The following is a 72,089-nucleotide window of genomic DNA, read 5'->3' as shown; positions in this document are numbered from 1 at the left end:
CTATAATGACTGGCACTGCTCTGAGCCAGTGCGTGGATGCCATAATTTCTCCCGAAGGTAACGTCGTCAAGAACTGGCTACTAAGTACCTCTGGGGGTATCGCTAACTTCTCGACAAATGCCCTGGATACATAAGAATGGGTTGCCCCAGTATCGAATAAGACAGTTGTATTTTGCTGTAAAATACCAATCTGACCTGTAACAACTGTCGAGGCATTTGCTACGTCCTATCTGGTGAGTGAGTAGATCCTCGCATTGGTCGCAGCTGGTGGGGCTTCTAATCTGCCCTGGCTGATCTATGGACCATCTAAAGTGGCCTGCATCTGATGCAACTGTGCTGGCTTGACTTCGTACTAAACCGGCTGTGGTGGAGGAAAGCTGGTCTTGTTCGGACACTACTTGGCCATGTGCCCTTCTTGTCCGCACTCAAAGCATCCTCGTGTGCCCTTACGACAAACTCCAGGGTGGAATTTCCCACAAGTAGCACATTTGGGATAACTAGGCTGTTGGCTGACTGGTCCTCCCTTTGGATAACTCCCTGGTTTGCGCTTGTTGCTGGAGTTCCCTTTCCAGTTGGAGCTGTGGCCCTGTTGTTTCTGAGTACCTGGGCCTCCTTGCCCTTTGGACTCTGAGAGAACTTGCTTCTGCTGCTTGATATTATTCTGGTAGTGTTCGGTGGTCAGAGCACTGCTGACTAGTTCTTCGGTGGTTTGCGGCCTATGAACGCCGCCAGTCACGTTCATCGCTATTTCCGGCCTCAGCATCTTGAGCATCAACCGGACTCGTTCTTTTTTCTGTGCTGACTAGTTCAGGGCATAGACGAGCCAATCTATTGAATTTCTTCACGGCTTCCTCAACTGATAGGTTGCCCTGACGAAACTCAGTGAACTCGTCGTAGTGGCGGTTTGTGACCCGCATATGAAAGAACTCCTCGAAGAATTCCTTCTCGAAGTCCGCCCATGTCATCTGGTTCACTGGGCGCTTCGCTCTAATTCTCTCCCACCACATGCGTGCATCTCCTGTCAGACAGAAGGAGGCACACTTCACCTTCTCATGTTCTGGCCAGTCCAGAAGCTCCATCGTACTCTCCAGTGTTTTGAACCAGGCTTGAGCATCCCATGGTTCACTGGTGCCTGAGAAATTCTCTGGCTTGACTCTCTCCTCTCCTTGCCTCTGTTGCTGGGGCTACTGGTGCTGTAGGCTGGACTGGTGGAACCTCTAAGACTACTGGCGTTGCTAAGTTTGGTTCCGGGGTGACTGTGGGAGTATTCTGCTGATTAGCCTTTAAGGTGGCTATCTCCTGTTGCTGTTCAGCTAACTGCTGCTGTAACTGAGCCACTAATGCTGTCAGGTCTGGGGGAGGCACTGAACTACCTGCCTCATGTTGGGGCTCAGTAGCTGGTGCCCTTCTAGTTGGGCGTCCTCGTGCCATTTCTAAAGGAACCAAGGACATACATGACCAATATAATCATAATGGAGTAACTATTGTTATCATATTAACTACAATCATAAACAAGCATGCTTTGGTTATCTACAAACACGAAAGCAATAACATACAAAGTGAGAGATGTTCTTACTTGGAAGCTGCAGGTTCAATGCTGATGTGTGTGTAGGATGTATGGAAACTGCTTTGATACCACTTTGTAACGACCCACCTTCTACTGGTAGGCTGTAAGTCTGGACCGTCACAATATGCTGTGCTAACTATTCCATGACCATCACTAAGTCTAGGTGCGGAAGCGGTACTAATTAAAATTTTGCTAACTATTATCATTTCTTGATTCTATATGTGCTAAGGGGTGTGATCTAAACCATTCATGACATATATTACATCTCCCAATGGTCAAGAACTTAACTAAGAGTTTCTTACTGAAATCAGGCCTCCCAATCGATCCACGGATCGATTGGAATGGCTTGATCGATCCATTGATCGATCCAGGTGGCTACTGTATGCGGAACTCAGGTTGGATCAATCCAGTGATCGATTCAGCACGCTACTGTGCTCTGGGCAATATTCTGGATCGATCAGCTGATCAATTCAGACTGGCCAATCGATCCAGTGATCGATCCCAGGGCTTTCTGTTTGCGACAGAAGGCATCCGGATCGATCGGTTGATCGATCCAGGAGCTTACTGTTCGCGGTACGAACTTCTCAATCGATCGGCTGATCAATTGAGAAGCCTCCAATCGATCAGCCGATCGATTGGGGTTTCTGATTTCGTACAAGAAGTCTGATTTCAGCACTGTTTCGTGCCTCAATCACACATACAAGTTCTAAGATGACTGGGAAACATTCTAATAACACTAACTGACATTCTAAGCATGAACACTAATAATCTGAACAGGTCTTTCCTGATTCATAACATTAAAATAACTGAAAATAAAGAAAGTATCAACTCAATAAAATGCTAAAGTTTCAGATGTATTTCTAGTTTCTCCAAGGTCTTTATTCCAATTTCCATCCACACACATCTTCATCGCATTGCCCTCCAGCCTCCTCTAGTCCATCTTTCCTTTACCTTTATCTGTATTATAAGGAAAGAGTGTCTGTAAGCTTTACGCTTAGTAAGAAACCATCTACCTCACAAAACATGCATACGATGCTATTTATGTTTTTAAAACATGCTATTTGAAATACATACTGAATATGCTAAGCATGGCATGACATTCAACACATAAAAGCAAAGATGATCATAACAATAGAGCTAATCATAAACTATCATGTTGTATCAACAGAAAGCTACACCGATATAAAACTGAGCTAAGCTAATACTAATCTGATGCTGAAGCTGTATTGAGTTCACATAACTATTTTGTGATGTTTGAAAACTATATTCATAATAGATTAAAAAAATAATCAAACTGTTGTTTGGGCCCGGCAACTGTACTTGCTTTGCGCGCATCCCTAACTAGACCCGGGTTTGCAAGTCCCGAATCTAGTAGGGTTACTAGGTTATCTGAACCTAGGGACGACTATGAGAGCCCAACCCAATGGATATCTAATCCAGTACAGCGTCACTGAGAAAATAAAATACTGAACATAGCTAATTATTACTTGTCTTGCTCTTTCTAGGTTATCTGAACCTAGAGCTTGGTTGTCTGAACCTAGAGGCGACTGTGGGAGCCCACCCATTGGACATCTAGTCCTATAAGAGCTATAGCAAGACTAAATAAACTGTGAAAATGCTTCTATTGCATTTATCTAAGCTAATAAAATGCCTAAGTTGCATTTTGACTGCGCTACAATTTATTCGAACACTTGGTATGCGCCAGTTCGCATCCTTTGTGCCGAAAATCTACATACTACTAAACCGAAGCTTAAAATTCATACGAAAGCTACTTATACTGCAGGTGAAGGGTTTCTTACCTCTTGCTCGAAGTTTCTTACGATTCTAATCGCTAGGTTTCCGGAGAAGACGATCCTTTCGACGATCTTCTCGCGTCTATGCGTTCCTCTCGCGGAGGGGAGCGCCCTCGTGTCGGAGTCGTCACCGGAAGATGTCCTTGAAGCCCTAGGAAAGGAACTCTAGGTTTGTTCTTGTTGTTGGCGCCGAGAGAAGGAGAGGGAAAGGGGTCGGCGTGGCTAGGGTGAGGAGAAGGAAAAGTCACGTTCAAAATAACTCTTCACTTATTAATTCCCTATTTATATTAAATGGGTAATTTCACCCAACTCTAATATAAATTTAATTGATTCCCTTTTCTTTCAGCATGGCCCTGCTGGGTTCACTTGGTTACTAAAGTTATCTATAAGTCGTAGGACCCGATAGGTCCCGGGTTCGATTCCCGTTTAGGCCATTTTACGTTCCTATTTATTTTTGCTACTTCCGCTACTCTAAAAATTCCATAAAAATATTCTAAAATTCCAGAAAAATCACAGAATATTTATAAAATAATTTTGAGAATTTTCAGGCGTTACATTTTCATTCTTAGTACTTATTTTTCATATTTGTGTCTTTCAAAATATTCTTTCTAAATTACTTTTTTTTTATTGTGTCTTTCTTTTCTTAAAATTTTTCAAAATTTTGCTTTTCCTATATATTTCTTAGCTTTACAAATTTTAAAAATTTTTCCTTTCAAACTTTATCTTCAGATTTTTTTTTAAAAAAAACTCTTCAACAATTGGTCTTGAAATTTTAAAATTTTTCTCTTCACTTTTAGAATATTCTCATCATATTTCAAAATGTTTGTTTTTTTCCCCTAATTTGTAAAGTGTGTCAAAGGGGGAGAGTGATGTGCGTAGATTATATACTCTTTTATGCATGTTTTTACGCACATTTACATACTTTGAGCATGCTTGATCTATGCATTTTTATACTTCCAGCTTTCCTTTTAGCATATTTACTCTTTTGGTTCGGAGATCTGCTTTTTGTGCATTTTCTGTACACAGGAGTCGATTTGGTGAAGAATCTACATCTTTGAGCATGCATTGGAGGAAACGAAGGGAGAAAGCACCGGGCCGTGTACCTCACACGGCCATGCACTAGGATGGAGCTCGGGCCGTGTGGAGTTTGGGCACCAACAGAAGAGGAAGATGACATGGCCGTGTGAACCTCGTACGGCCGTGTCAAGATTTGAAGCCAACCAGAGCAGAAGCCTTACATGGCCGTGTGGATCTACACGGCCGTGTGAGACTTCCAGAGACCAAGCAGGCTGTGGCCGTGTGCACCACACGGCCGTGTATCATTTCCAGAGAGCAGAAGGGTTCTGGCCGTGTGGAGTCACACGGCCGTGCAAGTTTGGCAGAGAGGGAACTGGACATGGCCGTGTGAATCTCACACGGCCGTGTCACGGGGCCGTGTGGCGCCCGATTCCCTCCTCTATTTAAACCCTTCTTCATGAATTGAAAGGGGATCTCTCCTCCTTTGGGAGAAAGCAAGATTTGGTGGTTTCCTCCCATTCTTGGGAGGATTTCTGGGCGATTCTAAGGGAGATCTCGACGATTTCGGCTCCGGAGCGAGGATTGGATCCGAAGACAAGGTTTCTTCATAGATAAGTTTTCTCTTTTCCCCTCTTCTTGTTTTCTTGGATTGGGGATTCAAGGAATGCTTGTAATCTCTATTCTTTCGGATTTTCTTCCTCGATTCATGGAGTAGATCTTGTATTCTATGATTAAGGGAGTATTTGTATGATGGATTGATGTAATCTCTTATGGATTTGCCATTTTCTTGTTTCAATGACATTATCTTGCTTGTATCAATTAGATCTTGAATGATTGATGTGGTTTGTGCTTAATTCTCATTCTTGATTGATTGTTTGGATTTCTTATGGACTTGGTAAGGATAAACTCTCACTCGATCATCCGAGGGATCCACGTGACAGGTGCAAGCCCGTGTAAGGACGTTTGAGAGATAATCTTGAAGAGGAAATGGGAATATTCAAGAGAGTAGGATGGATTCTATGATTAGCTTCTTGTATCTTTATAGATTAATAAGTTGTGGGCTTCTATGTTGATATCCGAGGAAGGCATATTAATAGGTGCGCTTCTGTGTAAGGACAACGTAGGTTCATGTCTCATTAATCCTATTTAGATACATTTCTCAGTCCTTAGCCGGTTGTCTATTGCAAGAGGGAACCGACAACTTTCTACATGTTTGGCAATTGAGGAATAAGAATTGGTGAACCATTTACATTCAAGAAATCTTACAAAGAAACCGAAACTCCTAGAATCTCCCTTTATCATAACCCAAAACACTAAACTCTTGTTTGTTGATCTCTAATATTAGATTTGTTTACCTTTACTTTGCTTTTGAAACGATTGAATAGTTGTTTAGCTAATTCGCATTGAGACATTTCTAGTGGTTATTCTAGTCCCTGTGGATACGATAATCTTTTATATTACTTGTGACATTTCCGTACACTTGCAGAGCGTAACAAGATTTTGGCACCGTTGCCGGGGACTGCGCTATAACATTAGGAATTATCAATTGAGGTAGACTAAACATAACATTTGTTTTCCTTTCATATTGCATAGTTGTAACTAATCATTAGATTTCTGTTTTTTTTTACTTACTTGTATAACTTTCACTTCTTGTTAATTCCTTTTGTACAAATTCAATTCTGCATTTTTTATTCTTTTATTTTTCTTTTTTGTTGAATTGTCAATTGTTATCTTGTTCTTGTGTATGCGAAGATCTAACTTTGCAGGGGAATTCTTTCCTTTTGACCCTGAGATTGATAGAACTTTCCATAAAAGAAGAATTCTGCAAAGGCAAATTGAAGAACAGGAACATTTGAACATGGCAAATAGACCACTCAAGGATTATGCAGCACCCTATGCAAGAGGTTTCCGATCTAGTATTTCAAGACCTTCAGTGGAGGCTAATAACTTTGAGATCAAACCCGCAATCATATCTATGGTGCAGCAGAACCAATTTGGTGGAGGACCTCATGAAGACCCCAATCAACATTTAGAGGTCTTTTATGAAATATGTGGGACCATGAAAATGAATGGAGTTCCTTCAGATGCAGTTAGATTATCGTTATTTGGGTTTTCTCTAAGAGATAGGGCAAAGCAATGGCTGAATTCTTTGGCCCCTAATAGCATCACCACTTGGGAGCAGTGCGAGCAACAGTTTCTTGATAAGTTCTACCCACCAAGCAAAACAGCTCATATGAGGAATTTAATTGCAAGCTTCAAGCAAACTGACTCAGAATCTCTTTTTGAAGCATGGGATAGATATAATAGTATGCTCAGACAATGCCCACATCATGGGTTGGAAAGATGGTTAGTGTTGCACACTTTTTATAATGGTATCAATTATCATACCAAAGTGTCCCTTGATTCAGCTGCTGGAGGGGCACTTATGAATAAAAGCTTAGATGAAGCCGAAGAAATCATTGAAAGTGTAGCACAAAATCATCATCAATGGGCAAATGAAAGAAGTGGTGGCTACTCCTCTGTAAACCCAACAATTAAAGCATCAGGGAAGTTTGATGTAAATGCAGTCACTCTTTTGTCTGCAAAATTGGATGCTCTTACAAAGAAATTTGAGAACATGGGGACTAGTGCTAATATGGTCAATGCTATTAGTACATCTTGTGAAGTATATGGGAGTTCAGAGCATTCAAATGACTCATGTCCATTGGGAGCTATCACTGCACAAATCAATCAACTTGAACAATGCGATGCAATCATGAGCTACAATCAAAAGCAGAACAACCCATACTCAAATACTTATAACCCTGGATGGAAAAGTCATCCAAATTTTTCTTACAGAAACAATCAAGATCAAGGACCATCTATGGGGGCAAGACTAAATTTTCAAGCTGGGCAACAAAATTTTCAACATCTATCTTCTCAAGGCTTACCCAAGTCAAATGTTGAAAAGATGCTTGAAGAAATTATCTCAAGTCAGAATGAAATGAAGCAAGATTTAGCAAAGCTCATTCAGAGAATGGATAATTCTGAAAAGCATCAAAAGATCCAGGATAGTCAAATTGCCCAACTAGCTTCCTCATCATCCAGAGCACCAGGACAGCTTCCAGGAAAACCTGATGTGAATCCTATGGAGCATTGCAATAGGATTGAGCTTAGGAGCGGACGGACCTTGGGAGACTCCCAAGTGACTGCTTCAAAAGGGAAACAAAAAGAAGAAGAGCTCTCTCGTCCTATACCAAATCAGATTCAAGCTAATGAGGAGAGTACCATTGAGGTTGAAGAGACTCTTCCACTGAACCATCAGAGCAAAGCTGTCCCTTTTCCTCAGAGACTTACAATGCTCAAGAAGGATGAAGAATTTGGCAAGTTTCTAGTAAAAGTTAAGGAAATTTATGTAGAGGTACCTCTTATTGATGCTATTCTACAAATGCCTAGATTTGCCAAATTCCTGAAGGATCTCATGTCAAATAAGAGAAGAAGAGGAGAGGTCGAGACCATTGCGCTTAGTGAGGAATGTAGTGCTATTTTTGAGAAGAACACTTCTCCAAAACTGAAGGACCCAGGGAGCTTTTATATTCCTTGCAACATAGGGAAAGTTTTTTGAAAAAGCTTTTTGTGACTTGGGGGCGAGTGTTAGCCTCATTCCCTATTCAATTTGTAATAAATTAGGTCTCAAAAACATTAAACTTACTACTATGGCACTTCAACTTGCTGATCATTCCTGCAGGTACCCTTTGGGTATTATAGAAGATGTGCCAGTAGAGGTGGATGGGAATGTTATTCCCACAGATTTTGTCGTGTTGGACATGGAAGAGGACCCTAGGATTCCTATCATATTAGGAAGACCTTTCCTTGCTACAGCTGGTGCTATAATTGATGTCAAAAACCATAAGCTTTCTTTGGTAATTGGTAAGGAAAAGTTGGAATATGATTTATCTAATATTTCTAACCATGTCTCGTCTCTTTTAAATGCTTGTAGCAGGACAAGCATTTATAAACTTGAGGAATGGAATTTCCATCCTCATGGAAGGCCACCAAATGAAGGAGACAATGTGGTGGAGGATGTTGGGAGAAGATCTCCCAACAAAAACGAAAAGTATGTCTGTCCTCCAAGGGCGAGGAAAAGAAGCGAATGATAAAGTTTGGTCGAGCTAAAGACCTTAAACAAGCGCTTCTTGGGAGGCAACCCAAGGGTTTTTTTTTAGTGAGTTTTGATCTGCATCTAAATTTATTTTAGCTTGATGAATTCTTTTGATTTTGTTTTCAGGTTAGATGCAAAATGGAGCTCGGCCGTGTGCTATACACAGCCAGGCAAAAGTTGCAGAGACGGGAAGTACTTAGGCCGTGTCATCCAGACACGACCGTGTAGCATCTTCCGAGGAGGAAAGGATCTAGGCCGTGTCACAAACACGGCCGTGTAAAGAATCCCGAGAGGAAGGATGGAAAGGCCGTGTTCCAGACACGGCCATGCTAGGAATCCAGAGAAGGAAGAGGGGGAGGCCGTGTGGATTTACACGGCCCGTGTAAAGAATCCCGAGAGGAAAGATGGGGAGGCCGTGTAGATCTACACGGCCCGTGTGGGAGAACTATTAAAGTCTTCTTCTTACCTAGCACGGCCAGATCCTGGCCGTGTTCCGCACACCCCCAACTCTCCAAAACATATCTTTCTCTCCCATTCTCTTAAAAACTCCTCTCTAATCTCTCAAGATCTCTTAGATCCGATTCTCCTCCTCTCTAAGACTTGGACTTTTTGTTCTCTTAACCTAAGATCTTTTGTTCTTTGAAGTTTTGTTCTTTGAGTTCCACAACTCTAGATAATTCTTCCCCTATTTAAACTCATTAAGATGTCCAATATTTTGAAGAGACTTCGCAAAGGAGGTGTTGGATCCAGTGGAGACAAGGAGAAGGAGCCATAAGGGACAAAGGAAAACAACCAGTGAAGGGCAAAGGCAAAAGAACTTCACGCAACGAAGGTAATGACAATGAATTCAATATTGTGTTTAGAAATGATGATCAAGTAACTAGATTTGCAATTCTTGTCAATAGAAAGATTGTGTGTACTAGATATATGGACCCAACTGTTCTTGATATGCTTGGAATTAGGGAAGATGTAGATTTGATGATTGGGTTTTTGGATTGGAGTGATATTATGTACACGCATTTGCCTACATATCCTCGTCTTGTTTTGGAATTTTTAAGTTCATTGGATGTCCATTTTACAAATGAAAATGATTATTTTGGAAAAATCTCTTTTAGATTAATGAATCAAGAATTTCTATGGGCATTTAGTGACTTTAATTCTTGTTTTGGAATAACCACCGGTAGCCCTCGTAGGTTTGATCCAAGGTTTAATTGGAATCATTTTTGGAATGCAATAATTGGGTTAGATCAACCTTATGAGCCTTCAAGAGCTAAGGCCTCCCATATGCAAAACCCCATCTTTAGGTACCTACATAGAGTCATGAGTAAAACTATTTTTGGTAGGGGAGAGAGTGATGGGGTGGTTAAGAAAATAGAGCTTTATGCTTTATGGGCTATGCTTTATAAGGTTGAATTTGACTCTGGTTTTCATTTTGTTCAAACCTTATTGAGATCGGCTAGGGCATCATCGGGATCAATTGTTTTTGGTGGTTTGATTACCCGAATAGCTTGTAATTTAAATCTTGATGTTGATGGGTTGGAAATAATTCATGGTAATGACATGATTGACATTGATACGTGTCTTGCTATGAAAATGATCGTTCGGGATGAGAATGGTTTCGCGTTTCCTAGGAGGAGTGGTTCTCCTTTACCTCTTCCTTTTCCTGAACGAACTACTATTCGTAACCGGGCTAATTGGGTAATTTCTGAGTTAGATTTTGAGGATAACCCTTCTATACCTGGAGACACTGAGCCACATCATGAGCCCTCGTCATCTGGACATACGCAACCTTCTAGTTTCATGGAGCCTGCTAGGCATTCTTTTGCATATGGCACGGGATCTTCTAGGTTCGATTTTTCAGATTTTCGTACGTCTCTAGAATCACTTCATGAGAAGCAAGATTCCCAACGAAAAATGTTGGAGGGGCGCTTCTCTTATCTGATGATCAGTTTAGGGAGGTACAAAATCATTTTCAGTTTACGAGAAATTTTCAAGGTCAAGTGGCCGAGTTTGTGCAGGATTATGATACTGATCAGGCTAGGATGAGAGATTTTATGCAGAGTATGACGCTTACTAGCCAACAAGTCGATGCTTTATATGAGTATCATAGATCCTTGGGTGAGATTCCAGGTTTTCCTAGTTTTCCTATTGGCCAACCACGTCGTAGACCTCCTTTCCCTCGTCCACCTCCACCTCCTCCACCATACTGATTTCATCGGGACGATGAAAAGTTTAAGTCTGGGGGGGTGTCATATATTGTTTAGTTTGGTTTTCAGTTTTTAGTTTTTGATTAGTTTTTCATGTTGGTTCTTATTTTCATTGCTTGTTGCTTTATTTTGCTTGTTTTTGAAATAATCATGGCAAAAAAATTTTTTGGAGAACATCAAATCTTCACTTATATGCTTTCTTGGATTCAAGTGAAATGTTAGCACGATTATTGTCTCGATTTATGATGTTCGCATGATGCTACTAGTAAACTTTGTGTAGTTCTTTTTTCTATCTTGGGAAGCATTAATAAGCTAAGAATCTTATGGTGATGAGTTTTAGTTTTGGTTCAACCTTAAGGATTTTATCTTCACTACACTTGTGCTTGATGCTTGAATAGTTGATGTCATTGAAATAGTCATGATTCATCTTGTTTGCTTAGTACTTGGTTTCCATGGTGATTTCTCAACTTTCATTTTGGTTACTGGATGAGGCTCAAATCATTAAAGCTCATTTGGAAAAATCAAAATATCCCAACATGTGTGCTGAAAGTACATTTGTGAATAAGTTTTGCACAATGCAAACACTTATAAAAAAAAAAAGAACAATAAGGGATATAAAAAACAGTTGTCATGAGTGGAATCTAGCAAGTCACCCCTTTGAGACCGAGTTAGGTTACTGGGGAAATGACTGTTTAGCTTCTTTTGAGATTGAGCACACCTTTGAGACCTTGGGTTAGTTGAGAAATATGAACCAAGTGAATGGTAAGTAAGTGCCTATCACTGGTTACTTGTCTGTCACTGGAAACATTAGGAATTCAAATTTGATGACGACTTGACTAGGACATGGATTGAAACTTGAAGGGTGTTGAGTTACTTTTACACTGCGCACAAGATTCTTATGCTTGAACCATACTTTACTTGTTTCCATGATCAAGCTTGTTAATGAAACTTTTTGATAGAATTAGGAAAGTGCACTGGGTTTTATGAATGTGTTGTAGAACATATGAATTTAGACTGCAACATTTTGCTTGAGGACAAGCAAAGGTTTAAGTCTGGGGGTGTGATGTGCGTAGATTATATACTCTTTTATGCATGTTTTTACGCACATTTATATACTTTGAGTATGCTTGATCTATGCATTTTTATACTTCACTTTCCTTTAGCATATTTACTCTTTTGGTTCGGAGATCTGCTTTTTGTGCATTTTCTGTACACAGGAGTCGATTTGGTGAAGAATCTACATCTTTGAGCATGCATTGGAGGAAACGAAGGGAGAAAGCACCTCACACGGCCATGCACTGGGATGGAGCTCGGGCCGTGTGGAGTTTGGGCACCAACAGAAGAGGAAGATGACATGGCCGTGTGAACCTCGCACGGCCGTGTCAAGATTTGAAGCCAACCAGAGCAGAAGCCTTACATGGCCGTGTGGATCTACACGGCCGTGTGAGACTTCCAGAGACCAAGCAGGCTGTGGCCGTGTGCACCACACGGCCGTGTATCATTTCCAGAGAGCAGGAGGGCCTGTGGAGTCACACGACCGTGCAGCTTTGGCAGAGAGGGAACTGGACATGGCCGTGTGAATCTCACACGGCCGTGTCACGGGGCCGTGTGGCGCCCGATTCCCTCCTCTATTTAAACCCTTCTTCATGAATTGAAAGGGGATCTCTCCCCCTTTGGGAGAAAGCAAGATTTGGTGGTTTCCTCCCATTCTTGGGAGGATTTCTGGGCGATTCTAAGGGAGATCTCGACGATTCCGGCTCCGGAGCGAGGATTGGATCCGAAGACAAGGCTTCTTCATAGATAAGTTTTCTCTTTTCCCCTCTTCTTGTTTTCTTGGATTGGGGATTCAAGGAATGCTTGTAATCTCTATTCTTTCGGGTTTTCTTCCTCGATTCATGGAGTAGATCTTGTATTCTAGGATTAAGGGAGTATTTGTATGATGGATTGATGTAATCTCTTATGGATTTGCCATTTTCTTGTTTCAATGACATTATCTTGCTTGTATCAATTAGATCTTGAATGATTGATGTGGTTTGTGCTTAATTCTCATTCTTGATTGATTGTTTGGATTTCTTATGGACTTGGTAAGGATAAACTCTCACTCGATCATCCGAGGGATCCACGTGACAGGTGCAAGCCCGTGTAAGGACGTTTGAGAGATAATCTTGAAGAGGAAATGAGAATATTCAAGAGAGTAGGATGGATTTATGATTAGCTTCTTGTATCTTTATAGATTAATAAGTTGTGGGCTTCTATGTTGATATCCGAGGAAGGCATAGTAATAGGTGCGCTTCTGTGTAAGGACAACGTAGGTTCATGTCTCATTAATCCTATTTAGATACATTTCTCAGTCCTTAGCCGGTTGTCTATTGCAAGAGGGAACCGACAACTTTCTACATGTTTGGCAATTGAGGAATAAGAATTGGTGAACCATTTACATTCAAGAAATCTTACAAAGAAACCGAAACTCCTAGAATCTCCCTTTATCATAACCCAAAACACTAAACTCTTGTTTGTTGATCTCTAATATTAGATTTGTTTACCTTTACTTTGCTTTTGAAACGATTGGATAGTTGTTTAGCTAATTCGCATTGAGACATTTCTAGTGCTTATTCCAGTCCCTGTGGATACGATAATCTTTTATATTACTTGCGACATTTCCGTACACTTGCGGAGCGTAACAAAGAGATAGTGAAATAAGGGAGAGTTGTTTAACTCAGAGGGAGAGTTAAGTAAAAATTTAAGTAAAAAATGATTGTTTCCTTATTTTACTTATTTTGCTTATTTACTTTTGCATATATAAACTTAACTATGAACCTGGGTTGTCAAACATCAAAAAAAGGGACATTGTTGGTGCAGGGTGCTCCAGAATCGAACCTATGTTTTAATATTGTCAAAGGTTCAAGTTAAGTCTTGTTGTGATCTAACAAGTTACTTGAGTGTGCAAGCTGTTTACTCAATCGGGAAAGTCCTAGTTGGAGGCTAGGCAAAAAAGACTTAGCAGATCGTGGAACCTAGGTATAAAGTCCAAGTGGGTCAAAAGGATTTGACACTTGGCAAAGAAGCTCGATAGGTTTGGAGGAGCGTAGATCGAGGGAAAGACCTAGGTAGCTGATCCAAGGCTCAGCAATAAAGTCCAAACATGTTTAGAGAACCATGTTTGGTAGGTAGATTGAGGTAAGCAACTGGAGGAGTGACAGTGAGATTGTGTTCCTGAAGGAACAACCTAAGGCCGCTGATCCAATTGAAGAAATCGGGAAGGTTTTCAAGTTGAGATCAAGAAAGTTCTACTGTCTAATACTTTTCATGCATTAAATATAGTATTACTGTGCTAACCTTTGTTTTGCAGGATTATATTGTCTAACACTATTTTATAGATCTGGCCTGATCGGTCGACCGAACGTAGGGATCGGTCGATCAAATCAGCTTGACTGATATGAGAGATCAGTTTAGACCAAAGCAGAGCACGTTCCGATCTAAGCTTGATCGGTCGGCAGAACCAAAGGATCGGTCGACCGAACTCTGATGACTCAGCATAGATCAGATTTAGCCAAAGCAAAGAAGGAAGCTAGGCTAATCGGTCAACCAAACCAGAGGATAGGTCAACCGAAAGATCATCACATTAATGGGCATTAAGTGTGAATCTTAGCAAACAGGGAAGTTCTTTGTTCGGTTGATCGAACAAAGTGATCAATCTACCAAAGAAAGGGATCGGTTGACTAAACAAAGGGATTGGTCGGTTGAACCATTAAACATAATTAATGCCGAGGATTGGATCTCAAGGAAGAAGGAAGGGAGCGGGTTCAGTCGACCGAACCCGTGGATCGATCGACCGAACATTGGAAAATCTTATAAAAAAAGCTCAAGGTCTGAGGCTCAGTAATGAAGCGAGAAATCTGTTCGAAGTTCATCTCTGTGCAAGCTACTGTTCGTGCTACGACTACTCATCTTCATAAGCAAGCTACTACTTCAAGAAGTGCAGACCGAGCTTCAACTTTTATGTACTGTCGGTATAATTTTATATTACTTGCATTGTACTTAATTCAAGTAAGATAGTAGGTTGTGTTAGAGTGTATACTGAAAGCCTAAGCTTTTGTAAATATTTATTTTGAATAAAGAATCACATTTGGTCAAATTATCTACATTTATTGTTAAGTGTAGTTGTTCAATTAATTTATATTGTAAATAACATAGTGTGTGGTGTCACATACAGAAGATAATGTTATCAGTACCTAATAAATTATAAACAGTAGCTTACGACCAAGAAGGAAAGAACAAACCATTGGAAGGTCGTAGTGTAATTAGGTATTAGTTTATCTTAACTATATAATTACACTAGTACACTTAGAGTGTATTGAGTAGGACCATTAGAGGTCATTTCTTTTTATACTGACTTTATAAATGAACAAAGACCTCAGTTATTATGGAAGTGTGCTCTTAATCCTAATATAATAACAAGCACATATATTTGATATATATTTCTTTAATTTATCAATGGGTGAGATTTAGTTCGATAAATCAATAAGCCCGATAAGTTGGGAATAATATCACTTATAGTGTGTGTTGTTGATTATAAAAGGAAACTGTGTCCTAGTAATCTAAGTTGAGAATGTCCCCAAGAGGAGCTCATAAGGATTGTCATGTTAAACCCTGCAGGTGGACTTATTCCGACATGATGATAAGGTTTAGTGGTACTACTCTTGGACTATGATATTAATTGAGTAGTCAGTAACTCATTTAATTAGTGGACATTCATTATCTTAAATACAGGGAGACTAACACACTCATAATAAGAAGGAGCCCAAAATGTAATTTGGGATTGGTGCGGTAGTTCAATAATAGTTCTCTAGTGGAATGAATTATTATTGATAAAATTAAGTTGTGTGTTCGGGGCAAACACGGGATGCTTAATTTTATCGGGAGACCAAAACTAATTCCTCCTCTCGGTCCCTATTGTAGCCTCTTAATTATAGAGTACTATACGCACTTATACTCACCTTCGTACCCATCTAAAAGAGGCCGGCCAAGCCCTGCTTGGAGCCCAAGCAAGGGGCCGGCCAAACCATGTTTAGATGGGCTTGATTGTGGTCGGCCCTAGCATGGGTTCAAGCAAGGGGTGGCCGGCCATTAAAATTAGAAAAGGAATTTTAATTTTTTCTTATGTGGAATACATGATTTAAAAGAGAGTTTAAAAATTAAAATATTTCCTTTTATAAGATTCTACAAAATATTAAGAGAAGAGTTAAATCTCTTTCCTTATTTGTAGATTAAAAGGTTGATTTTAATTTTTGGTAAAAACTTTCCTTATTTGTAAATCATCCACATGTTGAAAAGATAAATTTTAAAATTATAGAAATTTCTCTTTATAACATCAACCATGAAGGGATTATTAAAGTAAAATTTTATTTTTAAAATTTCCGGAAACAAATAAGGAAGTTTTAATTTGTTGATTGAAACTTGCCTTATTTGGAGGATCTTGATAGGGCCGGCCATAGCATGGATTTAAAGGATATTAAATTAATTTTTCCTTAATAGCTATTGTCAAAGAAAGTTAAGGAAATTTTATTGTAATTAAATTTCCTTATTTGCTAAGGCCAAGGATTATAAAAGAGGGGGTTCGGGTGCTTTCAAGAGACACAACCTCTATTCTATTTCTCCCTCTTTTCTTCCTTGATGTGGCCGGCCTCTTCCTTTTCTCTTCTCTCCGTCTTTGTGGCCGAACCTTTCATGCTCTTGGAGTCTTAATTGGTGGTTGGTTCTAGCTTGGAGAAGAAGGAGAGAAAGCTTGCATCCCTTGGAGCTTGGTTGATGGAAAAATTCTTCATATTTTGGAAGCTTTTGTGCTTGGACGAAACTTGAAGGAAGGAAGAAGAAGGTGCCTTGGTGGCTCTCGTCTCGGAAGATCGTTGCCCACACAACATCCGAGATTAGAAGAGGAATACGGTAGAAGATCAAGAGGTCATTATCTACAAAGAAAGGTATAACTAGTAATTGTTTCGCATCATGTTAGTTTTGTTTCTTTGTAAAAATATCAAATACAAGAGGCATGCGATTCTAGTTTTTCGAATTAGTATTCGATGTTGTGTTCTTTTATTTTTCTTTTCCTTGTGATTCGATTATTCTTAGTGGTTAATGTAACACCCCACCCTCCTCACTACTAGTCTGCGAGGGCGGAGCACTACTGGACTACTAACTTTACTTAATTAGAGTTGTTCACATGTAAAGATCAATACATAAACTCTCTAAACATGCAATCAACTAGCATCGGAAAACTAAATGACTCATCTAATACATTCTTAATAAATGGAAATCTTAATAAATTCTTATGCTAGGTCCCAAGGCTTCTATAGTCCAGGCATCACACATCCATCCGCACCTCCTTGTCGCCTTCCTTTGCTATAACTTTTCCTTTCCTTTATCTGCAGTAAGAGGAAAATGCAACTATAAGTAAAATTACTTAGTAAGCGCTATCTAACTCACAAAACTCGAATATGCATGTAACTGGAAGAAGTCTAAAACTGAATGCTCAAAAGGAAAACTACTCATGCTCATCTACAAGCAAAAGAAACATACTGAAATGCTAAACGTGTAAAACAAATCTATACAATCATGCTAGCATAAACTTGCTGAATTTTAAACACTTTCTGAATGTTATTTCACTTGCTTAAAAACTTATACTTTAATTGTAACGACCCGACCCTTTGGCCTCTTGGGCGGCCCTTGCGGCGGCCCATTGGCGGCCCTTATGTCATCGGCCCATTTGGTGACCTCTCATGTCATGGGTTCAAATCTCGGCTGCAACCTTTTTCTTCCTATTATTTCCTGTTATCAACTTCTACTACTTAAATATATTTCATGCTTCTTTTAATCAGCAAAAACTGCTTGCACATTTGGTCAGCCGGACTCGCTTAAAGTTGGGTTCGGCTGGAGGTCTTAGGTTCGAATATCGGCGTGGATATTTTTTTGTCGAAACTTCTTTCGTTTAGTAAAAATACCAAACGGCCTCCAAAAATTACATAAAAATACTCTAAAAATTTCTAAAAATCTCTAGAATTTTTCTAAAGTATTTCTAAATATTTTTACATACTATTAGGACTCGTAATGAGGAATTTTGGGTCGTTACAGTTAACCTAGGGTTACTATAGGAAGGTTAAATATTAAATTTCCTTAAAAGGCTTTGTCTAGTCAGTGGTGGTTGCTCCCATATCCAAGAAGGCCAAGTGCCTCACCATGCAGTACTGGAAGTCAATTTTGGAAATAGATGTTTAATTGTCTTCGTGACCTAGGTGATTTGGATCGAACGTGTTAAGTTTTGCAGGAGATCCAAGTCTAAACCTAAAAGAAAAAATAAGTTAAACTTAGGATCAAACGTGTTAAGTTCCGCAGGTGATCCAAGTTTAATTTAAAAGAACACATGGTAGCTAGGAAAAGGTTCAAACCTTTGTACAAAATTTTTGTACAGTGGAACCGTTAGGCTTTCCGAGTAGCAACTAACAATTGGTATTAGAGCTAGGGTTTTGCCTCTGTGTATTTGGTATTAGTTTAATTATGCACATGTCATACATAATTTAGGTAGGATAATAGTAAGATGTGCTAACTTTATGGATGCAGGATCCAACTATTATGTCTTATAGATATTGAGTGTGTGATTGGACCCTTGGACATGTCAAGGGTATTTTATTGTGTGTGCATGATTGTATTATAAAATACAGCAGGAGCTGTATTTAGTTTTATTAGGATTTTATTTTTTTTTATCTAGATACATGAACATTCCTTCGAGGGATATAGGATCGAAAAATGTAAAATTCTATTTATGTCGCGGATCGAATCTTGCAAGGCGTGGAACCTTTTGAGGACCAGAGGCGCTGCGGAACAAGGAGCAAGATGAATACGACAACTAGACCCGGTGGCGGTGGCCAAAAATGGCAGCAGCTAGGGTTGGCAACACACGGAAGACAACAATAGATAAAAGCCATAATAGTTGAAAATTAGTTTTTCTATTTATTGCTTTTATGCTGTGCTGTGTGTGCTTGTTAGTATGCATGTTAAGTAGGCTAGCATAGTCAAAATTCCTCACTTTAAATAACTAAGTGGGAGAGGGATTTTAAATAAATTCCACGGTCTCCATTACTGGTTTGTAAGTGATGTAAACAAACTTGCGCGTTGGCTCTGAGTGCCTTCCTTCATATCGGATTAGTTTGTTTGTGGATCACTAGATCAAACTTCCATTTTAGATGACTATAGGAAATTAATTAAGAGCGTGTGATCTTCCCCATCGGAAGGGGCACAATCTTATTAATGGACTTAGTGTCAAGTAATGGTATACACTTAGGCACGTCTAATAGTATCCTCCCCATCGGAGTCACTGCTATTATTTGTGTGACCGAAGGAAACCAACTATTAATTTTATTTGTCAAAAAGTTAGGATGACAAGATAATAAAATTAATGGGTTACACCCTCCTTTTTATAAATGTTGAATTTGTATACGTCCACACTATCGTGGCATACAAAATTCACGGTGTTTTGAGGTGTTGGTTAATTTAAAATAATATTGTTTGAGAAATCAATATTATTCTAAATTTAGAGTCCTGACCAAAGTTATTTTGTGATTCTTAGGATGACTTTCAACCCACTGGCCATCATACTAAAAGAAAACAGACTTACTGGTCCTAACTACATAGATTGGAAAAGGAACCTGGACATTGTTCTGACTGCTGAAAGCTATAAGTTTGTACTAACTCAGCCTTGCACTGATGCACCCAATGGTGAATCTACCTGAGAGGAGATTGAGTATCATAAGAAATGGGTAAAAGCAGATGAGATGGTGCGGTGTTACATATTGGCTTCGATGTCAAATGTATTGCAACATCAGCATCAAGATTTACCAACAGCTTATGATATTATGAACCATCTCAAGGATCTCTTTGGTCACCAAGATCGGGCTGCTAGGCAAGAAGCAATGAGAAAGTTAATGACAGCCACCATGCAAGAGGGTACTCCCGTAAGGGATCATATCCTAAAGATGATGGCTTATCTGAACGAGATACAAATCCTTGGAGAAGAAATTGATGGTGAAACCTAGATCGATATGATTTTACAAACGCTACCCAGAAGTTTTGAGCATTTTCGCCTGAACTATAATATGAATAAAAGGATGTATTCATTGGCGGAACTGCTGACAGAACTTCAAGCAGCAGAAGGGTTGTTTCGTCACAATTCTCATATTCACTATGCTGAAATTGGGTCTACATCTAAACCAAATGGAAAGAAGAAGAAGAAACAAGTCGGCTCAGTAAAGAAGGTGAATAAACCTCAGAGTATAGGACCTAAAGCTGGAGTGAAGAAGTCGAAGGGCAAGTGCTTCATCTGCAAGCAGTTAGAGCATTGGAAGGCGGACTGTCCTCGTAGGAATCAAAACAACAAAGGTATATCTCATGCTCTAGTTGTTGAAACATGTTTAGCGGTGTTATCTACCAGCACCTGGTGTGTAGATACGGGAGCCACTGATCATGTCTGTAATTCTTTGTATGGGTTCCAGGAAACCCGACGACTATTTGAAGGAGAGATAACCGTCTACATGGGCAATGCTACTAAGGTGGCGGCTTTTACAGTGGTAGACATCTACTTATCTTTTGATAGGAATAGAAAATTGATTATAAGAAATTACCTTTATGTACCCAGTTTTAGAAAGAATTTAATTTCAGTTTCTAAATTGTATTTGGATGGATATTTTGTTTCCTTTAATAACAATGTAGTTATAAAGAGAAATAGGGTTATTATCTGTTCTGGTGCATTGGTTGGCAATTTATATACTTTAAATTCAATTTCTCTCACAAAGCAACAAATGGAAATTAATAACACATCTTCTAATTTCAAGGAGAGAAAAGAACCTTCGGAGATGAACTAAGCGTATCTTTGGCATCTAAGGCTTGGTCATATTAACTTAAGTAGGATTCAAAGGCTTATAGCCGATACACTCTTGGGTTCATTAGAGTTGGAAAATTTTCCAACTTGTGAATCTTGTTTGGAAGGTAAAATGACCAAGAGGCCTTTTAAGGCCAAGGGGTATAGAGCCAAAGAAGCGTTAGAAATGGTTCATTCTGATTTGTGTGGTCCTATGTCTATCCAAGCTAGAGGTGATTTTGAATATTTTGTCTCTTTTATAGATGATTATTCAAGATACGGATACATTTACCTAATGCGCCGCAAGTCCGAGTGCTTTGATAAGTTCAAAGAGTACAAGGCTGATGTGGAGAAACGTCTAGGTAAAAGTATCAAGACACTACAGTCTAATCGTCGTGGTGAATACCTCTTAGGAGAGTTTAGGAATTACTTATCAGAGGTCGGGATTCAATCCCAGTTGTCCGCACCTGGAACACCCCAACAGAATGGTGTGGCAAAACGAAGGAATATGACTCTTATGGAGATGGTTAGATCAATGATGAGTTATTCAGAATTACCAAATTCGTTCTGGGGATACACTCTGGAAACGACAGCACACATTCTGAACTTAGTACCTTCTAAATTAGTATCTTCTACTCCCACAGAATTGTGGAATGGGCGAAAGCCGAGTCTAAGACATATTCGGATTTGGGGTAGTCCAGCACATGTGCTGAAACCAGATGCTGATAAGTTAGAATCTCGTACAGAAATTCGTGTGTTTGTGGGTTATCCTAGAGGAACGAAAGGTGATTTATTTTATAGTCCTAAAGACCATAAGGTCATTGTTAGCACCAATGCCCAGTTTTTAGAAGAAGACTATATAATGGATCACAAGCCCAGTAGCAAAATTGTTCTAGAAGAACTTAGAGAGGACACGTCTACTTTAGTACCAACAGTACAAGATGAAGTACCACAAGAGACTGAAACACGTGTCACACATGATACACAACCATAGACGGTGCCTCGTCGTGGTGGGAGGGTTGTGAGGGAACCTGAGAGATTCATGTTTTTAGGAGAGTCTTAGGACATGATCCCGGGTAAACATGAACCTGATCCCCAGACATATGACGAACCACTCCAAGATATAGATGTAGTATCTTGGCAAAAGGCAATGAATTCTGAAATAGAGTCTACGTACTCTAATAAGGTCTGGGAGCTTATAAAATCACCTGATGGTGTAAAAGCCGTTGGATGCAAGTGGATCTACAAAAGGAAAAGAGGGACAAATGGGAAGGTAGAAACCTTCAAATCAAGGCTTGTTGCGAAAGGGTACACTCAGAAAGAGGGAATCGATCATGAGGAGACCTTTTCACTGGTAGCCATGCTTAAGTCTAGCCAGATACTCTTATCCATTGTCGCTCATATGGATTATGAAATTTGGCAAATGGATGTCAAGACAGCTTTCCTTAATGGAAGTCTTGAAGAAAACATCCATATGAAGCAACCAGAAGGGTTCATTGAAAAGGGCAAAGAGCATCTAGTGTGCAAGCTCAATCGGTACATTTATGGACTGAAGCAATCTTCAAGGTCTTGGAACATCCAGTTTAATGAAGTAATCCAGTCATATGGATTTATTCAGTGTCCGGATGAGTCTTGTGTATACAAGAAGTGTAACGGAAATGTGGTGGTATTTCTTGTACTATACGTAGATGATATTTTGTTAATTGGCAACAATGTCAAGGTATTATTGGACGTAAGGGTATGGTTGTCCAAACAATTTGATATGAAGGACTTAGGAGAATGTGCGCATATTCTTGGGATCAAAGTTATAAGGGATCGCAAGAAAAGAATGTTGTGCCTGTCCCAAGCTTCGTATATAGATACAATCCTTGCTCGTTTTAGCATGCAGAATTCCAAGAAAGGTTTCTTACCTTTTAGGCATGGAGTAGCTCTATCTAAAGAGATGTCTCTGAAGACATCAAAGGAGATAGAGGACATGAAAGCAGTTCCTTATGCTTCGGCTGTAGGAAGCCTTATGTATGCAATGCTGTGTACAAGACCTGATATTTGTTTTGTCGTGGGCATGGTTAGCAGATATCAGAGTAACCCTAGACAAGGACATTGGATTGCGGTAAAGCATATATTAAAGTACCTGAGAAGGACTAGAGATTATATGCTAGTTTACCAAGCAGACGATTTGCTCCCTGTGGGTTACACGGATTCAGATTTCCAATCGGATAGGGACAACATTAAGTCTACATCAGGCTATGTGTTTACTTTAGGAGGTGGAGCCATTGCATGGAGGAGTGTTAAGAAGAAATACGTTTCTGACTCAACCATGGAAGCTGAGTATGTGGCAGCCTCTGAGGCAGCTAAAGAAGCAGTATGGCTCAGGAACTTTCTAATGGACTTAGATGTGATTCCTGGTTTGCCCAAAATCATCATAATTTATTGTGATAATAGCGGTGCAGTTGTAAACTCGAAGGAACCACGAGCCCATAAGGCAAGTAAACATATAAAGCGCAAGTACCACCTGATACGAGATATCGTGAAGCGAGGAGAAGTTGTCATCGCCAAGATTGCATCAGCAGATAACCTGACAGATCCTTTCACTAATGCCCTTCCAGCGAAAGCTTTCGATCGGCATGTGGAGGGGATGGGAATCAGATATATGGCAACAGATATGGCAACTTAGTCATTAGTATAAGTGGGAGATTGTTAGTGTATATACTGAAAACCTAAGCTTTTGGAAACATTTATTTTGAATAAAGAATCACATTTAGTCAAATTATCTACATTTATTTGTTAAGTGTAGTTGTTCATTTAATTTATATTGTAGATAACATAGTGTGTGGTGTCACATACAGAAGATAATGTTAGCAGTATCTTATAAATTATAAACAGTAGCTCACGACCAAGATGGAAAGGAACAAACCATTGGAAGGTCGTAGTGTAATTAGGTATTAGTTTATCTTAACTATATAATTACACTAGTACACTTAGAATGTATTGAGTAGGACCATTAGAGGTCGTTTCTTTTTATACTGACTTTATAAAGGAACAAAGACCTCAGTTATTATGAAAGTGTGTGCTCTTAATCCTAATATAATAACAAGCACATATATTTGATATTTATTTCTTTAATTTATCAATGGGTGAGATTTAGTTTGATAAATCAATAAGCCCGATAAGTTGGGAAATGATATCACTTATAGTGTGTGTTGTTGATTATAAAAGGAAACTCTGTCATAGTAATCTAGGTTGAGAATGTCCCCAAGAGGAGCTCAGAAGGATTGTCATGTTAAACCCTGCAGGTGGACTTAGTCCGACATGATGATAAGGTTGAGTGGTACTACTCTTGGACTAAGATATTAATTAAGTGAGTTATCAGTAACTCATTTAATTAGTGGACATTCATTATCTTAAACACAAGGAGACTAACACACTCATAATAAGAAGGAGCCCAAAATATAATTTGGGATTGGTGCGGTAGTTCAATAATAGTTCTCCAGTGGAATGAATTATTATTGATAAAATTAAGTTGTGTGTTCGGGGCAAACACGGGATGCTTAATTTTATCGGGAGACCAAAACCAATTCCTCCTCTCGGTCCCTATTGTAGACTCTTAATTATAGAGTACTATACGCACCTATACTCACCTTCGTACCCATCTAAAAGAGGTCAGCCAAGCCTTACTTGGAGCCAAAGCAGGGGGCCGACCAAACCATGTTTAGATGGGCTTGATTGTGGCAAGCCCTAGCATGGGTTCAAGCTAGGGGTGGCCGGCCATTAAAATTAGAAAAGGAATTTTAATTTTTTTAATTTTTTCTTATGTGGAATACATGATTTAAAAGAGAGTTTAAAAATTAAAATATTTCCTTTTATAAGATTCTACAAAAGATTAAGAGAAGAGTTAAATCTCTTTCCTTATTTGTAGATTAAAAGGTTCATTTTAATTTTTGGTAAAAACTTTCCTTATTTGTAAATCATCCACATGTTGAAAAGATATATTTTAAAATTATAGAAATTTCTTTTTATAACATCAACTATGAAAGGATTATTAAAGTGAAATTTTATTTTTAAAATTTTCGGAAACAAATAAGTTAGTTTTAATTTGTTGATTGAAACTTGCCTTATTTGGAGGATCTTGATAGGGCCGGCCATAGCATGGATTTAGAGGAGATTAAATTAATTTTCCCTTAATAGCTATTGTCAAAGAAAGTTAAGGAAATTTTATTCTAATTAAATTTCCTTATTTGCTAAGGCCAAGGATTATAAAAGAGGGGGTTGGGGTGCCTTCAAGAGACACAACCTCTATTCTATTTCCCCCTCTTTTCTTCCTTGGTGTGGTCGGCCTCTTCCTTTTCTCTTCTCTCCATCTTTGTGGCCAAACCTTTCATGATCTTGGAGTCCTAATTGGTGGCTGGTTCTAGCTTGGAGAAGAAGGAGAGAAAGCTTGCATCCCTTGGAGCTTGGTTGATGGAAAAATTCTTCATCTTTTGGAAGCTTTTGTGCTTGGCCGAAACTTGAAGGAAGGAAGAAGAAGGTGCCTTGGTGGTTCTCGTCTCGGAAGATCGTTGCCACACAACATCCGATATTAGAAGAGGAATACGGTAGAAGATCAAGAGGTCATTATCTACAAAAAAAGGTATAACTAGTAATTGTTTTCCGCATCATGTTAGTTTTGTTTCTTTGTAAAAATACCAAATACAAGAGGCATGCGATTCTAGTTTTTCGAATTAGTATTCAATGTTGTGTTCATTTATTTTTCTTTTCCTTGTGATTTGATTGTTCTTAGTGGTTAACCTAGGGTTACTATGGGAAGGTTAAATATTTAATTTCCTTAAAAGGCTTTGTCTAGTCGGTGGTGGTTGCTCCCATATCCAAGAAGGCCAAGTGTCTCGCCATGTAGTACTAGAAGCCAATTTTGGAAATAGATGTTTAATTGTCTTCGTGACCTAGGTGATTTGGATCGAACGTGTTAAGTTCTGCAGGAGATCCAAGTCTAAACCAAATAGAACAAATAAGTTAAACTTAGGATCAAACGTGTTAAGTTCCGCAGGCGATCCAAGTTTAATTTAAAAGAACACATGGTAACTTGGAAAAGGTTTAGACCTTTGTACAAAATTTTTGTACAGTGGAACCGTTAGGCTTTCCGAGTAGCAACCAACAGGTTGTTACTATCTTACTCATCTACTTGTATCACTGCTTCTTTCTGAGGTATTCGAAAAGAAGAGTTTTAGTGAATTGCCCAATTGTGTGATCAAGGATTGCGGGTTTTGGAGTAGGAGTTGACCTAGGCTTCGAACCAAGTAACCAAATGAGTTTTTTACTTTCTACTTTATATTCTGATTGTCTTTAAAACACGAAAAGGAAAGTTTTTAAAGTGTGATATTTACCCCCCCCCCCCCCCCCACTATCGCACTCTTTCAATCCTACAAATTGTGAGTGTATAACCGGGACTAGTCGACTGATGGAAGTTGCAGCCAAAGGGTCCAATCGACTGGGAGCAAACAGAAGCATTTTGTTCGCTCAACCAGCAATGACTAGTTGATTGGTACTTTAACTAGTCGGCTGGTAAGTAACCATCTGTGACCGTTGGCATTTTGCGAAGTAGTCATTGACTACATCCAAAGGTAGCACCAGTTGACTGATGGAAATACCAGTCGACTAGTGCACAGGAAATGAGTTGTCTTGTGATCAACTCTTTCCTCTCTATATATTAGGAGGTTGGGGCATTGAAGGAGCTGAATGATTTTGTTGATACACTCCTAGTCTTGGCCTCCAAGCTTCCAAAGTCTAACACTCTTCTTCCAATTCCTATTCTCAATCTTGTAAAGAAGAAGAGTGCCTTGTGAGATGTTGTACTCCACCAAGAAGGAGTAAGCTTTAGCTGGAGATTACTGGGGACTAATCCACCAAAGGATTAAGGGTTCGTCCAACGCAAGGACAAGCCGTGGAGTAGGAGCAAACAATCTCTGAATCATGGATTTGGTATTCTTTCTCTACATTGCTTTTATTGTTATAGTTATATTTCTGCTTGCGCACTAACCTTCTTGTAGAGAACAAAACGACTTGGGGGTGCACAACTATTCAATCCCCCTTCTAGCCGACCATACAAGATCCCTAACACTTACTTGCTATGAATGTTATTTATTCACATACCTTATTTAGCATGCTGGCTTCCTGTAGCATACTTGATTTCTGTTTATATATATATATATATAGCATCATATCGTTGCATGTCTCTCTTGTGGTTGAGAGAATCATTGACAAGCGTTGCACACTCAGCCACTTATGGGTAGTGGTAGTTGAAGCAGATGTTGCTTGTCCTATCATGCTCCCACTCGGTTACTCATGCGTAGTGATAGATGGAGATACGAGCAGCAGGGACCCATTGCTACGTGGATAGTTAGCTATTTATCACCTGTCCACTCAGTCACTCGAGAGTAGTGGTAGCTGGAGTGAGTACAGTTGTCATTGATCCGGCCTCTCAACCATACAAGGGTCATGGTGCAGAGGGTGGGTGGGGTGACCATTCGTGCATACACTGTTATTATTATACCTGCTGATGCTTATGTTTGCTTACTTATGCAGTTGTTTTATTATATCTGATCCTGTCTGTAGGTGATGAGATGGCACCCTAGCTCTGGTGATTGAGGAACGACAAGCTTCTCAAGATCTGAAGGAACTCCTTGATGATCCTACACACACTCAGATGATCTAACAAAGTGTTAGTGGCATAAGACCAGGGTGGGAATCCCTGGCTAGGCCCTCCGACGATCAAGTCAATTTCTCACTTGAATATGGAAGAAGAAGAACAGTAACAAAAAAATTCTAGGAAGTCTAGTTTCAGATGCAAGTGCTTGTGTTTGCGTACTTTACCAATGGAGAGGATTCCCCTTTTTATACCACCTCACATAACCTCCGCGATCATGAGGTGATCCTCGATTTATTAGAGTTTGTTAGAAGACAAGAAAAGTACAACTTGGACTTCATGCAATAATCCTCTGAAGAATCTTTTTTCTACCCCAGATGTACCCTCTTTATCGTTTATGACTTGAATCCTTGATATGATGACATATGCCAAATAGTATATCACTTAACCACTTAAAGAACAAAGAAGCTTTAAGAGAATATTTCCTGATAGGTTTGCTAGGATGCCATAAAGTTGTCAACTGCTCGTCTATTTAGATATATACCAGTCGATCATTAAGTCCGTCGTATCTTGAGCATGCCCCTTTCTTTTGTTGAATGTATCTCGGCTAATCATAAAGCTAGTCGTGCATTAAGAGTATCTTTTATTGAATGTATCTTAGCCAGTCATAAAGTTGGTCGTGTATTAAGAGTACCTTCTGTTGAATGTATCTCAGCTGATTATAAAGTCGGTCATGTATTAAGAGTACCTTCTGTTCAATATATCTAGGTCGGTCATAAATTCGGTCGTGTAGCAAGAGTACCTTCTGTTGAATGTTTCTTGGCCGATCATAAAGTCGGTCCTATAGTAAGAGTACCTTCTGTTGAATGTATCTTAGATGGTCATTAAGTCGGTCGTGTAGTAAGAGTACCTTCTGTTGAATGTATCTCGACCGGTCATAAAGTTGGTCGTGTAGTAAGAGTACCTTCTATTGAATGTATCTCGGTCAGTCATATGTTAAGAACCCTGTATGGAGCCAAGTACTTTTATGCTCGCTTGGTCAACCTTGTCTAGTCAAGCGCACACAGAGAGTATCTCGCTCGGTCGACCTTTGCTAGGTCAATCATATGTTAAGAACCCTATATGGTGCTAAGTGCTTTTATGCTCACTCGGTCTACCTTGACTAGTTAATCATATGTTATAGCATAACTAAGGCTAAGCATCTCTAGGCCACACCGATTTTTCCTGTTCTATCCTACGCAGGGAAATTGATGCTCGATCAAGTTCGGGCATCAACCCATCCTCTTGACTTTAGCTTCCACTTTACCTAAAAGGCTCGATGATCCTAACCTATATCATCCATCATGAAATTTGATTACTTCAACCCAGTACATAATGTTTGCTTACCTTTTTTGTCCATTGTATAACAAACCTTCAGATATTTCCCAATTGTTTAAGGTAATACAACTCAGATATGCTTACTAATTATTTTAATTCCTCACTTGATTTTGTTGTGTTGAAATTTTTCAATGAAAATTCATTATAGTATTGAAGGTGTTATTGAAAAAAAATTTCTTAACATGCATCACATCTAAATTATACTGAATGAGTAAATAATTCCAATATTGCAACTCAAAAAATATACTTCATTTCCTCTAACCACACTTGTTCACTCTAATAATATACTTATTTATGTCATCAGCACTATCTTGATATATAGGTAGAAATCTATAGCTATCTATTTCATTAAGAACTCCTTCACCTAACTTTTGTATTGGGTGAAGTTTCCTAACCATTTCATTCCTTTTGAAAATTTTCTCATTTCGCATGAATAGGTGATCAACTAGTAAAAATTTATGATGATTATCAAACTTGAATATCTTTTTTTTGGAACCCCAAGGTGTTTTGATGTGATCAAACAAGCTAAGTTAGGTCCTGCGTTTGTTTAACCCTTGTGTCTAAGTGTGCAGGAGCTTAGGAACACAGGAAGTCGAGCGGAAGACGCGGCTAGCGAGAAGGACAGCACGGGAGAGAGCCGACGGGCTCGGTGCGTCCGAGGGATGAGGTGTCCGTGGAAGAGCGTGCGCGGCGCTCGAGGGACGAGAAACCGGGAAGGAAGGCTGCTCGAGGAGAAGGCCGGAACATGGGTTCAGGCGAGCCCTATTCCGGAAGGTCGAGATCACCCAAGCTAGCGGAGCCGGAGCGAACAGACCCGGACCAAGACGAGCTGAACTGAGACGAGCTGAACCAGAGTCGAAAAGTCAACTTATGTTGACCTTAGGGCTACGGGCGCCCAGAACCGACCGGGGCGCCCGGAACCCTTCCGGGCGCCCGGAATCAATTTTTCAATAGGATCGAGTTTTGACTCGATCCGACCGTTGGGGGATAAAATTTATCCCCCCCAGGGCGCCCGGAACCCTTCCAGGCGCCTGGACCAAGACTATAAATATAGCCTTGGTCCAGAAGCTAAAAAACAACGAACTACTTGTAATACCGTGCTTTCATTTGTGTTATTTCTTTCTGTGCTTTCAACGCTGTAAGAGGCTACTCCGCCCAGAGGAGAATCAATTAGTGCGCCTTCTTTGCCTTGGATTAGCAATCCTCTGATTACAAACCAAGTAATTCCTCTTTGTCTACTTTTTGTCTTAATTAGTCTCTGCCGTTTTAATTACAAGTTCTTTTAAGTTAGTTGAATATCCGAGAAGGGTTTTTTAGTTTCAATTTTATAGGGCAATTCACCCCTCCCCTCTTGTTGGCCTTCAAAGGGACCAACAAGTGGTATCAGAGCCAGGCGCTTCAGGAGGACTAACCGCCGATCGAAGCAACAAGATGGTCGGACCAAGCATCGTCCCACCAAAATTCGAGGGGAACTTCGCAGACTGGAAGCGACGTATGGAGGTATTCCTAAAAACATATTTTGAAATTCGGTTTATTATGAAATATGGTTTTTTAGCTCCAATAGATAAAGATGGAAAAGAAAAAGAAGAGAGCAATTGGACAAAGAAGGAGCAGAATGAGTCGGTAGCAAACAGCCGTGCGGAACATCACCTGCTGAGCGTGTTACCGCCTCAAGAGGTCAACCGCATCGGAAACTATGTATCTGCTAAAGAACTTTGGGAGAAGTTCTTGGAACTCCACGAAGGAACGTCTGAAGCAAAGCTCGCTAGAAGGGACATCCTCCGCAACAAACTGATGAACATCCGTCTGGAGAAAGGTGAGAAAGTAGCCGGTCTACATGCAAAGGTAAAAGAACTAGTTACTGGTCTCGAAAACCTTGGTGAAACGGTAACAAACCGGGACACTATACGCTACGCGCTCAATGCGTTTCCAAGAACTCCGGAGTGGATATCAATCGTCGATACTTACTACATCTCAAAAGACCTGGAGGTAAGTACTTTAGAAGAGTTATTTTCTACCCTTGAATTACACGAAGCTAGATGTGCAGAGATATCAAAGGACACAACCCAGACTATGGCGCTGAACGCAACCAATAAGGATGAACCCGAGTCAGACTCCGAAGACGATCAAGAAGCGTACATGGTAAGAAACTTTAAAAAGTTTTTTAGATCTAATAAATTTAAAATGCAGAATAAAAAGAATCAAGGTAGAAGAAAGGTACGGTGCTACCAGTGTCAGAAGGAGGGACACCTAAGGGAAGACTGCCCAGAACTCAAGAAGGTCAAAATGAAGACACCCAAGAAACACAACCTAAAAGCAACTTGGGATGACACTTCTTCATCTGAATCAGAAGCTCAAGAATATGCGGGGATTACACTGATGGCAAGCCAGGAAGGACAAAGCACATCAGAACCCAGCATCGATGAAGGGGGAGCGACGTCTGATGGAAGTAGCGAAGCAGGGGGAGATTCAGGCTTCAAGTCTGATATAGTAAGTGAGGTATGCCTCTTACCCCCTGATGAACTTTACTTTGGTATCAAAGCTATGACTAAATCCATGTATAAATTAGAAAATAAAAATGCCAAATTAGAAAATGAAATTTTAGAAACAAAGAGAATTTTGGCAAAATCATGTCTTATAGAGGATTTTGAAAAATTGAAAATTGAAAATGAAAAACTAAAAGAAGAAATAGAAAGATTGAAAAAATCTAATGGTCCAAATATTTCTACTTTTAGAAATTATAGAGGTTTAAATTGATTTTATAGATTTCATCAAAGTCAAATTAGAAATATATCAAAAATCTATATACCTAGGAAATACTTGGTTAATCCTGTAGATAGGAACCTCTATTGGGTTCTAAAAACCTATTTAATTTAAAATTAAAATCAAACTTAGCATTTTCAGCAAGGAAATTACACAACTAATTTCTTTATGAGGCTTTGTCTAAGGAAGTGGTTGTTGCTCCAATAACCAAGAAGGCCTAGTGCCTCGCCACGTTTTGGAAGCCAAGTATTGAAATGAAGAGTTTAATTGACTAACTGAAAAAGTATTAATTTAAATTACTTAATGCTTTAAAAGAGTTATTCAATTTGTGTTTAAATTTTTTTTAACCTAGAAATTTTTTATTATCTTAAAATTTTTTATGAAAATAGACTTAGAATTGTTTCTTATGAATATTAACTTAGAATTTTTTTTAATTAGAAAATTTTTTTTGAATGTTGAGATAAGTTTCAAAACTTAAAATTTTTTTATGACTGTTTTATCTGAAAAATATTTTACTTAAATATTTTTCTTTCGAAAGAAAAATTCTGAAGAGTGTCTTGAAATTGAATTTTACTTAGACATTATTAACTATTTTACACTTAAAGTTTTTTTAATTTACCTTAGACTTATTTATAACCCCAATTTTTATGTGATCAAAGGGGGAGAAGTATGTTAAGTCTAGGGGGAGGTACTATAATTTTTCAATTGAATATTGGAATATAAATCATTTTTATTGCATATGATTACCCTAACTTAACTTGGGTTGCTCACATCAAAAAGGGGGAGATTGTTGGAACCCCAAGGTGTTTTGATGTGATCAAACAAGCTAAGTTAGGTCCTGCGTTTGTTTAACCCTTGTGTCTAAGTGTGCAGGAGCTTAGGAACACAGGAAGTCGAGTGGAAGACGCGGCTAGTGAGAAGGACGGCACGGGAGAGAGCCGACGGGCTCGGTGTGTCCGAGGGACGAGGTGTCCGCAGAAGAGTACACCGGTGGACTAGAAGAGCGTGTGCGACGCTCGAGGGACGAGAAACCGGGAAGGAAGGCTGCTCGAGGAGAAGGCCGGAACATGGGTTCGGGTGAGCCCTATTCCGGAAGGTCGAGATCACCCAAGCTAGCGGAGCCGGAGCGAACAGACCTGGACCAAGACGAGCCGAACTGAGACGAGCTGAACCAGAGTCGAAAAGTCAACTTATGTTGACCTTAGGGCTCCGGGCGCCCGGAACCATTCCGGGCGCCCGAAACCGACCGGGGCACCCGGAACCCTTCCGGGCGCCCAGAATCGACTTTTTAACAGGATCGAGTTTTGACTCGATCCGACCGTTGGGGGATAAAATTTATCCCCCCCCCCCAGGGCGCCCGGAACCCTTCCAGGCGCCCGGACCAAGACTATAAATATAGCCTTGATCCAGAAGCTAAAAAACAACGAACTACTTGTAATCCAGTGCTTTCATTTGTGTTATTTCTTTCTGTGCTTTCAACGTTGTAAGAGGCTACTCCGCCCAGAGGAGAATCAATTAGTGCGCCTTCTTTGCCTTGGATTAGCAATCCTCTGATTGCAAACCAAGTAATTCCTCTGTGTCTACTTTTTGTCTTAATTAGTCTCTGCCGTTTTAATTACAAGTTCTTTTAAGTTAGTTGAATATCCGAGAAGGGTTTTTTGGTTTCAATTTTATAGGGCAATTCACCCCTCCCCTCTTGCCGGTCTTCAAAGGGACCAACACTTTTCACTATAAGGCAGTGCAAATCAGACTCTCTCATACAATGTGGATATTCTAACTTGCCACCTGTGCTCTATCCTGACAACATTAGGTATATTGGAAAATAATTAATTATCCATAATAGAGCATCATACATTATAAAATTTGATTTACTTACAATGTCATAAGTCTCCAACCCGACGTCCCATAAATGATTTATCTATGCAATTAAAGGTAGTAAAAAAAATATCTATTTATCCTTTTGGATTCTAAGAACCTAGAATAAGTACACTAAAAAAAATATAAATTTATCATTCATGCTCATCCATGAATGTAAATTATATGGTGTTAATATAACTAACCAAGATGAATATTACTATCCATAACTTCCAAATGATGAAATCCATATGTGGAAAGTCCAAGTCTTATATTATATTGTTCCATTATAAAGGAGGAAAATGTTATATTAAGATGTTTCCATGTAGGGAAGTCACAAGAATGACACATTATATCTCCTTCGCATAAATGATTTTGATGCCACCTCATATTAGATACATACAAATATTAGAACCCAAAGTTACGGAAAATAATACATGACTTTCAATAGAATATTTTTCTTCTTCTTCATAAACATACGACCACTCTGGTTATAAAATAGGTGATTACACATTCTGCATTCCATTAGTTCTTTATCTTCATTACAAAAGATCATGTAGTTATGTATACAACTGATCGTGTTTGAAGGCGATGAGATGACATGATGGCTCCAGCGACTGAGGAAGGACAAGCTTCTCAAGATCTCAAGAAAATCCTTGATGGCCCTGCACACACTAAGATGATCCAACAAAGCGTTGGTGACCTAAAGTCGGGGTTGAAATTACTAGCTAGGCCCTCCGACGCTTAAGTCAGTCCCTCACTCGAATGTGAAAGAAGAAGAATTGTAATGAAAAGTGCTAGGAAGTCATGTTTCAGATGCAAGTGCTTGTGTTTGCATACATTGCCAGCGGAGAGGATTCCCCTTTTTATACCACCTCACATAACCTCTAAGATTTTGAGGTGGTCCCCGATTTGTTAGAGTTTGTTAGCAGATGAGAAAAGTACAACTGGACTTCATCCAATAATCCTCTGAGGAATCTTTTTTCTACCCAGATGTACTCTCTTTATCGTTTATGAATCCTTGATTTGATGACATATGCCATGGAGTATATCGGTGTAACAGCTTAAAGAATAAAGAAGATTCGAGAGATTATTTCCTTATAGGTTTGCTAGGCTGTTATAAAGTTATCGATTGCTTGTCTGTTTAGATATATACCAGCCGATCATTAAGCCTATCGTATCTTGAGAATACCCCATTCTTCTATTGAATGTATCTCGGCCGGTCATAAAATCGATCGTGCAATAAGAGTATCTTCTATTGAATGTATCTCAACTGGTCATAAAGCCAGTCGTGTATTAAGTGTACCTTCTGTTGAATGCATCTCGACCAGTCATAAAGCCGGTCATGTAGTAAGAGTACCTTCTGTTAAATGTATCTCTGTCGGTCATAAAGTTAGTCGTGTAGTAAGAGTACCTTTTGTTGAATGTATCTTGGCTAGTCATAAAGTCGATCGTGTAGTAAGAGTACCTTCTGTTGAATGTATTTTGATCAGTCATAAAGCCAGTTGTACAGTAAGAGTACCTTCTATTGAATGTATCTCAGTCGGTCATAAAGCTGGTCATGCATTGAGAATTTCTTAGGGTAAAGTATCTTAAAACTCGCTCGGACCTTGCATAGTCTAGTGCACACAGAGACTAACTCGCTCGGTCGACCTTCGCTTAATCGATTATATGTTAAGAATCTTGTATGATGCTAAGTGCATCTATGGTTGCTCGGTTGACCTGACCTGGCCGAACACACACAGAGAGTATCTCACTCCGTCGACCTTCGCTCGGCCGATCAAATGTTAAAAACCCTGTATGATGCTAAGTGCTTTTATGCTTGCTCAGTCGACCTTACCCAGCCGAGCTCACACAGAGAGTATCTCACTCGATCGACCTTTGCTCAACCGATCATATATTATAACCCTGTATGATGCTAAGTGCTTTTATGCTTGCTCGATCGACCTTACCTGGCCAAGCACACACAGAGAGTATCTCTCTCGGTCGACTTTCACTCGATCGATCATATGTTAAGAACCCTGTATGATGCTAAGTGTTTTTATGCTCGATCGATCGACCTTACCAGGTCGAGCGCACATAGAGAGTATTTTTCTCAGTCGACCTTGACTCGGATGATCATATGTTAAGAACCCTATATGATGCTAAGTGCTTTTATGCTTGCTCGGTAGACCTTACCCGGCTGAGCTCACACAGAGAGTATCTCAGTCAGTCGACCTTTGCTCGGCCGATCATATATTAAGAACCCTGTATGATTCTAAGTGCTTTTATGCTCGCTCGGTCGACCTTACCAAGCCGAGCGCACACAGAGAGTATCTCACTCAGTCGACCTTCGCTCAGCCGATAATATGTTAAGAACCTTCTATGATGCTATGTGCTTTTATGCTTGCTCGGTCGACCTTACCAGGCTGAGCGCACATAGAGAGTATCTCACTCTGTCTACCTTTGCTCAGCCGATCATATTTAGCTTAACTAAGGATAAGAATCTCTGGGCCCCGTCGATTTTTCCCGTCCGGTCCTATGTAGGGAAACTTACGCTCGATCAAGTTTGGGCATCAACCCATCCTCTTGAATTTAGCTCCCACTTCACCTAAAAGGCTCGCTCATCATAACCCATATTACTAGCCTCTCCCTCAAGACTAGTCGAAGGAGGTGTAGCCGACTAACTAGACTCAAGTTCTAATTTTTTTTTCACTTACTTGTCATGCTAATGGGAATTTTCTCAAGTTCACCAATGAATATTCAATACTTATTTATCTAGTTTATTATTCTACACTTTCCTTTCTTCTTCAATTATGCCTAGAGAACCGTGCAACCTTTCCAAAATTCTCTCTTTGGTAATTGGTCATTCACCAGAAAGAAAATGCTAAGGATGCATGTAGATATGACACATTGGCATAGGAATTATTTGGCATGTAATGTCCATCATAAATGCCCACTCATTGATGAGTGCCACGTGGCACCCCTTCCATTTCATGAAATGACTACTTACATATTCCTTTGTAAGCAACTTACTGTCTATTTTCCTTGATAAATCAGCAACCCTCCATGTATAAGCCATTTCAATCTAAGGGTGACTATTGTTTGCTACATCCCTTTAAAACCCCTAAATACATCTTAGTCTCAATACTTCATCTTCCTCAACTCACTCTCCAGTGATCCTTCTTCTCTATCTTTCCAAGCACCCTGCATTCCCTTGTTTTTCTTGAACTCCTCCCGTTATGACGCATCCTTAAGACCTTAGTAAGTCACTCATCCCTTAGTTATTTTTATGCTCTTTCATGGCTGAAGAGTCGTTTTCTCCCAAGTATACTCACACCCATTCTTCTTTCGGTCATGTCGATAGAGCCGCCATTCGCCTCCAATATGAAATCCCTAAGGATTATCGTATCAAAATTCCTGGCCCCAATGCTCATCCTCATCTTCCCCCTGATGTCTATGGCACTTTCTTTAAGGACCAAATGGTGGCCGGTCTACCCTTTCCTATACCTCCCTTTATATCAGAAGTAAGTCAATACTTCAACATTTCTTTACAATAATTTACCCTGAATGCCTTTCGCTGCTTGTATGGCATGTATATGTTGTTTTGTCTTTTTTATATTCCTCCTACACCCCACAACTTCTTCATGTTCTCCTATCCCAGAATATTAAAACTGAGAGTGTTTCTTTTCCAATCTTGTCCAAAAATAGTTTTCTTTGAAGAGATACCCTCATCTATCAAAGGTTGGAAATCACGTTTCTTTTTCATAAGGTTTCCCGAACCTACTCTATGGTCTACCACATGGCAATCCTCTTTTTCTCCTCTTCTTGATATAAAGAAAATTCATCAATATCCGACCTTCCATGATTATTCTAACAAACTGATCAGTCATTACTTCTTTATTCACAAATGGATACGTAGTGATCTTTTATTCTTATTCAGTTTAAGTCTTGTTCAAAAGAAAACACACTGCTCCTTTAGTAAGTTATGACGCCTTGATGATTACCTTTTTTCTAACTAAAACATCTTCTGTGTTATGCAGTGGATGTTGTGTTTAAAGCTTTGGTCGATAAAAAGATTGGTCTGGAAGAGGAGCCACTTTTAGCCAAGGCGCAAGAACTTCAAGCCAAGCGACCTTTGCCACCTACCATCACCTCAAGTGAAACTTTCGTCGACCTGACTCTTGCATTTGGTTCAGTTGCTACCTCTGGGGAAGTGCCTATAGATTTACCTCTATTGCCGAAAGATGTTCCTTCTGAACTAGAGGTTGTTGCTAACAGGAAACGTAAGAGGCACAAACTAACTCTAGTGCCTTCTCCTAAACACTACAACAAAAACTGCAAACGACAACGGATATTATCCGTTGTCGTACGGTCAAAAAACCGTTGTAACTGAGGGTGTTGTAGAATGTATTGCCCTACGACAACGGTTTTGAATCCGTTGTCTTTGTAGACATTTGACAACGGTTTTTATCCGTTGTTGTTTATATGCCCAAAATTTGGCTACGAAGGATACGACAACGTTTTAAAATCGTTGTGGTAGATAATTTCAACAACAGAAATAAACCGTTGTTGTAGACATTTTTTACAACAGATATAAACTGTTGTGGTAGATAATATTTGACACGTTTTGTTTTTTTTTACAATAGTTTTAATATATTTTACAACGGATAAAACCGTTGTCTTTTATCACTTTTTACAAAAAAAATTCATTGTGGTTTACCTAGTTTTTACAACATGTTTAACTGTTGTCTTTAATGTTCATTAATACCAAACAACCAATCTTATTTTACTATAAGCAAACCACCAATACAAAACTAAATATTTACTACATTAAATCTAAAATAAACATCCATATATAATTCATCTTGTAGCCACATATACAAAAATATACAAAATGAGTTGTTACTCATCAAAATACACATGTTTTCCATTACTCTCCATATACATTAAATCACATGTTTTCCATTTGTTGTTCTCCATATGACTTTTAATTTACAAATTAGCAAGGCAAGCTACATCCTAACAAAGCTCACTTCTTGCATAAAAAAAACTCAAGCCTCACGAATTGCCCGACCTGCAAGAGAAAATTTAACAAAACTTATCAAATTCCAGAATTCCAAAAGGAGAATGTAATTAACCAATCTGTAGTGCATAGAAGGCAAAAACAAACCAAATGAAGGAAACAAAAAGAGGTGTTTATTAGAGAATAACAGTACATGGAATCTACTAGGAGCAGTGATACCTAGCTTAGCATAGTTTATTAAATAATTAGCACTACATGCAACTAACATTATTTAAGTGAACTATCATCCAAGATCAATAGAATCCATGCAAAGCGCATTACATTCATTAACATCTTGAAACAAAATATTCATGCAATTTTCTGTGCCATTTTCTAGACTGCATTACCTTTGAGACCTGGTAGGCACAATATGCTTTTCCATTTTGCAAGTAACAAGTTACCAGGAGCTGCAAATTGATCTGCAATAAATAGACCCATCACAAAAGCATAAGTGAAAGTAAAAAAATATGGGTTCAAAATCTTCCAATTAAAACTTGAACCAAAAGAATTGGATCAGCATGATGAGTTATGGTAGGGTGAATTATTTGTAGAGCTAAAACAATTCCACAAATTCCTCAAAATAGAAATCACATACACACAACTTTAATAATTACATAGGACACCTAAAAGAACCACAGTGTCAATCAAATAAGTGTAGATTAAGAGCTATAACATTCACTACATTCCAGCTGGAAAAATAACGATGTTATATTTGCTTCTATATCAATGAGAAGATTGTTGTTTACTATAGAAAAATAACATTCACTATAGAAAAGATTGTTGTTTATATTTGCTTCTGTATCAATGAGGTTTGCCAGATGCAAATTTAACATTCACTGTTCTTTCACCTAACCTTCCTTCAAGATCTGATCCAATAACATTGAAATATCTATCAACACAGAGAGATTAGATCGTACTCTAAGCAGGCTAGCTAGTCTTAAATTATCATCAGAGAATGAGACCTTAAGATCATGACTGCCATGTCTGATGTCTTTGAGAAGTCCAAAATAATATCCTCCGCCATCTTTTTGGCCTTCCCATATGGGTTGATAGGATCCTGTATCGCACATGGCGTGATAAACATAACCAAGTTCATGAGTGCAACAATATTAGTAAATATTGGAAAAAGAAATTCTTCGAGAAAGTAGGCATGGTTTCTCACCTGAGGAGTTACTTCTGTAATAGGCATTTTTTCCGGTTCCCCATAAGTTGCACATGTACTTGAGTAAATAAGAGTTTTAACACCATGTGCTGCCATGGCTTCCAGAATTACCAAAGTATTTGATGTGATATTATGATAGTACCTATGGGCAGGCATAACGATGTGCTTGATGCAATGGACTATGCACCAGAGCAGTGTAACCGTTGATGAAGTGATACATTGTTTGCGGTAAAGTAAGTTTGCTAACTGGTGGAAGCATGCCAAAAGCATCACATGCCAAGAGGATGACATTCTTAGGGTGCGGACCAACACACGGTATCTTCGCATTAGGAATATACTCAATTTGATATGAAGCTCGAGTGTTCTCTGCAACATCAACAATTCCATTGAACCAAATTCCCTTTCACACAATACCAATTCACTCAAGAAGTTTGTTTCATCTTGTTAATCACCTGTAATAGAGTTATCAGAGTAGTCTACTTCCCTAGTGTGTTCATCGGAAACGATGTTTTCCAACACTGCAAGAAATTTGCAAACATTAACAAAAAAATATGAATGGTTCCAGTTCAAACACTACAAGAAAAAGCCTCATAGACATCGGTGGAACAACAACAGTTTTAAGCAAAAACCGATGTCTTTGAGTATTTTACACCGGTTTTTCCAAAAATCGGTGTCTATAAGCGCAGATTTTCTCTCATAGACATCGGTTTTTTAGCCGATGTCTATGAGCGCCTTTTTTTTTGTTAATAGACATCAGTTTTAACAGCGGTTTTTAAAACCCGATGTTAATGAACCAAAAAAAAATAATTTAATTTTTCCACCAGCCAAAATTTATAACACTTCACAAAGTTCCCTCCAAACCTAAACCAATATCACGCCCCTTCTCTCAGCCTAAACCTAAACCTAAACCTCCGACCATCTCTCTGATCGGCAACATGAGGGAATTCAAAGGAAGAGAGAACAACACCGAGATCTCTGATCTTGTGTAAAGGGGTCTCCTTCTTCTGAAGTAGAGAGATCGAGTGCAGTACAAGAATAACGAAGTATGTCTGCCTGTTAAAACCCTAAAATTGCAGGCATAAAGGCTCTCCGTGCTTCATTTTCTCCTTCTCGGCCTCTTCGCTCACTGGGTACACGGTCATCTTCAAAACCTCTCGTTTCCTCTTTTCATTCTTCTTAATCGTCTGATTGCTAAAGGTTGAGGATGGGGTTTGGGGTTAACCTCTCTATAAAGCGCCGAAGCCTTTTCTTTTCCCCCGACTTTCTCCTTCTCGCGACTTCGGACTTCACGCGACCGAGACCGGCGATTTCTTCTTCTCTCGGTGGCGCCGGCGAAGAGCGGACCTTGGAGCGTTGAGAGGAAGAGAGGTTAGTTACAGCCGAACCTTCTTTCTCCCCGATCCCTTCCTCCCTTCTCTGATCTCGGTGAACAACGGCGACGGATCTCAATCGGTGGATTTCGCTGGCTGTCGGGAGGGAACCAAGGGCATCGGCGTTGGATCAGGCCAGCATCGATTGTTTGGAGGAGGTAACAACCATTGTTCCTTCCCAATCTCTGTCCCTGTTCGTCGGCAAGAACAAGTCGTTGCCCTAACTTCGATCTTGGAGGTAAGGGTTTGGTTTTGGTTGTGAATTCGAACCTTGATCCTTTCTAGTGTTGATTAAGGTGGTTCTTTCTGGGAAGCAGAGACAGGTATTTTGGTCCCGGCCACCACAGCTCTGTTGGATCGATCTCTTCTTCGTATCAGTGATCGTCTCCGGTGATTGAAGGGTGCAGAGGTAATGAGGTTGATCTGTTGTTGTTGTTAACAGGTTGTTTTGATGACTTCTTGTTATTCTTACTTCTTGATCCGGCTAGTGGAGATGCACTATGTAATGTTCTGTTTGTAGGGGATTGAGGTACGGTTTAGTTCTTGTTCCTTACCCTTGTGCGATCATTAGTTGCAGTAGATGTTACCTAATGAATCCTGTGTGTTTTGAGCTGGATCCACGGCAGGGTCAATAAGAATTTGTTTGTTCTGGTGTTGGAGGTTAAGGGTATGATGTGTTACTAGTTAATAAGGATAAGAGTTGTTATATTGGGTAATTGAATGTTGTAAATAAAGATTAACCTGAATCTGAAATGGCTTCAGTGACATTTAGGTTTCATGTTAGGTGATTATGGAAGATTGTAACCTTGAAGATCTAATGGGAATTTAGATATTGGATGGTTTAGGTTAGAATATAAATTTAATATGGTTATGTTAAAAGAAGGGAGTCGTACCTATGGTTAGCGTTTCTTTTGTATGTTCATTTCCTCCAGGTTTTTGTAATTTAATTTCCACCCTCTAGGGTTTTTTTTTTAATTCAGTTTTCGATGCCTAATTCCACCCTGCTTCTTTCTGACATACATTTACACATTGTTTAAGAGGATGCGATGTGCTTATTTTAGATACTGGATTGGGAAGTGCAGAGAATCAAGCAAGGGTCAAGGAGTTGCTTCATGTGGAGGAATCAAAACTAGAGGAGGATGAGGGTAAGTGTTTTTACTCATAATATTATTTTAGATTCTGTTCAAATCAGTTGGCACTCGATTCTGTGCTTTAGGAAATACCACTCCAGCAGTGAGATGGGTTCGAGATGATAAATATGATTGCATCCGATTAAAGCATTGCAAGGTGAGCTATATTCTGTAACGCCCACCCTTGTTACCCTAGGGCGGCGCTACGTTCGTACATGCTTCAGTTATACTATGGCAGCGGAAGAACAAAAATTTTTCTTTTTAAACATTCATTTAATAACATGATATCACAGATTAAATGTGCATATGTTGATTCTATAACTAATCATATTAATTTGTCCGGATCGTTCTTTGCCGAGCCACCACCACACACATCACTATCTACTCCTCCTGTTGCTCCTCTAGCTCATCCAGCTTCTTTATCTGCGGTACAAGGAAAGTAAGCTGTGAGCACTCATGGCTCAGTAAGTTCCTTTCCTACTCACTAAAACCGAAAATCATCGTATATTAATATCATGCGTAGTATCATAAGCATACGACATACAAGGGTATCATATTCATATCATGACATTATATCATCAGATAATTCAAGCACATATGTAGGCAATGCATCATGAATTTGAAAGCTTATACTTATAAGTACTTGAAATTCATATCATCATTAGAGGGGATCCCGGTTTGTACCACATACATAATGCGCGCGCTTCTTAAGTAGGTCCAAGGTAGCAAGTCTTGAACCCTACCATACATACATACTAGGTCCGAGTCTTACTCCATCGACCTAGGGCATTCAGAAGCCCATCGAGGCCCGAGTCTTATTCCATCGACCCCGGGGCGTTTACGGAGCCCACCCTTGGTACAAACCATACAAAAATAATTTATCATGCATAACTATCATATCATATCCCTAACAAATCTTTCATGCATTTCATTTTTTTTCATTTCTTTTCATTATGTATAGCATTTCCTATGCTATCACATATCATGGCATTTACATAACATAAATTTCATTCTTTTCACATTATGTATAGCATTTTCTATGCTAACACATATCATGGCATATACATAACATAAATTTCATTCTTTTCTCATTATGTATAGCATTTCCTATGCTATCACATATCATGACATAACATAAATTTCATTCTTTTCTCATTATGTATAGCATTTCCTATGCTATCACATATCATGGCATATAAAACAATTACATGATCCTTAACAAGAAAACAAATACATGATCCTTAACATTTCATAGGGAGAACCTCGTACTAGTTGGGTAAAACAATAATTTCCCTAGCCTCTTAAAATTATTTTTGGCCGAAATACTAGGGTTAAGTACTCCTTTGATCAAGCATCAGATAGGTGTAAAAACATGAAGAAGATCCCTTTTCCATGGCATAGAAAATCTATCATGTAGTGTAGACTTAGTTAAACCTCACTAGATTTCGAAAGCTCTTCTTAACCGAATTTTCTCAAACTTGTTTCTAGGTTTTAAAATCCTCATAAAATCTGAAAAATATATAAAAAGCCTTGTACCACAGGTGAGGGGAAGCTTACCTTCTTCGCTTAAGTTTCCTAGAGTTGAGAACTTGCTTGGACCTTTCTTCCTTGCTTGCTTTGCTCGGCACCAATGGAGGAGAGGAGTGGCTAGGTCTTTTGGTGGAGAGGAGGAGGAAGAAGAGGCTTCTCTTTCCTCTTGTGTTGCTCGGCAACAACAAGAGAGAAAGAGGAGAGAGTGAAGAGGAAGAAGAGGTTCTTCCTCTTGTGTTGCTCGGCAACAAGAAGAAGAAGAGAGGAGAGGTGAGTCTCGGCACAAAAGGGAGGAGAGGAGGAGAATGAGTGGGGATGAAGTTGAAGTCACCCCTCCATGCCTATTTATACTAAAATGAGGGGAGGAAACTTGACTTGATTCATCCTCCCTATTCATTTCTTCCCTTAAATGACAAGAATATTCTAGAGAAATGCCTTTTGAGTTCTCTCTTTTCTTTCCCTTAATTTCTCTCTTTTCTCTCCTTTAATTAAAATTCCTATCTCTCCTCTTACAATATCCTCTCCTATCCCACTTGGTTAACACATGCATGCATCCACAAGAGAACCAAGGATCAAAACTTGTTTATGTATATTTTTATTTCTTTTTACTTCCTTTTCCTTTTAAGTAGAAAGAATCCTTTCTTATTCTTAACTACTTAATCCTTTCTCTCCTTATCAATAATTCTCCTATCCCCTTTGGTATCCTATACATGTTCCTTACAAGAGATCCAAGGTTCAATCTCTCTTCTAACATTTTATTTTCTTTTGTACATAATAATTCGTATATTACTATATTATGCATTATGCATAAATATTTCATACATATATATATTATCTCATATTTCTTCCTTTTGTCCATATTAATTCCATACATTTTAAATCATGCATAGATGATTTATATTCTCAACTTTATTTTTCTTTCATAAAGTTTTAATCATCTAAATCCATCTTAATATTTAACTTAGAATATTTACACCTTCTTTTCATTCGTACTCTCATTATCCTTACTTTCTTATCTAGGCTTTCTAGGGGTGTTACATATTCACTGTGTATCCCCCCTTCAGAGTACATATGTATCTGTATAGTAATTAATTTCAATATAGGCACATCAAATTACCTTAATTCTTTCTGGACATAGACTTAATCCTTTGGATTACTTTATTTTAATTGGTAGAGTATTTGCCACTACCTTTCTATTATTCATTCTTTTGCTTTGCAGGTTGTGACAAAAATTGATTGGCATCGGAAAGGAGACTATTTCACTACTGTCGTTCCTAGTGATATCCTAATTATGAATTTTAGTTGTACTTATTTTTAGTCATTCCTAGTGCCTATTTTATATCTCAGTTTTGTTTCTTTCTTTTTTCTAATACACATTGACAAATTGGAAATATATAAAAATCATGACATTATACCTAGTTACCTAGCCTTTGAGGGTGGAATCAGGATGAAACCTAAAGTGCCCTGAAAAGTTTAGGCATACCAAATTCTCTCAGTTTAATGACAGAGGTCAGTTGTGTTGCAAACTTTGTTATTTTCCTTATTTTTCATTTACCGCGTCTAGATTAAGAAACTATGGCTTTCTAACTCAAATAAAAATTGCAATTCCTGCCTATCTTAGACCTAACATTAACTTATTAATTGAACAGGTGTTTTAGATTGTAAATTTCATCCGAGGCAGCCATGGCTATTCACAGCTGGAGCAGATTCTATCATTAAACTGTATTGCCACTAATGATAGATTCTCCAGGAAACTTTGAAGAATCTCCTCGAGTCAAGATACGTGAGTACTTGTTGATCCTACATGACTACGGTAGCAAGTTCATGTTCTTTGCTAAAGCTGCAACCTATTTATGAGGTCGTTCTATATGGCACCGGCACCTAGAGCAAGTTCGTGTTCTTTGCTAAAATTGCAATCTATTTACAAGGTCTTTAGGTTAGTTTTGTTGTGAATTTATTTTATTGTTGGCTGCTAAAACTGTCTATAATTTCTAAATTACTTATAAAGCTATATCCTTTTATGTCGACTTCTAATTTATTTTATTAAGATTTTTGAACTTACGCATCACCTTCAGATTTAAGTTAGTTACTTTATTTTCATTGTCTTTGAAGGACTACTGTTATTATATATTTTCCTGGTTTCTTGTCATGGTTATTCCTTATCCTCTATCCTTTATGTACTTTCTTTTGCTTTAGATGCTAGAACAAAAAGCAAACTAATGTAACCCAGTGTGCTGATGTAGCTGCTTCAGAAATAAAGCATAGTTAAAGATCCCTAGTAGATGATGCAGTGCTCATTCCTTGCATAAACAAATCCAAACACCAAGCAAGGTATATACAAAAAATACAATGAAGGCCATCTGTAGACACGTTGGAAGGTTTCATACCAAAACATTGTAGTCGTCACCAAAACCTCCAAGGGTCCTTAAATGGGGGAACATAATTTTCCGTAGGAGGGAGGAGACAAAAAGATTCTACCGTCTTTTGAGTACAGGGCCCAACTGCAGAAAAAACCCAACCGTTCAGAATGTTACAGATTTGAAAGAATTTTAGTTCTGAAACTGGAATCATATGATCCTGAAATCAGGGAGATAATAACAAGTTGTTTTTTTTCCTTGTTGAATAACTTCATTTTAATAATTTTTCCCAAGTCATGCTTTGCTTTACAACCTAACCATCCACAAGCATTGTCAAGCCTTGGCAACATATATATACATGGATTGGTAAGCTTTAGAAATGTTTGATGACAATTGTGCGGATAGTTTATTTTTGTTCCTTAATGAAACTTTTCTTCATGCTGTAATATGATGAGTGTTGCTGCATCATTCTATAAGGCAATTTTAGCAGTTACAATAGGGATATCTGTGCCCTTCAACAACTTGGCTATTATATACAAGCAACAGGTAGAGTACTATATCTGCCTTTTTCATTGCTAGTTTGAGAGTTACTGCATATTGCCTCATTTAATAGAAGAAAGTCATATAATTTGTCTATCATCTTCTTTGTTGTCTTTGCCCCTAGTTGGAAATTGATAGTTCTCTTGTATTACAATAGGGAAATTATGCAGAAGCGATAGCCTGTAAATTTGATTGGATTATAGTTTTATATTGATTGGATTATAGTTTTAAATTTGATGGAATGCTTGCCTTTATACACAGAGACTATGCTTTGCATCGGAAGTGAATGGCATCGTTATCCTTCTTTATTTTTTATGCCTTCGTACATTAAGGAAGTTTAATGGATAAATGAAGGATTTAGGGGTCTTCTCCCATATCCTTTTAATTCAAGTTTGGGAGGCATGACAACTACCCCACCTTATTTCAATGACAAGAACAAGGGTTCTCATGGCCAATATGTGTCTATTAATGGGATTTTCAATGTCTTGCTTACCACGCTAATCCTACTTCTGATTGGATTTGCAGCTTCAAGATATCAAACTCTACAACTTCTATATGGAGCTAGATTTGCAAAAGCCATATCCAACTCGAGGAAGTGACTTATTGACATGGGAGGTAGGTGTAACAGATCTATTCCTACAACGTTGTTATCTAGGATTAGCATTTATTTTGTTAAATGTGATTTATGCACCTATAATTATTCTGGTGAAGTTAGCATTCTATTAAACTAGATTATGACCTTTGCAGAGAACTTATTGGTAACCAAGGACTTTGTGAAGATAGCAAATTTTGGCCTTGCTCGTGAAGTTCATTCGAAGCCACCATTCACAGAATAGGTTTCAACACGCTGGTAAGCATGTTTATGACAAGCACTTGTGATCTTATATTTTTTATTTGATACATGTACACATTTGTTTTAGTTATTTGACATATGGTGGATTTATGTGTTTTTACAGTTTACAAATCTCAAGTACTCTAGAGTTGAAATTGATGAAGTGCAGTTCGAGTGGGCTGAATGCATGCTAGATTACATTTGAAGTGCGGTTCTACCTTGATGTGTTAAAAGAATGTTCTACCTTGATTTTGATATCTATTAGCTAGCTTTTGATGTAAAAAGAATGTTTGGGTATTTTATGGATATTGTTGTAAGAAGATTATTTATATAATTTGTGAAATATTTGTGTATTTTATGGATATTATTGAATGAAGAATATTTGTATAATTTTTGAATATTTATGTTTTTTTTTGTTATTGTCGGTTGTTCATTGTTTCGGAAATCAAATTTGTGCTGTTAAAAAATATACATATTACATCGGTTTTCCACCGCTGTAAAACTGGTGTTATTAACTAATATTACATCGGTCATTTACCTCTGCCAAAACTGGTGTTATTAACATATAATATTACATCAGTTTTACACCGTTGATGAAACAGTGTCGTTAAGTGATACTACACCGGTTAATAATTGATTCGAAGACCGGTGTCGTTAAGTGATACTACACCGGTTTTAACCCGATGTCTAAAATGGCATACTTTTAACATCGGCTTCATAGACATCGGTCGAAAATGAAATAGACACCGGTGGAAAACCGATGTCTATGAAGTTTTTTGTTGTAGTGAAAGTGCATGTCGAGTTTGATAGGGCACTTGCCGGTTCCAAATTTGATGGCATTCCAAATGTTAGGTTCCTTCTCCTTTGTTAGGCCGATACATTTTGCATAGCAACCTCCTTCAATGTTTGAAATACCATTTTCACTCCAGTAATGCTCATCATCGCCAATAAGAAGCCTGTTGTGGTCTGTAGACAGAGTAGTTTTCCCTGTGCCTAAAACAACAAAGCAAAAGTCATAAGAACAAAGAAGCCATATGGCGAAAACACTACAGTGTAACATAATTCTACACATTTACACATGGAATGCTTCTAGTTAAGTTGCAAAGGGCAGTATAGTAACCATGCAATGGGCAGGTGATGCGCCAGAATCTCGTCTGACCAACACTTACCTGATAGCCCAAAGAAGAGGGCACATCACCATCTTTGCCCATATTGTTGCTAGAGTGCAGGGAGAGAATGTTTCTTTTAGGCATTAGATAGTGCATCACACCGAACAAACCCTTCTTCATCTCCCCGACATACTGTGTGCCAAGGATGACCATTTCTTTCCTATCAAGATTAAGATCAATGCTGGTGGAGGTAGTCATGTAGTGCGTGTATCGATTACATGGAAACTGGCCAACATTATAAATTGTGAAGTCCGGAGTACTGAAATCCTCCAGTTCTTCAGGCGTAGTACGGATGTACATGCGATCCTTCCAATTATTTCAAGCAAAAGAGAGTTTTTCTTCTTCTAGTTTACATGTTTTGGATATATGAATCCTCTAGATATGCAGAATTATGCCAAGTGTAGAAGCTGATCTACGAATTGAATTTACATATGAAATTTAATAGTCATTTGGGTTCATAGAAGCCAATACTCTTGCATGGATGATTAGATATTTCAACTTATTTGGGTATCTTTTTTCCCTAGACCAGAAAATTAAGGAAACTTTATTTACATCTAAAATTCTAGCGTTTCCAACCTACTTGATTATAAATTGTTAATGAAGCCTAAATAACTAAATAAAAGCATTTTGAAAAGCAAAAAAAAAGAACTCTTCACAAACAGTAGACTTATACAAGCATTTGATACAATCAAAGAATTTATAGTGTAAAACAATTGTAATAAACAAAAGAGTATAAAGTCGGAATTCAACATATCTAAATTAAATACCTAAAATAGAATGATCTTACCAGGTAAATCTTTCTCTAGAAGCTTCCACTCAAGCTGAATCCTTTTTGCCCAATTTTTTGAAGGCTGCCAATAAAAAGAGATTAGGAAATTATCATCATTCGTTGCCACATCCCTGCCCTACTGCCAGGCTATACTTCTGTATCAATCTCATCTCCATTATTTATGCAATCGATCATATAACACCGACCATGGTGGGTAGATTCAGATAACCATATCAATGGAAATTATCATCCCTAAGAGTGATGGCACTTACCTTAATTTCCCGATAAGACGGAACACCATCGAGATGCTCTGGGATGCTGAAATAGTGATCCGAGTGTTCTTTAACAGTATCAAATTTCTTAAATGATTTATACTTCACATCGATCTCATCTTCAACAATGATCTTCTTGTTCTTTTTTGGCTCTTCGGCAGCAGGAGGATTCTTCAACCGAGGTTTAGGTGCTTCAAGGATTCTTGTTCTCAAGAATTGTTTCCTTTTAGGTTTAGAAAAATCGGCAAGGAATCTGGATGTTTCCCCCTTTTTTTTATTATTGAGAAAGAGATATTTGTTTGGAGATTAAATATTGACCTAATGGATTGGAGATGGAGTTTCTGGCGCTCCTCCTCTAAGATGGTGGCGAAGGCAGCGTTGCCCTGCTGCGCGCCGTCCTTGATGGGGGTGGTCGGCGCCGACCTCTTCTTCTGCAGGGAGTGCAGTTCGTCGATGGTCTTCGCCTTCACCGGCGGCACGCTGTCGTCGTGGCAGATCCCGTTCTCCAGTTTCTCCCTCCCGTGCGTCTGGATCTTCGACAGCCTATTGGAGAACGCTCCCGCTCACCAGGAAATGAGAAGGAGCACAACGTCGTATGAGGAGAGGGAAAGATAAATGGCTTAGGTTTGGGAACGCGAAAACACGGCGCCGAAAATAAAACAGCGAGGGAAAGGAAAACAGTGAAGAGGGGAAATCACCAAATTCAATTACAACGGTTTTTTCAAAACTGTTGTCGTAGCCGCTAAAAATGCAGATAAAGACAACGGTTTATAAAACCGTTGTAAAAAGTGTTGTCGTTTTAAAAAAATGTCGCTCAATGACAACAGTTTTGCTAAAACCGTTGTCTTTTATATTTAATGGGGAGTTCAAAGACAACGGTTTTGGCAAAAACCGTTGTCTTTGAGCAAATATACAACGCTTTCTCTTAAACCCGTTATCGTAGGGGTGTTGTCGTTTGCAGTTTTTGTTGTAGTGAAAAGACAGGCACTCTCCATCCTCAAAGATGTCACTCCGAGGGATATCCAAGCTCCCTCCCTTGAAGATGTTGTCTTGGGGGATATCCAAACTACTTCCCCTAAACCCACTTTTGCCGTCCTGTATCCTATTCTCTCATCCTCACAGCCCATTCAATCTTTGGAGGATATTCGGGTCCAAGTAGCAGCTCAAGCCATAATTTTGTTATGACTTTTCAAGTGCAAGTCCACTTACCCCCATTAGAAAATCAAGATTCTCATTTCTTCAATTTCTCCTTGTCCTTTGTCCAAACTTCCCTATCTTCATTATCAACACCCTCCTCTACTCTCCCCATATTACTAGGGGTTCTTTAATGACCACTTGGGAAGAGACTCGACATCAACTTAAAGCACTTACTCCATCTGAACTAGCAGATAAATTTTCCTTTGAAGAAACTAAGGTAACATATTTTTCCATCAATTATCTTATTCTTATTCTGGCATATTACTAACAACTTGTACTTAACAGTGCTGGATTACCACAATGAGTGTAGCGCAATAACTATATGATCTAGCCTAAGAGAATGAGCTACTATAACAATAAGTTTCTGAATCATCTTCCATTCAGGCCTCTAAACAAATAAAGGAATTATCTAAACAACTACAAAAGGCCCAAAAATTACTTCAAGACGAATATGAGAAATAAAGCTAATGGAGAACCACTATAGATGGTCTTGAGTATCAGCTTCAATTAGAGATTAATATTCGTGATGAATTGCAAACAAAGGTAAATAAACAAGTTGTAATGTCCATTTTTTTTAAAAAAAAAAGAAAGAGGAATAATAATAATAATGATAACTTTCTTTTGAAATAATGAAAGTAAGGGTAGGTTTAACGATGCATGTGATGGAAAGTTTTGCTATTGCGATTTAGAGGTGCTAAGTTAAACTCATGAAGTTTGATAATATGACAGGTGAAGGATCTGATGATGTTGGAGGCTCGAACCCTTGATCGGACTGGGCTGGACAGTACATTCCCGGGGACCATACGATTCAGCATTAAGAATGAATAAATAATGATTCTAGTATTGAGTTTAGCCTTGATAGGATGATTGTCTAAGTTTATGAACATTTCTTATTTCATGGTAACTGTAATGGGTGTGAGTATTTACTTATTAATTGCAGAAAATATTTTCTTATTTTGATGGATATGAAAAAAAAAAATTGGGTCGTTTCAGTTGGTATCAGAGCCAGGTTTCCTGTAAGGGATGTGTACTACCAGATCTGGGAGATTCACGGGCCAAGCCTCAAGACTATGAGTTGTTACCATTAAAAATTGTGTATGCTGGATTATATGCTTTCATAATATCAAAGTTAGGTGGTTAAATGTTTTAAATAGGTGCACGATGATTATGAATAGAATGATATGTACAGGTATGCCGCCAAGATGAGTTTATCCAAGTCATAAGGTGTAACGACCCGCCTCCTACTGACTAGGCTGCGAGGCCGGTCGCTACAGTTATGCTGTGCTGGACTATTAATGCGGAATGAAAACTAGCTAATTTAAAATTTTACTGAACTAAATGCTGTAAAGTTCAACTGAGTGTTCTGGGTGTACCTAGGAGTTGTACATATGCTAGGGGAGGTGTTTACAACTGCTAATGAACTTCGGATCGATCCACAAACCGATCTACTAATACTGGCACGGTAGGAAACTTCGGATCGTTCAACCGACCGATCCACAAACTACACTGCAATTCTGTACGTTGCTGGATCGGTCTGCCGACCAATCCAGCGGGTCCCTGATCGGTCAATAAGACCGATCAGTGGCTTACTGATCGGTCTACTAACCGATCAGTGAGCCATTTTTCGCGACCCAGCTCCTGATCGATCCACGGATCGATCAGGGAACGAACAGAAGCTTCTGTTCGCAGAACCCAGGTCCCTGATCGGTCTACCGACTGATCAGAGACTCCCTGATCGGTCTGCTGACCGATCAGGGGTTTCTAATTTCGTATCAGACCCCTGATATCAGCACTGATGCGTGCCAAAGTCATTACACAACACTATACAAGCTAAGAGAAACATTCTACTAAGTAAGGGCTAATAGACTAAACATGATTAAGGCATAGAATACTAATTCATGGCATGTAAGCATATGGAAACCAAAACTAACAAGGTTTTAAGCTGTTATCTTGCTAACTAACAGAAACGTAAGATAACGCTTGCTATAAGTACTAATGCATACTGAACACGTTCTAATGCATAATAAAATAAAACTAGATCCCTAGGATCTTTATTCCAGTTCCTTCCACACACATCTTGATCTACACTGACCTCCAGCCTCCACTGCTAGTCCATTTTCCTTTTACCTGTATCTGCAGTATAAGGAAAATAGTATCTGTAAGCTAAAAAGCTTAGTAAGAAACCATCTACCTCACTAAAACATGCATACGATGCAAATATGATTTTTAAATAATGCTGTTTGAAAGGATATGCTAAGTATACTGAATAACTAAACATGGCATGGCATATAAGCATACAATCATGGCATGGCAACTAATCATATGAATCAATAAAGATAACTGAACTGAACATATAATAAGCTAAACTGTAGCTAAACTGATACTGAATTCCAACTCAACTAACATAACTAATTTGAGCTTTGAAAACTAATTCATAATAAGTGAAAATACATAATCATGCTATTTGGGCCCGGCAACTGTACTTGTTGTGCGCGCATCCCTAGCTAGACCCGGGTTTGCAAGTCCCGAATTTAGTAGGGTTAACTAGGTTATCTAAACCTAGGAACGACTGTGGGAGTCCAACCCAATGGATATCTGATCCAGTACAGTGCCACTGAAAATAAAATACTGAATATAGCTAACTGTTTTAACTTGTTGTTTCTAGGTTATCTGAACCTAGAGCTAGGTTGTCTGAACCTAGAGGCGACTGTGGGAGCCCACCCATTGGACCGTGGTCCCATATAAGCTAAAATAAACTGATTTATTGATTTAAATGCTTCTAATGCATTTAACTGAGCTATTAAAATGCCTAATTTATATTTTAACTTAACTAGCTATTTTATCGAACACCTAGTGTGCCCCAACTCTCCCCTCTATTAGGGAGACCACTTCTAGGCACCCGACAACGTCTAGGAACCCCCACTGAAGAGGGAATACATGTCCGGCCCATCTAGAAGTACTCACTAAATCCCTAAATCTGCGAGGAGGGTCAAATTCACCCTATGCGTCGATAAAAACAGCATATAGCTAAACTAGTGCGTATAAAACCAAACGGAGCTACTTATACTGCAGGTGAGGGGTTTCTTACCTCGTACGCTAATTTTCTTACAACTCTATTCGCTAGAATTCCGGTGGAGACGATCCTTTCGATAATCTCCTCGCTCCAACGCGTCCTTCTCGCGGAGGGGAACGTTCTTGTGTTGGAATCGCTGCCGGAAGGTGCTCTTAGGGCCCTAGGGAGGGAACCCTAGGGTTGGCTTTGGCTTGTTTGGGCGCCAAGAGAAGGAAGAGGAGAAGGAGAGGGTGTTCGGCGGTGAGGGTTTTTGAGATAGAGATGTTGCCGAACCAAACTAAAAATAACCCAAACCAACTTAAGTTTTTAATTTATATTAAGTGGGTAACTAGGCCCAACTCAAATATAAATATAGATGTTTCCCTTCTCTTTCAGCACGGCCCTGCTGGGTTCACCGGTTACTAAGGCTAACTAAAGGTTTAGCGGACCCGAGAGGTCCCGGGTTCGATTCCCGCTTAAGCCTTTTTATTCTTCTAATTATTTTTGCTACTTCCGCTACTCGAAAAATTCCGGAAAAATATCTAAAAATTCCAGAAAAATCATAGAATATTCCTAAAATAGTTTTGAGAATTTTCGGGCGTTACAATCCCCCATACCTTATAAAAAGTTCGTCCTCGAACTTAGAATAATTCTGGGTACTTCTGTCTCATGTTGGCTTCTGTCTCCCAAGTTGCATCTTCTGCTGTGTGACTGTGCCAAATGACTTTGACTAATGGTACTTCCTTGTTCCACAATTTCTTAACTGCCCGATCTATTAACTGCCCCCAAATGACTGGATTTTCTGCTAAGTGCGTCGGCTACCTTATTGGCTTTCCCTGGATGGTAGAGGATGTCTATATCGTAGTCTTTGACCAGCTCAAGCCATCTGCGCTGGCGCATGTTCAGATCCTTCTGAGTGAAGAAGTACTTCAGACTCTGATGATCTGTATACACTCTGCACTGAGCTCCATATAAGTAATGTCTCCAAATTTTGAGAGCGAACACTATTGCTGCAAGCTCAAGGTCATGAGTAGGGTAATTCTTCTCATAATCCTTGAGTTGTCTGGAGGCATAGGCGATCACCTTGCTGTTTTGCATCAGCACTGCTCCTAGTCCCAACTTCGAGGCATCACTATATATGTCAAAGCTATCTACGTTCTCTGGTAGAGTCAGAATAGGTGCACTGGTCAATCTCCTTTTCAGCTCGCTGAAACTATTTTCACAGTCCCTTGTCCACTGAAATTTTCTGTTCTTTCTGGTAAGAGCTGTCAGTGGGGAGGCTATCCTGGAGAAGTCCTCTACGAATTTCCTATAGTAACCTGCTAATCCCAGACAGCTTCTGATCTCACTGGCATTCTTGGGTCTTTTCCAGTTGCTCACAGCTTCTATCTTACTGGGGTCTACCATGATACCATCCTTTGAGATGATGTGACCCAGGAAGGACACCTGATCTAGCCAAAATTCATATTTGGTGAACTTGGCGTACAGCTGATTCTGCTGAAGGGTCTGCAATACTGTTTTCAGGTGCTCTACATGTTCTTCCTGAGTTCTGGAATAGATAAGGATGTCATCGATGAACACGATAACGAACCTATCTAAATATTCTCTGAATACCCTGTTCATAAGGTCCATGAAAGTAGCTGGAGCATTTGTCACGCCAAAGGGCATGACTACGAACTCGTAATGTCCGTATCTAGTCCTGAATGTTGTCTTGGGTATGTCCCCTTCTTTAACCTTCACCTGATGATAACCTGATCTGAGGTCTATTTTAGAGAACACTGCTGCTCCCTTTAGCTGATCAAACAGGTCATCTATTCTGGGAAGAGGATACCTGTTCTTGATTGTGATTTGGTTCAGTGCCCGGTAGTCTATACACAGGCGCATGCTCCCGTCTTTCTTCTTCACGAACAATACAGGTGCTCCCCATGGTGAGTGACTAGGACGGATGAAGCCCTTGTCAAGCAGCTCCTGTAGTTGCTCATGAAGTTCCTTCAGTTCTGCTGGAGCCATGCGGTAAGGTGCTTTGGAGATAGGATTTGTACCGGGAATGAGCTCTATCTCAAATTCGATCTCCCTGTCTGGTGCTAGGCCTGGTAACTCTTCAGGGAAGACTGCTGGGTAGTCACATACGACTCGGACCTCTGCTAGCTGTTGGTCCTTGTCCTGACTGGTACTGACTACGTGTGCTAAGAACCCCATACATCCTAATCCATCAACCTCTGTGCCTTCATAGCTGAGAGAAACTTCCTGGCCTTTCTCCTGGGTTCTCCGACGAATTCAAACTGTGCTTCCACTTCAGGTTGGAATATGACTTTTTGTTTACGGCACTCGATGGAGGCACCGTATTTGATCAAGAAGTCCATCCCGAAGATGACGTCGTAGTCGGTCATATTAATCACTATCAGATCGCAAAAGAGCTCTCTGTCTGCTATAGTGACCGGCACTGCTCTGAGCCAGTGCGTAGACGCCATGATTTCTCCTGAGGGTAACGTCGTAAGGAACTGGCTACTGAGTACCTCTGGAGGTACTGCTAACTTCTCAGCAAATGCCCTGGATATGTATGAATGGGTTGCCCCAGTATCGAATAAGACAGTTGTACTTTGCTGTAAAATACTAATCTGACCTGTAACAACTGTCGAGGCATTTGCTGCGTCATCTCTGGTGAGTGAGTAGATCCTCGCATTGGTCGTAGCTGGAGGGGCTTCTAATCTGCCCTGGCTGATATGTGGACCATCTAAAGCGGCCTGCATCTGATGTAACTGAGCTGGCTGGCCTGCATACTGAATCTGCTGTGGCTGAGGAAGACCGGTCTTGTTCGGGCACTACTTAGCCATGTGCCCTTCTTGTCCACATTCAAAGCATCCTCGTGTGCCCTTCCGACAAACCCCTGGGTGGAATTTCCCACAAGTAGCACACTTTGGATAACTGGGTCGCTTGCTAGATGGTCCTCCTTTTGGGTCACTCCCTGATTTGCGCTTGCTGTTGGAGTTCCCTTTCCAGTTAGAGCTGTGGCCTTGCTGTTTTTGAGTGTGAGAGTTTCCTTGGCCTTTGGACTCTGAGGAGACTTGCTTCTGCTGCTTTATGCTGTTCTGGTAATGCTCTGTGGTCAAGGCACTGCTCACTAACTCCTATGTGGTTTGTGGCCTATGTATGCCACTAGCCACGTTCACTGCTATCTCTGGCCTCAGCATCTTGAGCATCAACCGGATTCGTTCCCTCTCTGTGCTGACTAGCTCTGGGCATAGACGAGCCAACCTGTTGAATTTCTTCATGGCTTCCTCAACTGAAAGGTTGCCCTGACGAAACTCAGTGAACTCGTCGTAGTGGCGGTTTGTAACCCGTATGTGAAAGAACTCCTTGAAGAATTCCTTCTCGAAGTCAGTCCATGACATCTGATTCACTAGGTGCTTCGTTCTGATTCTTTCCCACCACATGCGTGCGTCTCCTGTTAGGCAGAAGGAGGCACACTTCACCTTCTCGTGTTCTGGCCAGTCCAGAAGCTCCATCGTGCTCTCCAGTGTTTTGAACCAGGCTTGTGCATCCCATGGTTCACTAGTGTCTGAGAAGTTCTCAGGCTTGACTCGCTGCCACTGGATCAGATAGGCTTCCTTTCTTGGCTCAGCTGCTGGGACTGCTGGTGCTGGGCTGGTGGAACCTCTAAGACTTCTGGAGTCGTCAAATTCGGTTCCGGGGTGACTGTGGGGATACTCTGCTGATTAGCCTTTAAGGTGGCTATTTCCTGTCGCTGTTCAGTTAGCTGCTGCTGTAACTGAGCCACTAATGCTGTAAGGTCGGGAGGAGGCACTGAACTGCCTGCCTCTTGCTGGGGCTCAGTAGCTAGTGCCCTTCTAGCTGGGCGCCCTCGTGCCATTGCTAAAGACATAGAGGACATACATGACTAACACAAGCATAATAGAGAAACTATTGTTATCATGTTAACTACTATCATAAACAAGCATGCTTTAGTTATCTATAACAGAAAAGCAATAAACATACAAAGTGAGAGGTATTCTTACTTGGAAGCTGCAGGTACAATGCTGATGTGTGTGTAGGAAGTATGGGAACTTGGCTCTGATACCACTCTGTAACGACCCGCCTCCTACTGACTAGGCTGCGAGGCCGGTCGCTACAGTTATGCTGTGCTGGACTATTAATGCGGAATGAAAACTGGCTAATTTAAAATTTTACTGAACTAAATGTTGTAACGTTCAACTAAGTGTTCTGGGTGTACCTAGGAGTTGTACACATGCTAGGGGAGGTGTTTACAACTGCTAATGAACTTCGGATCGATCCACAGACCGATCTACTAATACTGGCACGGTAGGAAACTTCGGATCGTTCAACCGACCGATCCACAAACTACACTGCAATTCTGTACGCTGCTGGATCGGTCTGCCGACCGATCCAGCGGGTCCCTGATCGGTCAATGAGACCGATCAGTGGCTTACTGATCGGTCTGCTGACCGATCAGTGAGCCATTTTTCGCGACCCAACTCCTGATCGATCCACGGACCGATCAGGGAATGAACAGAAAGTTCTGTTCTCGGTCTACCGACCGATCAGAGACTCCCTGATCGGTCTGGTGACCGATCAGGGGTTTCTGATTTCATATCAGACCCCTGATATCAGCACTGATGCGTGCCAAAGTCATTACACAACACTATACAAGCTAAGAGAAACATTCTACTAAGTAAGGGCTAACATACTAAACATGATTAAGGCATAGAATACTAATTCATGGCATGTAAGCATATGGAAACCAAAACTAACAAGGTTTTAAGCTGTTCTCTTGCTAACTAACAGAAACGTAAGATAACGCTTGCTATAAGTACTAATGCATACTGAACACGTTCTAATGCATAATAAAATAAAACTAGATCCCTAGGATCTTTATTCCAGTTCCTTCCACACACATCTTGATCTGCATTGACCTCCAGCCTCCACTGCTAGTCCATTTTCCTTTTACCTGTATCTGCAGTATAAGGAAAATAGTATCTGTAAGCTAAAAAGCTTAGTAAGAAACCATCTACCTCACTAAAACATTCATACGATGCAAATATGATTTTTAAATCATGCTGTTTGAAAGGATATGCTAAGTATACTGAATAACTAAACATGGCATGGCATATAAGCATACAATCATGACATGACAACTAATCATATGAATCAATAAAGATAACTGAACTGAACATATAATAAGCTAAACTGTAGCTAAACTGATACTGAATTCCAACTCAACTAACATAACTAATTTGAGCTTTGAAAACTAATTCATAATAAGTGAAAATACATAATCATGCTGTTTGGGCCCGGCAACTGTACTTGCTGTGCGCGCATCCCTAGCTAGACCCGGGTTTGCAAGTCCCGAATTTAGTAGGGTTAACTAGGTTATCTAAACCTAGGGACGACTGTGGGAGTCCAACCCAATGGATATCTGATCCAGTACAGTGCCACTGAAAATAAAATACTGAATATAGCTAACTGTTTTAACTTGTTGTTTCTAGGTTATCTGAACCTAGAGCTAGGTTGTCTAAACCTAGAGGCAACTGTGGGAGCCCACCCATTGGACCGTGGTCCCATATAAGCTAAAATAAACTAATTTACTGATTTAAATGCTTCTAATGCATTTAACTGAGCTATTAAAATGCCTAATTTGCATTTTAACTTAACTAGCTATTTTATCGAACACCTAGTGTGCCCCAACTCTCCCCTCTATTAGGGAGACCACTTCTAGGCACCCGACAACGTCTAGGAACCCCCACTGAAGAGGGAATACATGTCTGGCCCATCTAGAAGTACTCACTAAATCTCTAAATCTGCGAGGAGGGTCAAATTCACCCTATGCGTCGATAAAAACAGCATATAGCTAAACTAGTGCGTATAAAACCAAACGGAGCTACTTATACTGCAGGTGAAGGGTTTCTTACCTCGTACGCTAATTTTCTTACAACTCTATTCGCTAGAATTCCGGTGGAGACGATCCTTTCGATAATCTCCTCGCTCCAACGCGTCCTTCTCGCGGAGGGGAACGTTCTTGTGTTGGAATCGCTGCCGGAAGGTGCTCTTAGGGCCCTAGGGAGGGAACCCTAGGGTTGCCTTTGTCTTGTTTGGGCGCCGAGAGAAGGAAGAGGAGAAGGAGAGGGTGTTCGGCGGTGAGGGTTTTTGAGAAAGAGATGTTGCCGAACCAAACTAGAAATAACCCAAACCAACTTAAGTTTTTAATTTATATTAAGTGGGTAACTAGGCCCAACTCAAATATAAATATAGATGTTTCCCTTCTCTTTCAGCACGGCCCTGCTGGGTTCACCGGTTACTAAGGCTAACTAAAGGTTTAGCGGACCCGAGAGGTCCCGGGTTCGATTCCTGCTTAAGCCTTTTTATTCTTCTAATTATTTTTGCTACTTCCGCTACTCGGAAAATTCCGGAAAAATATCTAAAAATTCCAGAAAAAACATAGAATATTCCTAAAATAGTTTTGAGAATTTTTGGGCGTTACATAAGGAGGATGGCCGTGATGGGGGCGAACGCGAGGAGGAGAGATATGCAGTGCCTAACCCCCATCTCCACTACCAGATGCTGCTACTCGTATACTGGAAGGAATAGCTCTACTCCTGGAGCAGCATACCGGCAATGCCCATAGGGGGCGACAGGAGGATGTGTATGTGCAGTTCAGGACGATGGACCCTAAGGATTTCGCTGGCACTACCGATCCCTTTGTAGCTGAGGGGTGGATCCGATCCTTGGAGGTGATATTCCGATACATGGATATGGATGACAGAGACAGAGTCCGATGTGCTATATATCTGCTGAAGGATGATGCTTCTCTATAGTGGGAGGGAGCTGAGAAGGGGGTTAATTAGGATACCCTGACTTGGGAGGGGTTCAAGAAGATCTTCTATGAAAAGTACTTCACCACTGATGTGAGATCGAGGTTGAAGAGGGAGTTTATGAGTCTCCAGCAAGGCGACCTGTCTGTTGCTAAGTTTGTCAAGAAGTCTGAAAGAGGATGTCATTTTGTCCCCCTAATCGCGAATGATGCTAATGAAAAATTGAGACATTTTTTGGATGGACTCAGGCCTACCATCCGTCGGGACGTTCTGGTAGCCAATCCAACTGAATATAATGATGTTGTCACTAGAGCTTATAGAGCTGAGCAATCTCTAAAGGATATCGAATGGGAGGTGCAGAGGAAGAGACCCCCTCCACAACAACAACAACAGAATAAGAAGTCATATACAGGACCTCAGAAAGGACAGGGGCAACTGAACTCTCAAGGGAGCGCGAAGCAACAACCACAGGGAGCGATTACCTCAAAGACAGAGGAAAAAACCATTGTGCAAGGAATGCAATCGCCAGCATTACGGTCAGTGTCTGTGGGGTACCTACAAGTGCTTCAAATGTGGAGGGGATGGACATAAAGCTAAGGAATGTCCAAAATTGCAAGAAACTATGACTGGACGGGTCTTTGTGATGCATGCCAAGGAAGCAGAGCCAGACACTGCACTTGTCACAGCTAATCTGGTTAATTTCATGTACTTATTGCCTAGCGTGTAAAAGTTAAGCATAGGTGAATAGATTTGCATGACTCGAATTAACAATATGATTAGATACAAGAGATGTAGAGTACCAAACATAAATGGAAGTATACAAAACTTTAAAGGGGAGTAGTGGGTTGTTGGAATTGTAAGCTTAAATGGATATAATGGTGTGGTTGCCACAGGTAGGATATCAATCGCGGGTGTGACTACCTATGCCTTGCTAGATTCAGGATCTACACACTCATTTATTTCAGAAACCTTCGTCAAGCGACTGGGGATCTTACCGAAGGACATGGGAAATGGATTCAGAGTCACTGGACCCTCTAGCGAGCAGATGTTATCTACCAGGATGGCAAAGGACGTGGAGCTAAGATCGACTTCCGACAAAGGTCGATATCCGTTCAACCACCTTGCGGCGAGTCGTTCATTTTCAAGGCAGCCCGGAACACACAGGGGTCGCACTTAATTTCTTGTATCAGGGCGAGGAAGCTTATGAGGAGCAGTTGCCAAGGATTTCTAGCCAATATTGTCTCAATAACAAATGCGGCCAACCAGAAGGTGGAGGATGTCGAAGTTGTGCGAGAATTTCCTAGTGTATTTCCTGAGGATGTCTCTGGCATTCATCCGGAAAGGGAGGTGGAATTCTCTATCGAGCTGATACCGGGAACAGTGCCAATCTCATCTAGATATCATAATCTAGAATGTAGAAAGTGGCTATGATGTGATTACGGATGTATGAACTATGTATTTGGATATTTTCTTATTCAATGAAGTGTTTATGCCATGATCTATGTATTTTGTGCCTTGTATGTGTTTGACGAAATGTGTGTGAGGTAAATTCATGTAGATGTAGGGCTTTGATCACCATGTAGGGGAAGATCCTTGGATTGTAAGATTATCGAACCTTGTGACAAAAGGTATCCCTTACTCTCTACGGCATTTCCTTGAAACGGAGATCAATTCCCTACAAGAAAAACTAATTAGAGTTTAGAGGGTTCTCCCAAATTAATGTTAGGAAGTGACTTGTGTAATCTAGGAACGTATGACCGGGGGGCCCTGTGACAGAGGACAACCCTTTAACCGAACTTCCTAAGTTATCTTTTCTACTTAATTGCATTAATCTACCATTAGGAGGTAAATTGGTTAACTCTAGGATTGTATGACCGAGGGACCCTAGTGATAAGAGTATCCCGTTAACGGACTTTCTAGAGCTACTTCTTTGGTTAATGGTGGTAGAACTTGGGTAAACTCCCAGGTGCAACTTTCGCGGGATTGTACTAGACTTTAGTTAAAATCCCTACACGAGTATAAGCATGGAGTTAGGTAGATGAACAATACATAGGGACATTAATTAACATCATAACGAAATTGAAATCCTAGCATCTAGCATTCACCGTCCACCTTCTTCTCTACTCTCTTATTCCTTCTCTCTCTCCTTCTCCTTAACCTTTCTCTTACTTACTCTCTTTCTCAATTAACCTTTCATTTGTCTTGATAATTCACCGTGCGAAGTTAACTAGTGCTTAATCAACAATCCCTGTGAGTTCAATATCTTTTTATTACTGACGACATAACCGTGCACTTGCGGTTCGTAACACTCGGTCGACCTTCGCTTGGCCAATCATATGTTAAGAACCCTGTATCATGCTAAGCGCTTTTATGCTCGCTCAGTCGACCTTACCTGGCCGAGCCCACGCAGAGAGTATCTTGCTCAGTCGACCTTTGCTCGACTGATCATATGTTAAGAACCTTGTATGATGCTAAGTGCTTTTATGCTCGTTGGTCAACCTTACCTGGCTAAGCACACATACAGAGTATCTCGCTCGGTCAACATTCACTCAGCCAATCATATGTTAAGATCCCTGTATGATGCTAAGTGCTTTTATGCTCGCTCGGTCAACCTTCCCCGATCGAGCGCACACAGACAGCATCTCACTCGATCGACCTTCACTCAGCCGATTATATGTTAAGAACCCTATATGATGATAAGTGCTTTTATGCTCGTTCGGTCAACCTTACCCGATCGAGCACACACAGAGAGTAACTTACTCGGTCGACCTTCGCTCGGCCGATCATATGTTAAAAACCTTGTATGATGCTAAGTGCTTTTATGCTCGCTCGGTTGACCTTACCCGACCGAGCACACACAGAGAGTATCTCGCTTGGTCGACTTTCACTCGGCCGATCATATGTAGCCTAACTAAGGCTAAGCATCTCTAGGCCCAACCAATTTTTCCCATCCGATCCTATGCAGGGAATCTCAGGCTCAATCAAGTTCGGGCATCAACCCATCCTCTTGACTTTAGTTCCCACTTCACCTAAAAGGCTCGCTCATCATAACCCATATCAACAACAATGAATCTTCTCTACTAGCAAATCCTAATCTCTAATCAATTTCTTTGTAAAAGCTATTAATCATTTAGTTGTTAGCAGGGAGCAACTCTAACATCAATTGACACAAATCATCATAACTTCATTCAAAGTAATAATGTTTTGCCTTTATATTCAGTAATCTTACAGTAGCTGGAAGTTGAGAATAATCATAAGGAATGTCTTCCTACAATTCTCTTTCATTAGCCATTTTATGAACTTGGGGCGTAGGCATTTCCTCTATATTCAATTGTTCTTATGCATTGTAAACTATTGATTACATTGCATTCATAGGCCTTGATGAGTCCTCTGTAGCAATTGAGTAGGATGATGAAGCAACTGAAGATCTAATTTGGTCAAATACATATGACTCTCCATGACAATACAGTTGTAATAATGTAGAACAAACTCACACCTACATATATGTGTTTTCACTATATCTTTATCACGGGAAGTTGTATTTTTTACATCTACACTAATTACATGGGCACTTTAACTCAGCATCATTCAAGCATTTTAGATGAGACTTAACGAATTTCACAAACTCTTCAACACCAATAAAAAATTCTTGACTGATAAATCCATTATCTAACATATTTTACATCAAAGCCTTATTCATTTACATTATATCCTAATGAGAATAAAATTTCCCATATGGTTAATCATTTCAAACTAAGTATGCTTATATTTAAATTATTTTGATCATCTTTGGCTAGGTTAAGGCTATATCTCTGTCTCAGTCAATGATATTCTTATACTTATTTTGATTATCTTTCTTTATCAAATGATTTTTTTAATAGTTTTAGTTTGAAACAACTGAATATCTTTAAATGAATGACAGAGCAAGCAATAGACATATTACATGTGTAAGAAAATAAGAGTAAGAAAATACAATGTTTCTCAAACAAATATGAAAAACATGGTCGCTTGAACATAAAGAGTTGTTACGAATATATGATAAGAAATCATGTATTCACCAACTAAAGTTGACATTCTTAGCACTTTTATACTTCAAATTTTTCGCTTGCCAAGCTTACTCCTACATTGATCTAATGCCAAAACTACTAGTTTCTAATTCTTGGTTTTGATACTACACTCGGCTCTACAACATGAATTAACTAGACAATTGTGAAAAGAAAGTACAAAAAACATAACTTTCAAAAATCAACTTATCTAACCAAGTGCATTAAGTATCTAAAATGATAGCAAAATCTTGGTTCTCAGCATGTTCATCGAGCACAACTAAGGAAGTTTGATTAATTCAAAAAGAAGAGATAATTAAAATTCAATTTTGAAAGAAAAGAATTAAATTAAATGAGCAACTTAACACACACGCCAATAGTCGTTGTCAATGGTAAGCATCATGGTGATGGTGAAAGTCCTAATAGCCAACCACTACTCAGTAGCGGCTGAGCATAGCCGGCCAGCTGTAAAGCACTATCGGCCAGAGGCCAAGAACTACTTAGTGGCAGTCAAGCACTGTCAGGTGTGGCCGAGCACTGTCAGGTGCCTCCAAGCACTGTTGGGTGCGATCGAGCACTATCGGGTGCGACCAAGCATTACTGGGTGTGGCCAAACATTGTCGGGCGTAGATGAACACTGGAAAGCATGGACAAGCACTGCCAGGCGCTATTGTACACTATCGGGCACTGCCGAGCACTATCGGACACGACCAAGCACTGTCGGGCACAACCGAGCACTACCATGCATGGTAGTTCTCAGAGTTCGCCGAGCACTACCAGGCGTACGTGGTAGTGCTTAGCTCCGACAACCACGGTGAATTGAGAAAAGGGGTGAAGATAGAGGGAAATTCCTATTAGAGTAGGTGCCCTACAAGCCAACTATTGAGTAGGGCTTTATTGGCTCATATAAATAAACATCCTTATTTTAATATAATTCAATATAATATGATATTTACTTTATCTTTATACCCATGCTAGATGCATAGATAAAATACTTGAATATACTATAGTGAGATGGGGTGGTACATATAATGACCATCATGAAATATATAAATATTCACTAGATATTCTAAACATGTTCCTAGTTAATTAGGTTGCCTAATAAATAAGGATAAAAGGTCACTCGAGTTAGAGACTTACATCTGTAATGTAGTGTACGATATTTCATTAGTAAGGACATAGAGATGTTCAAGCATATAGATGGGTGTTTATACGATGAGTTCATCGAACAACCCTCATATAGACTTTCCAAGTGATTATCATTTATCAAGTGGAAAAGTCTTTGGTTGTGGTTGTACGCTAGTAGTCTTTATCACCCGAGACAATATTGACTCTATATGTTAGGCCTATACTTTGGCTTATTTACCAACTCTATTAGGGTCAGCAGGTGGTGAAATTGGGTGTAGTAACAAAATATATAGGAGTTAGTGTATTATAGTCGGGGATTAACCACACACTCGTGGTGTGGATATCCTATGTAATGTGTTGTTCTATAGTGGTTATCATTTATCAAGTGGAAAAGTCTTTGGTTGTGGTTGCACACTAGTAGTCTTTATGACTCGAGATAATATTGAGACTCTATATGTTAGGGCTATACTTTGACTCATTTACCAACTCCATTAGGGTCATCAGATGGTAAAATTGGGTGTAGTAACAAAATATATAGGAGTTAGTATATTATAGTCAGGGATTAACCACACACCCGTGGGTGTGGATATTCTATGTAATGTATTGTTCTATAGTGTATGAAGTGTCTAATTAGAGCTGTAAGATGTGCTTTAGAAAAAGAGTTTCCTAGTTGCACATGTGATGTCACTAGAAGATATATCACATGGTTGTTGAATTAATATATAGCTCTCGATGTACCAATGGTTGTAGATACGACTGGATATATGAGATGAAGGGACTGGACTATACGTTAACCATAATTGACTAGTTCTTGTGAGCACTATTCAGTGATACCTAGAGAATCATGGGGTGATGTTGCTAGGTGCTCTTACTATGATTTGTTGGTACTAATCAGAATTACTTATGATATCCTATAATCAAGCAGTTAATCATAGGATGGGGATATTAACAGTATGCCCATATAAAGGACAAGTATATTCCTGAATCATAAAAAATTTTGAACCCACAACTACTTGTATCCTTGAACTATTGAGGGTCACACAAGTATTGGTTTCCTTATTTCCCGTTGTGAAAGTCAAATTCAAGTAGTTGAATTTGGCAAATAAAGTTTGATATAATCAAATAGTGAATTTACATCTAAAGTTTGATATGATCAAATATTATCATTAATAAGATTATGATGGACTCACATTATTATATTTTAGAAACATTTTAATATCTTGGGGGCCAATATGGCAGAAAGAAAATGACTAGGTTTAATTTGAGAGACGCTCATCTCTTCATATAGATGAAGAAACAGTCATATCTTCATATTCCTTGGAGAGGTGAAGAGACATATATCTCTTTATATTCCTTGGATAGATGAAAAGACACTCATCTCTTCATATACCTTGGAGAGGTGAAGAGACACATGTCATGTCTCTTCATTTTCCTTGGATAAATGAAGAGACACTCATCTCTTTATATTCCTTGGAGAGGTGAAGAGACATATGTCTCTTCATCTTCCTTAGATAGATGAAGAGATGTTCATCTCTTCATCTTCCTTGGAGAGTTGATGGGCTATATAAAGAGAGTAGTCATCCATGAATCAAGAGTGAGAAGTATTTTTTTTTTTGTCGTCCCTCTCAAGAAGATAGAGATCTTCTCATTTTTTCCATCAAGAGAAATTCATCTCTTTGTCAATTGTTTGTTATGATCGTCTCGATGATAAATGACAATTGATCTCTAATGCGGTCAAGCATTGGAAAGGGGACTCTGATCGTGGACCAGATTAGATGGAGGAGGCACACGTTCAAGACAAACAAAGAAGAGCTATTTTGCTAAATTCGAAATAGTTGGAGTCATCCCCAAACAAAGGTTGTTTGAAAGGTTTGCTTTCATTTATGTTTTGATTCATTTGTATAATGATGCATCTGTTAATAGTTTTATTTAAATTTTACTTAAATAATCTAGTATGTTTAAATTAAATAGTTTTGCATGTCTAAATAAAGGAATTAAATTAATATTAGATGAATCATTCAAATGATAGTTTTATCTTTGTTATATTTTAAGAATCTTACTTGAATGGTTAGATTGTAATGCATATTTAAATTAAAGATCATACTCATGTTTGTTTTAGAAAATCCATATGAGCATTCCTTTGATTAAATGATAAATCATAAAATAAATTTTAAACTTCTGCTGCTCATAGGGGTGTACAAACATAATACACTAATTTTGAATTTCGTTCCAACAATACATGCATGCTGGAGGAGGAGAGTACACCAGAGGAGGAGAGTATGCTGAACGAGTATGATTCCAAATCGCTGGAGGGGAGATTGCAGTCGTCCGAGGGAAGATCGTCAGTTGTCGTGGGATTGAGTGTGCAAGGTGAAGATCAGGTTGCGAACCCTAATTTCTTTTTAAATTTAGCAATAGACATTGTTTAGTCCGTTGCTATTAGTAACAGCTAATATATACTCTAACATTATAATCAGTTGATTTTTTAAATTTTATTATATAATTAGTGACAGAGTACTTACTCCATCACTAATAGCGATGGTGAATAAGTTATTCGTGACTAATAGCGATGGAATAAATAATCCATCGTTAAAACCGTCACTAATACATGATTTTCATGTAGTATCCTACATAGCTAGATCACTTCCTTTTATTCTCTCTCAAACCTTGGATGTTCATGTTAAAGTCTTGAGAGTGAGTTCTTCCTTCTTAACCCCTATCTTTACGATTGAATCCTTTATATAAGAGGAGACCAGACTTGTTATATGTTCACATATAGGATTTTTTTTTAAAAGCTAAGTCATGTGGATTGTAAAAAATCTACTTGAGTACAAAACTCTTAGAGCACTATGTATCCCGAGTATCCTATCCTCTTAGTGACTTGATCTCTTGAGTCACTCTTGGAGCGAGACAACCCAACACTTTGTACTACATACATTGGCCACATCCCAAGCTACTTGAATCAGATTTAATTTGACTCGGCTCCTCGATCCCACACGAGGGGAGAAGTGTTGATATCAGAATTGTATTCCTTCTCAGTACAACAGACGACTCAGCCTATATGGTGTCTCCAATTCCACAAACTCAACCAATATGGCCCAACTCTAGATCAGACTCGAGTATGGTCCACATACAACCCACGACCAACAACTCTAGGTTTAATGACCCCTTAGATTTTAGAATAATAATCTTTTATAATTATTAAAGTCAGTGGAATGAGCAAGAGGAACTTGGTAATCAACTTAGCCTTACTTTCTTAATCCTCTATTTTTTTTATTACTATTTTAATTTTATTTTTCAAAATCTCATGATAACTTAAATATCAGAGGGACTTCATCATCGGGATGACTCCCATTGCCCTGTGAAATGTTTAATCCATTTAAGTTGATATGGCCAAAATGTGAAAGGAAACTTCATCAGTAATTTTCAATGAGTGAGAGATTTCTGTCCAAGGGCAGAGCCACGCTCAAGCCTATTCGAGCGATAGCCCGAGGGCCCGATGGTGTTCAGAAAGGGAAAAACTAGGATTTGCCATTGGAAAAAGAAAAAAACATAAGCAAAAGAGGAAGTAGCACAGGGTGATGACGTAGCTTGTAGCCCACAACCCGAGAAATATACTGTGAAATATATTTCTTTTATTTGTTACAATTCAAATTCAATAATAAAAATTATTCTAACGATGAGAAATTGAACCCGGAGGATCCTGTGGCTTCCATCCTCCTGGGCCACCATAGAACAAGCCAGAATCGACATTGTATATGGCATCATAGAAGGGTTTGCCAATATCAAGGAACGTTTCTGCATGCTGGACATATGGCGGGTATGGATTAAGCTCCCCATTCCAAACGGTGATGTTCTTAAAAGATGCTCCTCCAAGTTCCCCATTGCCCGTCGGAGGACTAGGCTGATCCGTAGGAGAGCTAGCTGTCGCACTCAGTTGAATCTGAGAAGAATCAGCCATGTTGTTGAAGATCTCCTTCGGCCAATAGCCAATCGGTTCTTGGTTATTGATCAGAATCCAATGAGACATTTTTGGATCCTAGAAAAGATAAGCAGATCTTTATTTTCAAACCGTCAAAATTTAAAAAAAAAACTGAGAGTTGAGCTTCTGTTACCCTAAATATACTGAGTACCATGTTGCTTAGGGTGTAAACTTGGCCTGGTGTCGTCCTTTCACTTAATTGGATGAAACCTGCACAATGGATGTTGAAGCAACCAGTCTTTTGATACCCATCTGTCTAAAAAGAAAATCAAGTTATGATCATGAACTATAGTTAATTGATGAAGACTAAAACATTCCAAAACTCACTGTCCAATAAGTGAAGAAGTGAGTCAAGTTGTCTCCCTCAGCTTCATGATGAACCTACACAAGAGATAGAAGAAGCAGTGATTAGTTGAATGCAACAACAAGCCATGAGCATTGACTATTTACGATTAATACTGACATGAAATCCAGCTTGTACGACGTTGCGGTATGCCAGAGGGCCTGTTTCTCCTTTATTGACAATGATTTGTGTTGCGCTTGTTTGAGTATCCAATACACCGGAAAGTTGATAAACATCCAAAACAGCTGATATTCCATAGAACTTCACTGGCTCATTCAAATCCGAAAATGACACTCCAGCAGTCTGCAGATTCATATGTATAAATTCAGAATAGAATATTTAACAGTGACAGTATCCTCTTGCAAATGTATAGTTGCATATATATACTTACATAAGCTTCAACAGTGACAGTATCCTCTTGCAGATCTATGCGTTTGGTTAGTTGGATTTGCTTTTCTCTGATCAAATCTTCTCTTGTAGTTCTTCTGATAAGGACAGTGCCCCGAGGACAACGTCTAGGCAGCTTTACGGTTTCCGAGGATGGATTCTTGTTCATGTTCTTTGGAAACGATATAGATTTAATCTGTGTGATTAAGTGTGCATAGTCAAATGCATATTATGAGCACAGATGAAGATATAATATATAATTGAGATTGTTTTAGTTACCTGAAGAGTATGGTTCTTAAGCAAAGGATGATCGAAAGCTGGTTGTTTGTAAATATCCACACAGTCAAATGTGATCCCATACTCATCCTGTATCATTCATTGTTAAAAATAATTAAAAAATATTTATAGGAAAAATTAAAAATATTTAAATATGAGAAGATGGCGCGGCTTGCCTTGAAAGATTTGACATAAGGCTTGTTAAGGGATTTGAGCTGTGTCTGCAATTCTTTCTCTTCTGCTTCAGACAAATACCTTGCAGTATGATCTACAGCTACTGAGTGATACAGAAGAGCACAGAGAATGAATAAAACTAGAGCTTGTGATCCTTTCATGTAACCCATCTTCTCTTGAAGTAATCAAATCCACAGACACTTATAAAGCGGAATAAAATCTTCTAAAAAGGAATGTTATAGATGGTAACAACCATGAATGAGATTTTATTCATGATTAGTGGGTTTATGCGATGTGTAATTAGTTTTCAAGATATAATTGTAAGATATTTATGAATAATTTGAGCCAATTTAATTATCTGCTTAAAGAAATATCTGTAAAAAGTAGAACAATGTTATTTTTAAGGCTATTGGAAAATTTTAATTAGCAGAAACAAGTACTGAATTGAGAATTTTGGATAGACTTGTTGTTAAATATAATATGTATTTGAATTTTGGAGAGACTCGTTGTTAAATATAATATGTTAAATACATAAATAGTGGTGATTACTGGAATCTAAATAATTATCAATTACAAGAATTTATTTGTTCTTGGTAATTTTTTTATTAAAAAAACTGTATTTATTTAACAAACTCTAAAGATTACTAAATTGATGGACTTTTTTTTGCATATCATCTAAAAGAAATATTTTCAAAAATTAAGAATTCAAAGTGTAAAGTCCTTTTATGTAAAGTTACGTTTTTAAACAAAGAAAATCATTATTAGCAGCTGCTTGTGTATATACGTATAGTTAAGTAATGAAAGAAATTATAATTACTTTTTTAATCAAATTTTTTATCATTTATTAAAAATGCATGAGTTGTCAATTTAAGAATATTCCCTCTATCCAATTAATTTTGCTTTAATTATTTCTAAATTTATTTTATCTTATAAAGATATGGATGGAAACATCATTATCTTTCTTAATCTTATTTAATTTTTTATGTATACCTTTATTCAATCAAATTATTATTTTTTTTAAAAATGTACTTTGTTGACTCTAAACACCACCGCAACTCTTACGAGTGATCATCTTCGATATGACCAAACGGATAGTCAAATCATTCTTTTGAAAAATGCCATCGGACCACACAAGGGTTATCTAAGCTAAAAAGGCCCAATCCACACCACGATTTTCTTTGAAATTCACTTACAGCCTTTGACACACCAAAAGAATCTCAAACTACATACTAAGTTTAGGATAGC

General features: G+C 39.2%; 1 protein-coding gene, 2 long non-coding RNA genes, 1 other non-coding gene and 1 pseudogene across 4 annotated transcripts; 2 read left to right on the top strand and 3 right to left on the bottom strand.

Moving 5' to 3' along the window:
- Positions 1-6,608: 6,608 nt before the first annotated feature.
- LOC121993409 lies at positions 6,609-6,714 on the bottom strand. The gene has a single exon (XR_006115260.1). It is a non-coding gene; the product is annotated as a small nucleolar RNA R71 (small nucleolar RNA).
- Positions 6,715-39,608: 32,894 nt separating this feature from the next.
- Positions 39,609-48,694, bottom strand: LOC121991066 (annotated as a pseudogene).
- On the top strand, positions 40,947-45,221 carry LOC121992562. The gene is made up of 6 exons (XR_006114951.1): positions 40,947-40,994; positions 41,133-41,245; positions 41,875-41,981; positions 42,053-42,123; positions 44,716-45,005; positions 45,146-45,221. It is a non-coding gene; the product is annotated as an uncharacterized LOC121992562 (long non-coding RNA).
- Positions 46,763-47,369, top strand: LOC121992563. The gene is made up of 3 exons (XR_006114952.1): positions 46,763-47,008; positions 47,141-47,243; positions 47,350-47,369. It is a non-coding gene; the product is annotated as an uncharacterized LOC121992563 (long non-coding RNA).
- A 20,661-nt stretch (positions 48,695-69,355) lies between the features above and the next one.
- On the bottom strand, positions 69,356-71,014 carry LOC121991065. The gene is made up of 7 exons (XM_042545093.1): positions 70,847-71,014; positions 70,674-70,760; positions 70,399-70,590; positions 70,128-70,310; positions 69,992-70,045; positions 69,816-69,920; positions 69,356-69,721 (listed from the first exon to the last, which is right to left on the bottom strand). Exons 1-7 carry the CDS (start codon positions 71,012-71,014, stop codon positions 69,356-69,358), a joined length of 1,155 nt encoding a protein of 384 aa, XP_042401027.1.
- Positions 71,015-72,089: the final 1,075 nt, after the last annotated feature.

Source organism: Zingiber officinale, chromosome 6B (genome assembly GCF_018446385.1).
Source record: "Zingiber officinale cultivar Zhangliang chromosome 6B, Zo_v1.1, whole genome shotgun sequence".
Lineage (NCBI taxonomy): Eukaryota > Viridiplantae > Streptophyta > Magnoliopsida > Zingiberales > Zingiberaceae > Zingiber > Zingiber officinale.
Note: the sequence above shows the minus strand (reverse complement) of the source record. Positions and strands in the feature narration are given on the sequence as shown.

Bases quoted from the DNA above. Each gene is read 5' to 3' on its own strand.
- LOC121991065 (XM_042545093.1), bottom strand. From the start codon at position 71,014: ATGGGTTACATGAAAGGATCACAAGCTCTAGTTTTATTCATTCTCTGT. The intron at 69,921-69,991 runs GTGAGTTTTGGA...TTTTCTTTTTAG, and splicing joins ACTTCTTCACTTATTGGACA to ACAGATGGGTATCAAAAGAC. The intron at 69,722-69,815 runs GTACTCAGTATA...TATCTTTTCTAG, and splicing joins TTTACACCCTAAGCAACATG to GATCCAAAAATGTCTCATTG.